Genomic DNA, 72,089 nt, shown 5'->3' with positions numbered 1-72,089 from the left:
GATTCAAGGGTTCAATTAAAATGATTAATTGATTCATCATCTTGAGTAAGAAGATATAGTTAGAATAGAACATTTCCTAACATTCCATGTAAATTGGTCCAGGTTCTTATTTCCAGATATTTATATTTGGTTCCATGAAATACATCAAATGCATCAATATTGTAACTGATATTGTATTGCAGTGGTTCCTCACCTGTGGTCTGTGGACCCCTGGGGGGCTGTGATATCATGATTTAAATCTTGACTTAAATCTTGGTGGTCTGTGGCCATGGTGCATGGCCACAAAAGGTATTTAAAGAATCCTTGGTGAAGAAAAGGTTGAAAACCACTATTGTATTGCATTCCATCCCTTCTGGAGTCCTACCTACAGCTGATCTTTCTATCCTACAGATCCTACAGATATCACACTCAAAAATAATCAATGATATATTTGCTTTTCTTTGCACTCCCTATAATCTTGAACAAGAAAGCAGAAACCATACAAGAGCTCATAACAGTTAACAAGAATGGCTATCAAGAAGTAGCCCTTAGTTGTACAAATTAGAGGAATTATGGAAGGCAGCTGAGATACAGAAGGACAATCTGTTTAGTTTCAGCCAATCAGCCACCACACATCCAACCTTCACTTTCCCATCAAAAGGTTGCAATTGTTTTTAACTTCAAGAAGTCTCAGAGTTTGCATCACCTTGTTAATCTGTCATTTCTCAGTAATATTTTTTGTGCACCAATCCTGTTGGCATACATCACCTGAGTTTACTATTAGAGGCCATTGTAGTGAATTTTCTTTTTCACTATTAAATAGGCTGAAAAAGAAGTTGAAAATCAAAATGCTTTAACACCAAAATCCTGTACAACCTTTTCCAAAAGTAAATCCGATTAGTATTAAAGGGTCTCATTTTTTATTAGATATACACCGGATTACATTGTATAAATACTTTGGGGGGGTTGATTATGGAAGTTCAGCTCAAGATGAAGAGTGGGGATACAGACTTAGTGCAATTGAAAATACAGGTCTTTGAGTTCGTTTGCTCTGTAAAGTCTGTCACATCTAAAAGATGGACACAAAAGACACCATGTTCATTTTCTGTTCCTTATCTCCCTGATTTCTTAGCTTTAAAGTAAATCTATCTTTAGTGGCATATAAACTCATTTTATTAGGATTAGCTTAGACCAAGTAAAATCCATTTCCCAAAAGATGAACACAAAGGCACTGTTATTTCCACAAATATTTAAGAGGCTAAATTCCTGATGTTTAGATTTATGCCATATTCTTATTAATACTTTTGCAATTGTTTTATATTCATGGTAATATTTTCCTAGTGTTTTCAGCCACTTAATCCCCATTCTTCAACCTCAAAGGAGTAAAATAAAAGAAGTAAGAAAATAAAACTATAGTCATTAACTATCCCTAGAGTTTGGAATTCTTCATCAAAGGAATATATACAGACAGTCCTCAATATACGACCATAATGGAGCCTGTCCAATACAGTCATATGTTATAATAGTTGTAAAAAGATTGATTTTACTACCTTTTTGCAATAGTCTTATGCAACACCATAGTCATTAGATGAATCAATGGTTTGCTTCAGGTGTGACCTTGCTGAAAATCATGGAAGTAAATGCCAGTTTTCAGTAAAACATGTAAAACATGGTCATGTGACTGTGGGACACTGCAAATGCCTGCAATTGTGGCCATGTTGCCAAGCACCTGAAGTTCAGTCACATGACTGTGGAGAGGGCCTGACTATTGGAACTTCAAAACTGGGTCATACCTTTTTTTGATCAGTCATAATTTCAAACAGTCATTAAGCAACCAGTTGTAATTTAAGGATTAGCAGTAGAGCAGTGCAGCTCAAGACCAGCCTTGACCAAGAAATGTAAGAACAATTAAGAGAACCATTAAGATGAAAGAAATGACAACTCAGTTCAAGGAGAGCAGGGGGCATGAGAAAGGGACTCAACATAACTCTTTCTTGATTCTATTTGGTATTAATAGGGACAGGCAAAAACTCAGCCAAGCTTTCAACCTTCTGTTATTATAACTTACCTCAGAGGTAGGGAATGATGGCCCCTTTGTGACTTGTGGACTTCAACTCCCAGAATTCCTGAGCCAGCATGACTGGCTCAGGAATTCTGGGAGTTAAAGTCTACAAGCCATGAAAGGGCCATCATTCCCCACCCCTGCCCTACAACAATAACAATAATAACAATAGTGTCTGTTTCCTGACCTGCCATTCTTGGAGCACATTAGGTTGCTCTAGAAAGTGAAAAACATTCCCAAAGTAAGTAAAGTTAGTCCACTTGTCACCAAGAGTTGGAGACTGACTTAAGAGCATTCTAAAAGCCTTTTCGTGCGGACGGAATTGCTATAACATTTGGTTCTTTTTCATTACATGAAACGGGGTTGGGGTGAAGGTGAAAAGGCTTAGATACAATTTGTCAACAGTTCAGGAATAATATTTGTGAGTTAAACAGTCTCAGAGATTTTTTAATTGTTAAATCATTCATCAAGTGTTAAGCAGCTTACTAGTGTAAGAACGGCAATGTTATCACTTAATAACTGTTTTGTACATGGCCTTTGTTAATAAGTAATTATCACAGCCTGTTCTTTTCACATTTCTTTCTTTTGACTTAGCTGTTTTAAATCTCTATCCACTCATTCCGCCAATATGTGAATGAATCGTAATTTAAAATAACATGTTGATATTCTACTGAAATTATCTGTGCTACATAAAACTTGATGCCATAAGAAATGTTTTGGTGTTAACGGTGCCCATGCCACCGCATTGCATCTGCAATTACAAGAATGACATTTTTGCAGTGAACGTAACATGGATCTTATTGATATTGTTTTGTCCATTCTTCATTGGTATCAATTTGCATTATTTTCTGAAAGTTTATCCAATGGCCTGTAACAGTTTTAGCTTATCTCAGTGACAGAACATCTAAACCAGAAAAGAAGCAAAATCACTGTTATTTTTTAGTACATGTTTAGATAGAACACCTTGCAGAAAAATGATACTTTAGATAGGCTTTACCATGTTTGGTAGCTCCTCTACTGAGGGATGGTACAGAATGGTACATTGTGATGAATGTAAAATGGCAGTCAGGCCATGAGTGCTGTCCTTAAACTGGAGTTCCCCTTCAACTCGCACAATCCCTCTGATCCATATTTGCTAGATATAGTAGTGAGAATTAAAATCTTACCCACGTGGAAAGCAGCAGATTAGAGAAATCTGGCTTAACAAAATGCAATTTTTTTAAAGAAAAGAAAAACACACAGCTAATGCCCAACAATGTTGCAAGGTGGCAGACACCATATTCTGAAGCAAGCACTCTCTGAAGTACAAGTTGTAACTTTAACACAGGGATGTCTAACTCGCGTTATCACGGCGGTGTCATGTGATGTATTGGGACTTATTTTCCCTTCGCTAAAATGGGTGTGGGCATAGTTAGCACATGATGCAACCGGTCCATGGGCAGGGAATTTTATAGCCCTGCTTTAACAGAATTTTCTCAAAGTACATCTCTCTCCCATCCTTGCCTTTACAGCCCAAGTCACTAGGGATGGTCCCTCCTGAGTTTGCCATATCCACATTCTTTCTGGGGGCTAAGCTGCTTCTTATTCAACCATTCTACTGACTGTAGCTCTTTGCCCTGATTTTCATACCATTAACAATGTGTATCTATTAATAAATAAATAAATTTAGCAAAGCCAACATATGAATACATGAGATTCAATAAATTAGTTTATTGAATAATTTCCCTTTTTAAAAATTCAATAGGTATACTGCCCAACTCTCAACAATTTTGATAGATTACAAAAAAAGAAAAAAGAAAAATTATAAAATAAATCCATAAATCAAATTGCCAAGAGAAACTAAGAGAAAAATATAAATAAGTATGGTAAGGAGGAAGGCAATGACAGTATTAGTTGATGGCATTTTATAGCATTTTAGACATATCCCACATTATTATATATCACCATATTTTGTAGCACCATTTCAGAGCTTCCGCCTGTCTTTGAACTCTGTGGGTTCAAATGTTGTCATTGTCTTTTTCACAAATAATTTACCAAAATTTACAAATATCTCCACAGACGTGAAATGTAAGGCATTTTTTTCATACTCAGATTTTTAGGAAAACCAAACTGAATCATCTACCCAAACAGGTTCTTTGACATCTAAAAGTCTTTGATTTAATCTCAGTATGTATCACTGAATTATTTTTTTATTCTGCAAAATTGTCATCCTTAATAGCTTCATGGCAAGCAGTTGCAATATGGCCTTTCCATGCTGCATTGATTGAATTTGGCCAGTGAAAAGGAGTAAAATATTTTTCATTTCATTTGGAAATGCTAACACCAAACTCCTTGCATACACAAACATTTCTTAACAAACAGGACAATGAACTTGAATTTAACAAAATAAGAATATCAAAGGAAATAAAATTGACTGATTTGTTCAGTAATATTTTAAGCCCAATAAGAGATTTCTTTATTCTTCCTGATTCTCATGTATTTCAATTAAACCACACACTTGGTAATCTTGATTCACAGTGTTTAAATTTCTTTTTTATATTTTTCTTATACCTCTGTCAGTCTTCACTAAATGGAAAAGACCTGAATTACTTAGGTAAAGTCACAAGAAATCCAAGAATTTATAATAATATTTATTGAAGAATGTTAGGAATCTCTATCTCAAAGAATTTCAGCATTCTAATTAAATATATAACTGGTTATATATACATTATATTCAACCCTTCATGTGTTTCTTTTTTTCTTCCTCCCTATGAAACACACAATTTGGTTCTCTCTTTCTGATCTCTCCTTTGTTTTGAACAACCATCAGATTTTCTCTAGTTTTCTTCTTCACTTCAGTTAGTTTGAGAACTAACTTCCACAGTCTACTGGTTTTTTATCTTTCCAGCAGGTGAAAGATAGAAATTACTAATCAGTAGCCCCTTGTTCTTAATTTCTGACTTATACCAAGATTAAAACAGATGAGGTATAACTATAGGAACATAGACGCATGATATATTTTTATCTGCAATGATTAAAAAAAAATAGAAACATTCTTTATTTCACAATTGTCATACTGCAGCTTTTTTAAAATCAAATTTCTCTATTCTATTTCTATATTATTTGACTTTGTGGTAATATCACATAGAGTCTGTATTTCAATTATTTAAAATAGTTCAACTAGAATTTTTTAACAATCTGCAAATAAGATGGATTTTTTTCGGGTTTTAAAAAGGATAGCCTTCGAATCAGTGGCTGAATTTCTAAACCCAGTTTGACGTTGTTATTCCTTACCAGTTTAGTTTAGACTGATTTAGTTAGATCTGAACCAACCTTCCATACTTCTAAATCTGTTTTTTTTTTATTACAGTACAGGTTTCAAATACTTTTTTCAAAATGCATTTATGTTTCAATATTCTAGATTGTTCTGATTTAAATAGATTTTCGCTGCAAAACTGCTACATGAGTAATTTTCATTAAACACCATTACTCTTTCTACTCTGTAAACATTGCATATTATGAACTCATAAGTATGTAATGTAAGCTTCTGTCCAGCCACAAATATATTTAAGTCCATTTAAAGTTCCCTAATCTTGTTTTGATAACAGAACATTTCTGTTTGATATTATATCTCAGAAACTGAAGTAAAGTACTCACTGCCACCGTCTGTTCCATTTGCACTTTAAATAAAACCAACTTTGTCACCACCTTCTGCAGATCAAAGGCACATTCGTCATCATTTTGTCTACACACTTGCAAATCTGACACTCACAACAACACTTGCAGCCAATCATACACATTCAGAACTAACCAATAAAAACATACGTCAAACAAGATTCAGTTTCCTAATTTCAAACTTGCTGGTAGCGGAGTTCACTGTCTCTCAAAACAACAAGCATTTCAACGCACAATAGTTGTCAACTTCTCTCTCCCTTCCTCTTCTCTCTCTTCTCTCTCTTTTTCACCCTCTATGTGTATAGAAATAGAAATAGCTAGATATAGATATTTTAGTATATACTACCATATTAAAACTCCCCTGCTTGTCTGAGTGTAACTCTTAACTACGTGAAATGGTACACCACAGGGCAATAGTTTTTGAACCAAGGTACCACAAATGGGCTAACTTACAAAATACATCCAAAATCTAGAATCACTGACTCCAGTGGACGTGAAATTTGATAAATTTCATAAAACTTGTTTTTTGGAACAAATTTTATTAATTTTTTTTTAAAACACATAGACAAGCAAACAAAACATAGCATGTAGTAACATAAAATATCTTTTTCTAAAAAACACATAGAATTTCTTATTTAAAGAGCAAAATAATTCCAACTTATCACATTTCTATACAAACACAATTTAATATATATATTTATCTTATCTGTTCAACTTCATATCCTTTCCCAACTTCTCTTTACTGCTCCCTTTCCTTCTGTTTAATTGTATTTCTTTTACCTTAAATTATGTATATTCATTATATATAATTTCATTAGTTCTCTTCCAACATCCTTTCAAACATAAACAAACATTACACAAAACATAAATACATAAAACTTCTTTTTGGGAAGTGGCTTACCCCGGGTTAAATCTTTTTGTACAGACATAAATCAAATTCGTGCTCACATAATATACTATTTCATATCTTAATTAACATTCTATATTTTCTATATATTTTCTCTCTTCTATTCATTCTTTTAATTCTATTTTATTTATTTCATCTCAATTTAAATAATTATACTTGCATCTTTTGTCCGTTCTCTTTCAATCATCTATTTTTCCTTCCTTTCTAATACAATATTTTCCCTGTAACCACTGGTTGAAGTATGACAACTTTTTATCTTTCCCCTAAATTTTACACTTAAAATAATACATACTTTCCATACTGATTCTGCTTCGTACATTCTAAGTACTACATTTCAAAATAATAAGACAAGCAAATAATATTAAATTTAGTAAGTAATAATAAAACCAAAAAGAAGGGATGTTGAGTTTATAATATAATAAAAACAATATTTCATAGTAAATTAAACTCTATTATCAAATCTTAAACATTTTCAAGCTTCTCTTTAATGCATTATTAATTCATTTAATATTTTAATTTTCTAATTCAATTTCAAATACTAATATCTACCATACAATCTTATGTACTTTTGCAGAATCATTTTTATAAAATTATATCTTACCCCTTATCTCTAAAAAAACACTTGTTTTTTGACATCTTGTTTAAGGCTTCCGGTTTTGCAAGGCTTTGGCGGTGGCAGGAATTCGCGATCCTCCGCGATTCCTGCTGCGCTCGCTGCCGAGGTTCCTCCGATCTGAACGGATCCGGAGGATAGGGCTGCCCTGTAGAGGCAGCCAAAGAGAGAGGGGATCCGGATTTGGGTTTGGGGGTATCACAAACCCCCTCCTCAGCCGGCAAAACCCCTTTTTCCCAAGGCAGTGGAGCGGCGGTCAGCAATGGTCACCACAAAGAAGCCTGCAGTCGGGTAAGATTTGTGCTGGAGGAAGCAGGTGAAGGTGAAAGTTATGGCTGAACCGGGACTATAAGAAATCTCTAAATACCCTGGAAACTAAATCGTTCAAAGGATACATTGTTTCCCAAGGAACATTATAAAAGCGGCAAAAAAAAGCTGAAAGGGAAAGTTACTTTCTTTTACTCTCCCTTCCCACAGAAACAGCAGTTGGAAATCTGGAAAACCTGCTTGGGCATAGAAGGTAAACTTGAAATTTAAAGCCAAGGGGATAAAGGATTTCTGGACATTGGAATTAAAAACTTAAAATTCTTTTTATTTGTTATAAGTGGAAGGGAAGAGGTAAAGATTTATTTTAAGACTGTATTGAAGGAGACTGCTTTGAGTTTATAAGATCAGAAATAAAAGGTATTACGACTTCTAGAAGATTACTTTGGAACTGGGTATTTGAATTCTACCCTAGGAAGAGAAAATATAGAAAGAAGAAAGTGCTAAATGGAACTGTTTGTTTTGATTTGGTTTGCTTTGTGACTTTGGGATCTTTGTGAACTATTTCTTGAAAGATTAAAGATATTTGGGTTGTTTTTAAAAAAGGGAAAAATGGCATTATCTTTTGAAGATTTACAAATGGAATTTCAAAAATTGAAAGAAGAGGAACAGGAAGACATGGGCTCTTCTGGATCTATTTTTCACTTTTTAGAAATGGCAATTTCTACCTATCAAGAAATACAACAGCGACAGGAAGACTGGGACCAAGAAGAAGAAGAAGAAGCCATCTTTAATGGACAGATACTTTTAGTGGAGGAAGAAAAGCGTAAGGGGGTAAAGAAATGGTGAATTCAGGACTTAAAAAAGCAACCAAGAAAAAGAAAAATAAGATGAAAAATCTGATATGATGTCAGAAAGCAACAGAAAAGAGAAATACAACAGAGAGGGAAGATTAAGAGAGTGAAACTTGAGAGATGGGGGGTCAAAAAGTTAGAATTGATAAGAAAAGAAGGGAAAAAGGAAACAGAAGTCAAAACTTTTTATGACATAAAAAGTATCATAAAATATTTTATGACATAATACAAAATGTCATAAAACATTTCCTGTGGTCAACTCCTGAGTTTTTAATTGTACTATATTGTTTAACTCACACTATTTTCAAGGCAGATACATCCCAGATTATCTCCCAAATGTTTAAGACTTTGTCTAGTGAAGGCAGTACAATAGAAGCTCTACCAATGTTGAAGACATTGAGGAATCTAATAATGATATATTTCCAAAATGATGATCCAGTGTGTGTGTGTGTGTGTATTATTTTTCAATTTTATAAATGCATTCTTCCTGGTAATGAACTAGTCACAAGGGAAGTTTGAGTTTTAAAATTATTACCAAATGCAGAGATGTCTCAAGATCCTTCCTGTATCACATCATTAGTCTTTGTGAAACATATTAACTCAGATCCAAAATTCTATTTTATTCCTTTTTCATGGTTTCTATTCAAAAATGGAGTGAATGAATGGGGAAAAAAAACTTAAAATGGAGGGCAGTGTCAGGCAATTGAGAGAAAATGCAAACAGGTTGCTCCCTAAAGCAAGGAAATTGAGTGTGGAAGGTTGCCAAGAAGCTAAGCATTATGGGTTTCGCAACAATAACTAGTATTATGGAATGGGCAAAGATTTTTTCTTTAAAGCTGCTTACAGGTTTGATATTTCAACTTTTGACAGGTTGACAATAATTTGCAGAGACTTCATGGAATCACTGTGTGGTAGAGCTCACACAATATTTTGACAAAACTATTTTGTTTTTCATTTTGTTTGTATTTCCGGGAAAGCTATTATAAATTCTCGCTCCAACTAAACAGTCTGAAAAATACATTAATCTTCTCTGAGCCTGGTTGTTTGCTTGCAGATGTTTCATTACCCAACTAGATAACATAATCAGTATGAGTGAGTGTTGGGTTTGTACAGTACAGTAGCTTGGTCTTCCATTGTTGATAGAGGTGTAACTTTCTCTCTTGCCATTCTTTAATTGGGGTATTATTTTCTGCATGAATATTTGTCAGGGTTAATCCTTGCTTATCTGCATGTCAGCTGCTGGAGGGAATGTGTTCTGGCCTTTTTGTTTCCTTCTTCCATTTTTATGTTGTGTCTGTTTTGTCAATGGAATTATATCAAGGCTCTGACTGGAATAGCCAGCCTATGGCAGGCTACAAATAACCCACTGTGTGTCTGTTTTTGGCTGTATAGATACAATAGACATAATTGGAGGATAATGGAACCTGTGATTCCACAAATCTATACAGTCTCAAATGGGGAAAAGGTAATCTAGGTTATTTTTACTGATTTTTTTTAAAATGAGGGCATGCTACATATCTTCCTTATCCATGAAAAACAATACAATTTTAATGAGAGAGAGAGAGAGAGAGAGAGAGAGAGAGAGAGAGAGAGAGAGAGAGAGAGAGAGAGAGAGAGAGAGAGAGTATTGTATAGTTATATACAATACCATTATAGCTATACACTGTATAGTTATATTGTATTTTTTTCTTTAAAGCTGCTTACAGGTTTGATATTTCAACTTTTGACAGGTTGGCAATAAATGGGTAAGATATTCTTCTAGATCAAGATTTACAGGGAGAAGACAGAGTTTCTTCATAGTGTAAGTACTTTTTCCAGGTCTAGTAAAACAGATAAGTTTACCTGTAAAGTATTTTCCCAGTGACCAAAAATGTAAGAAAAAAAAAGTTTTCTTCTATGCTACAACATTATGCAGAGTGACCAAAAGAGAATTTTAAGAGCTATACTGAATAAATAGGCATAATTTCCTTTTGAGTCCATATTGGGATTGTGTTTGCTGATTAATTAATAAATTATCACCAATTAAAGTCCATTCTTTCCTGCACAGAATTAGAAATCTATTAGTCAGTATAATCTATTGGCCACTAAATTTATGAGAGGAAGTAATAAATAAAATGATAAAATATAAAATAATAGATAAAACAAAATAATAGATAAAATAAAATAAATATACTAACTAAGGAAATATATGGGCTAGAGTTTCATGGCCTTCCAAGGCAAAGGGACAGGTGTGTACTGCAGATTCAGAGAATAAGACTTTAAAGCAAACTAAAGAAAATTGCTTTACAATGCATTGGGCAGGTAATATTACATATACCATATAATACCATATAACATCTGAGAAACTGGTTTAGTTTTACTGAGTTTTATACCAGTACCTTTGTCTCTTCTTGTGTAAAGAGAAGTCAATGAGGCTTTGGTTCCAAATTTTACTTGCTCATAGAAATTTCACTTGTTCTGAGAATGACTTAATTAGCTTCCTACTGTTAGACTAGAACTCTAATATCTTCATGAAAGTGCCATTTTTTTCAGATGCCATTACCCTGTGCAGGAAACTTATTTATTTATTCGTCTTTATTATTTTCACAGATAACTCAACGTAGTGATCATATCCAATATATCTTCCTCCTCCTATTTTCTTCACAACAAGATCCTCAATGGGGTGTTAGAGAGTGACTGACCCAAAGTCACCTGCCTGGCTTTCATGACTAAGGCAGGACTTGAACTCACAATTTCCTGCTTTCTAACCCAGGGGTGGAATTCAGCAGGTTCTGACCAGTTCTAGAGAACTGGTAGCGGAAATTTTGAGTAGTTCAGAGAAACGGCAAATACCACCTCTGACTGGAGATTTTACAGTATCCTTCCCCTGACACGCCCACCAAGCCACGCCCACAGAACCGGTAGTAAAAAATTTGAATCCCACCATTGTTCTAACCTGATCTCTTAACCACAAGACCAAACTGGCTCTCCAGATAGTTGAATACTTAGTATTGCTCCAGTATATGCGGTAATTCAATTTACTCCTCACCAGTCACTGACTCAGATATATTTTATGTATATACATACATGCATCAATATACTTCCTAGCAGCTTAGCATTTAATAACCATCCTATGTAGTACCTTACTCATAAAGTAGCTATATAATCCTGCTATTAATTTTAAATTTTATTTTACTAGTAGTTTTTTTAATTAGTATTCTGTGACTTACCTTTATAGCTTTGTGGTGAACTATTTTCTTTCATTCTACTGATGTTAGAAATGTTTATGCTTTTTAATTTGAACCCTGTATCTTTTAATAACAATTATATAAACTGTTGGTCAATGACCATCACAAAAAAGATTAAATACATGAAAGAATACAGCTATTGTCCAATGGTAATTTTTTTCTCAATTAAAAAAGTAAACGTGTTCTAAAATGAGCTCTTGTGGCAATAAAGCAAATTATACATATTGAAACATCTAGATAGAACTATATTTAGGATTTTGCTAAAACCTCCTCTTAGTTTGGTTCATTTTTTTCTCTTCCTAGAGTGTTGACTTATAGTTAATATCTCACTCTCTATTTAAAGCTATCTTAAAATATAATATAACTTATATTTATGCGAAAGGGTGGAATTATCCAAGATCCCTGCATTTTATAGGAGATTATGAATCATGCTAGATCTAAAAATAGAAATCAGTGTGATAGTGTATTTGATTAATGCTACCTGGTCAATATAGTTAAAGTTTCACTGATCTCAAAAGAGAAATGCATAAAATAGGGGTGGAAAACTTTGCACGTGATTCTCACATTCCCTTCTTTTCATATTTGTTACTATTTTTTTAGTTATTTTTCTTCTAATCCACTCTTCCCCAACCTGGAATTCTTCAGGCATGTTAGAAATAAGGTAGGAAATTTGCGGACTGATAAGGCTATTTTTCGTTTGAGTATTTATTTGTTTATTTATTTATTTATTTATTTAAAACATTTATATGGCTGCTCTAACTCTGGGTGGCTCCCAATCAACAGATAAAACAATGTAGAAAACCATAGCAAAACTACAAAACTAAACACATGAAGACATTAAAAGCAAAAACCTGCTGCTAAGCCAAACTCCTAATAGGCAATAATCCAATCTGATCCCAACAATTTGGCTGTGGGGGGTGGGGGGAAGAGTCATCCTTTCAAAGCTTTACAGAAGGCTTGGAGGGTGGAGGAGTGCTGAAACTTCAGGGGGCAAAGTGTCCTATAGTATAGGGCAGAGGCTGCCACAGAAAAGGCACACTACCTAGCTCCCATCAGATGGCAATATTTAGGGCGTGGGGCTAGGAGCATATCCAATCTAACTGATTTGGTAGGCAAGTAGATGTCCTCAGAGAAAGGTGATCCTGCAAACCTGTGCCATACAAGGCTTTAAAAGTCATGGTTAGTACCTTGAAAGAAACTGAAAACCAGTGTAGTTCAAACAACAGAGGTGTTTCATGGAGAAACCTGGTGGGGGGTGGACATTACTTTGGATGCTGCTGCATTATGGACCAGTTGACGTTTCTGGTTGGCCTTCAAGGGCAACTGCATGTAATGTGCATTGCAGTAATCCAAAACAGGAAATGACCAAAGCATGAATGACCATGAGCAAAGCTGCCTTGTCCAGGAAAAAGTTCAATTGGCACATTAGACAAATCTGTGCAAAGCCCACCCAGGTCATGGCTGCCACCCATTCCTCTAGCAGGAACCACAAGTCCAGATTATGCATCAGCTCAGTCCAGAGAAGTGCCATTCCATCCAGAGTCAAAGATGAAGTATCCTCTGGGCTGGGTAGGGGAGGCAAAACCCATAACCCTCTGTTTTATCAAGGTTTAGTTGAAGCCAATTCCTTCCCATTCAGAGTCAGACACTCATCCAGCAAGACCTTTGTCTGGCTAGGGGTGGAGCATATTGATGATACTGAACTGTTAATCTTGCCTCCCCCTGAACTTTTACTCTCTGTTGAAAGAAGAAATATTTTGGATCCTCCCAAATCAAATGTTTGCCTAAAGTCTTGAATTAATTTTATCTGGTTTCTTTAGGAATGGAGAAAGAATGTTATCCTGTCTGCCTCAGGCAGCAGAGTTTCTTGAGCCAGCACTGTTAAACTATTCCTATTGTGCAGTTTTATATGTTTTTCCTATAAATAAAACATGTCTTATATCCTGAAAGATTTTACCTGTTTATCTGTATGTATGTCATTCCTTTTCATATTTATTTTATTTTAAACCCTGGCATCTTAGAGTTACTATTTTATCTGTTAGAATACTATCCTAAATTCAAACAAAATCTGCATTAGCCATATTATTCAGGCTAAAGAGATTCAGATGCCTTTCTGAATAAAGTTACTGAATCCCACCTATTGTTTTAATCATGAGAGATAGTCACACTTCTTTATTAAACAATCCCCTTTGCTTCGTGCTGGCCAATCATTTAATTCTGTAGAAGAATTCAATTTATTGGACCATGTATGCTGGATTTTTAAAGCATTTCACTGTAATATATATGTTACCTTTAAGTATGATGCTTGAAATATAATAAAGAGGGGAGGAGTTATAGTATGTCCATTGGCATTAAATTGTGCCATTTTAGGAAAAATTAAAAGTTCTATACTTAAAGATAGCTTTATTGAGTTTATTTATTAAAATATTTACAGACTGCCCACTGTCCTTAGGCACATAGGATGGACCCATCCACTACATGGACCCATCCACTACATTAACAATAAAGTAAAATAAATAGTAGCCGAAACATCTCAGCAACAAGAGCTGTTTATGTATCACATTTTCTCTAATTAAATGCAAAGTGTTAATTGGATTGTATACGTTTGAATGTGAATCAAGTTAGAGTGGCCTATTCTCTCACATTGCAATACTTTTTCTAAAGCAATTCTAACCCATGACATTGCTTCTTTCTGGAAGCCATTTAGGACTATGTAGGAAATGAAATTGCAGTTGAAAATATTTTTGCCACTCACTTAACCAATGTTTTGGGCAGGGAGCAGGAAAGCAAGGGGAAGATGTAAGGGTTGAATGTTTCATTAGCTTCTAGAGTTGAGGATGCTTTATTGATTTAACAGGCCATCACTGGATCCAACTCAAGTTTATTAAATGCTCAGTAGCTTAGGATGAAATGGCTTCCCAGGAAAGCAACCAGCCATTGAATGGGAGAAGACATATCAGGAACTGCAGCCATTTGGCACTGGGACTGCTCCTAGAATGGAACAAAGAAGTGGAAACCTTCTAATCTTAAACAATTAAGAAGATTCAGGTAAAAAAAATAGCAGTTTTGAATCATAGCTGGAAAACATGGGCATGAGAGCTCTGAGCTATGGGCTAAAAGTAGGAAGAAGACAATGCAAAACAATGCAAAACAATTTGGCTTCAGAAAAAAAACTATCCTGTAATCTGCAATTCTTACACTGCAAAAACATATGGACTACATAACTCGGTCAGGGCAAAGCAATAGCAATTTACGTAGACTTCTGTAAAGCCTTTGATTCAGTGGTACACGACAAACTACTACTAAAACTAAAATCTTATGGTATCTCTGGACACCTGCATAACTGGATAGAAGCATTCTTGTCAAACGGACAACAAATGGTCAAAATTGGGAGCGTCCTATCAAATTCTGTACCTGTCAACAGTGGTGTCCCCCAAGGCAGTGTTCTAGGACCAACTCTCTTCATACTCTACATAAATGACCTCTGTGATCATATTAAGAGCAACTGTATTCTTTTCACTGATGATGTAAAGCTATTCAACACCACAGACAATACTGCTACACTTCAAAAAGACCTCGACTATGTATCAGAATGGTCAAACAAATGGCAACTTCAAATCTCAACAAATAAATGCTCTGTCTTACATATTGGCAAAAAAAATCAGAAAATAAAATACAAGCTGAATAGTCAAGACCTTGTTGATGATCCAAACTCTGTCAAGGATCTTGGAGTACTCATCTCTAATAATCTAAGTGCTAGAGCCCACTCTAACTACATAGCCAAAAAGGCATTAAGAGTTGTTAACTTAATCCTGCGTAGCTTTTCTCCGGTAATATAACACTACTAACTAGAACATACAAAACATTTGCTAGACCAATATTTGAATACATCTCATCGGTCTGGAACCCGAATTACGTATCTGATATTAATACAGTTGAGAAAGTCCAGAAATATTTCACAAGAAGAGTTTTCCACTCCTCTATTCATTGCAGAATACCTTATGCCACCAGACTTGAAATTCTAGACCTAGACAACCTAGAACTACGCCGCCTTCGGTCCGATATAAGTATAGTACATAAAATTATATATTGCAATGTCCTACCGGTCAATGAATACTTCAGCTTCAACAATAACAATACAAGAGCACACAATAGATACAAACTCAAGGTAAACCGTACCAAACTTGATTGCTGGAAATACGACTTCATCAACAGAGTGGTCAATGTCTGGAATACTCTACCTGACTCTGTGGTTTCTTCTCCAAACCCCAAAAACTTTAACTTTAAACTGTCTACTATTGACCTCACCCCTTTCCTAAGACGTCTATAAGGGACGTGCATAAGCGCACCAACGTGCCTACTGTCCCTGTCCTATTGTTTCTTTTTTTTCTTATATGTATCCATTTCATGTATTCATAACCATGCTTATACTTATACCTGTTATCTTATAATCACTTGACAAAATAAAATAAATAAATAAATAAATAAATAAATAAATAAAATACCATCCATTTCTATACCAAGAAAGTGGTAAGTGGCCTGTACAGGTTATGGGCTAATCAGAAAGTATGACTTTGCCCTTGGATTATTTGTTGTTAAATATCTGGCTAATTCTCTAGAAACTGATAGACTCTCCTGGAGTCATTTCGTTTATCTGCCAATGGAAACAACTAAAAGAAAAAAGGTCCAGTCTTTGAATCATTCATTGTGTTTTTCTCTAGGATGTTATCTGCGGGGAGGAAAATTTCACTGTAGATCAGGATGTTGCTGAATACAACTCTTTCTCTCATAACCCTGCCTAACTAGTCACCATTCTTCACAAACTCTTTGTAAAGGAGTTTGAAATCAGTTGAAAATCCTTTTGTATTTGGTCTTGCTGCTTTTTCTTTGGCAACTTAAACCTTTGTAAAAGTCTCTTTTCTTTCTGGAATGTGGAGTTTTTCAAGCTCTCTTGTTACTACACCACTGAATACTTGTTATGTTTTGAGAGCTGCAAACTATTGTACCTGATAAGAAACCCTGTTCCCTGTAAAAGACTTGCTTCTATGAATATTCTTTTTCTGCAGCTCAGCTCTCACCGTGTAGAGAATGACATTTTGCTTGAATTTCTGCCAGTTTTCAGTTGATTTGCCAGGTACTTTCAAGGCTTTGGGAACTCATGAATGATGCTTTTTGTTCATAGAGTGGCAGCTCATTAGATGGTGCTCACCTGATGTTACTGAAGGAAAATCCTCCAAGTAGTGTGTATATATATATACCGTGTTTCTCCAACAATACGACCTCCCCCAATAGGAAAACCCAGCATGTTTTCTAGGCATAAAATCAAATTAAGCCCCTCCCCCCAAATTTAGGCCTATTTTAAAACATGCAAAATGGGGGGAAGGGCAGGGGGACTTGCCGTTAGAAGCGCCCCGCGGGCAGCAATTCCTCGCCACCAGCTGCTCCTAATGGGTGATCATGGCAGAGCGCGGAGAGCTCCCTACTCCTATCAAGCACCTTTGCGGCAGATCCAAGACCTTCAGCGGCCGCCGCTGTTGATTTCCCTTCTGCCCATGCCACTGCCATGTTTGGAGCTGCCACTTCCATATTTGGAGCACCACTGCTATTTGGAGCACCGCTGCCATTTGGAGCTGCCACTTCTGCATTTGGAGCTGCCACTGCGTTTGGAGCTGCCGCTTCTGCATTTGGAGCTGCCTCTGCGTTTGGAGCTGCCGCTTCCATGTTTGGAGCGCTGCCGCTGTTTGGAGCACTGCTGCTGTTTGGAGCTGCCGCTTCCGCATTTGGAGCTGCTGCCGCGTTTGGAGCTGCCGCTTCCACGTTTGGAACCCCACCACTGTTTGGAGCACTGCTGCTGTTTGGAGTTGCCATGTCCGCATTTGGAGCTGCCGCTTCCGCGTTTGGAGCTGCCGCTTCTGCGTTTGGAGCACTGCCGCTTTTTGGAGCACCGCCACCATTTGGAGTGCCGCCGCCACTCCAAACATGGTGGCAGCTCCAAACGTGGAAGTGGCAGCTCCAAACATGACGGCGGTGCTCCAAATGGCGGTGGCACTCAAAATGGCAGCGGCACTCCAAACACGGAAGCAGCAGCTCCAAACGTGGCGGCGGAATGGGCAGAAGGGAAAGCAACAGTGGCGGGTGCCAAAGGTCTTGGGTCTGCAGCAAAGGTGTTTGGTGGGAGTAGGGAGCTCTCTGCGTTTCACCATGATCACCCGTTAGGAGCGGCTGGTGGCGAGGCTGCCCGCGGGGCGCTCTAGATGAAGATGCAAGGGGGGAATTAAGTCACCCCCGAAAAGACAGCCTAGCTGTTTTTTGGGGGCTCCAAAAAATATAAGACCTAGCTTTATTTTATGAGAAACACGGTGTGTATATATGTATATATATGTATATATGTATATGTTATGGCTCCCCCTTCAGAGTTCAAACAGCACAAAACCAAAAGCAGCCATTCCAAAACTTGAATCCAACAGAAAGGAGTTTTACAAAATTATATTCCACACGCCCTGTTTATCAAAACAGTCCTGGCACAAATTCTCAAAGCTCCGAGCCTCTGCTGCAAACCTCTTCACGAAATCAGTCACTTTGTTCCTGACAATCTTCCCCCCCACAGCTGTGTTATTTTATACACTTTGAGGCAACGTGCTAATTACTGACTCGCCCTCCCTTCTAACTGAGTTTGCCTCCGTAAACCACCTAGATGGGCGTGTCAATCTCCCTAAATCAACGTCTGGCCTGATGTCTCCTCACAGCTTGACGTTTCAGCCTCCTTCTTGTTCTGGCATCAAGCCACGATCTGTCAGCTTCTTCGCTCGACTCTTCTGACTCATTTTGTGGCTCAATTGCAGGCATGAATGAGGTCGAGGGTTCAGGCGAAGAATGTCTGTGTGATAACCTCTCATCCCCCTGGCTCACATCTGTGTCTTCTAACAATTCAGACTCCAAATTCTCAGCAGGCTCCAGCCTTTCATCCTCAGAGTCATCAGAATCAAAACTCACAGCAGGATCGATCCTTTCAGTCACAACATGTATATATATGTTTTCTTAAGTTTTCGTGGGTACTTACATGTATGGTATTCACCTTTGTTTGGGTATTTTCCCACGTCATTATAGTTGTGCTTTGAGCCATTTGGAAACCCGCCCTCATTAACAAACGAGTATCAAACATGAAGAATGACACCAGACCCACACCCACGAGGACCACACAAGATGCTACCACCACACCTCCACGTAGAAAGCAGACTCACACCCACACAGAAGATGAGACACGACCACAAACACGAAGCCAAACAACAGGATCACAGCTCACCAGCTCAAATCCCCCGGCAACTAATACTAACCTGAGCACAACCAAGCCCCCACCTGAACAGAACACACCCCCATCCAATCAGAACACAGACAACCCTCCAACCAATCAGAACACAGCCAAACCCCCAACCAATGAGAACACCCCCCCACCCAATCAGAACACAGCCAAGCCCCCACTCAATCAAGTCATACCCCCACTAGCAGTTAAAAGGAAGAAGCAGCTGCAAGCTCACATTACTCCAAGAAGCACAAAGCTGAAGACACAAGCCTGAAGATGATGAATAAGACTTCATCAAAACGTCGCCTAGATACTTCCAATTTTACGCGGGAGAAAACCCGAATAACCAAATATAGATCAATAGATAGATAGATAGATAGATAGATAGATAGATAGATAGATAGATATAGATATAGATATAGATATAGATATAGATATAGATATAGATATAGATATAGATATAGATATAGATATAGATATAGATATAGATATATGTATGAATACACATACAGGTAGGTTTCTAAAAGAGTTCAGTAGCTTCAGCCTCAGTATCCCTGTATTTTGGAACAAGATTGTCCCATTGGGACTTGTATGATTCTGCAGAGCAGGAGATTGGAGGTTTTGAGAGTATGACAACCATATTTTGCATCTTACTGTGCTCCTTTTGATCATGATTGCTGAAAATTGAGAACACTTTTCTGTCATAATCTTAGATAAACTTGATGTATAGTCCAGGATGTGTGAAACAAAGAAAGCTCAAGGAAGGAGAGGGAAGGAGGGAGGGAGGGTTGACAATCATTGCCCTGCACCCTGTAATTACAGCAACAGACATGGAGAAAGTGAATTGGGCCATCATTTATGAAATCTCTTTGAAGAAGAACCTGGGAAGGGTTGGCTGTTTTTGTTTGCTCTTTCCATTTTATGGAGATAAAAAGAATAATGTTCTTTGGGAAAGGTTAGGAAATTGTGAAGGGATGGGGGGGGTTAATGAATGTTTAGTAAATAAAATATTTGGTGGAATATTGGTGGAATTTCAGGCTAAGGGGGAAATCGGAGTATGAAATGACTGTTTCAACAGGCATTGATGAAAGGGAGAAAGTTTATGGGATGTTTAATATTATCTATGCTTCATTTTGGCTTTCAGTAGAATGCAGCCCAAATCCTGATGCATCACAAAATTGGATCTAGCTCTGAGGATCCTGCAGGAGACTCACCTCTATCTTTCAACAGTTAACTAGGCCTAGTCTGGCTCTCTCAAATCCTGAACTCTCAATCTCAATCCTGTTGTATACATTTATACTAAATCTGCATAGATTCACACCTTGGTAACATCATGGCTTTTCTTGGAAAAGCCATGATTATGTCATTATAAGAGTGGCCTGCCCAGGCTCAATAGGAAAGAGACCATGAAAGCTTTAAAATAAAGGTGCGGGACCACCACACCCAGTCTTCCCAGCCTGCCTTCTGATCTAGCCTCCGTATCAGGTGATCGTCATAATGATCCCTGCTGCCACTGCAAGTTCAGCGGCAATAGACATAATGCCTCTGCAGTCATATCAAAATTAGCCACTATCTCCCTCTCTAAATGTTTCCATGTTATCTCCCACTTGCCTCGATACCTAATACAGTTCCTACAGCTGCTGTATCATATTAGATCAGAGTGATGAAAACGAATGCCATTTTCCTGATGGCTTATGCAGAATTGTGGTAATTTGAATCAAGTCTCTCTGGGATTTTTTTTCTTCCACTGTCTCCATCGTTTTCTTCTTCTTCTACCCCCACCCTTCTGCACATCTTCTCCCTTCAGAATATATATTGGGACACTGGGGATTGCCATTTCCAACTGCATATTAGAAATGGTAGTGTTTTCTTCTATCTGATTCTATAAAATGAGTTCACCAGAAGGTGCAGACCCAGCATATTTGTGGTTTTTCCTATAAATTACTTTAACACTGTGTCCAATCATATATATAATTTCAGATTTTCAATTTCAACTCACTGCTGTGTCAGCACAGACTCCACTGATATGTCTAATGTATTTAGCTTAAAATGAAACGGATGGCATTTCATTACCAGGAAGATAATATTTTTGAATATGTTTGCTGCATGGCAGGATCCATCATTATTCTGCCATTTTATGTTCAGAGTGTGTAATAGCTTTTTAATGCTTTGATGTATTTTATTTATATATGTAATATTTTTTTCTCATACCATAGGAGGGTTTAACTCACTGGACACATTATAAAATCTTAATTGAATGCTTTTAAATACTATCAAGACAGGAAAAAGCTGAACAAATTGCCAGTATTTTATTGGAAGGAAAGAAGAGCAGAACCATGCACATAAAGGCCTTTCATTCTCCTGTTCCCCCTCCCAGCTTCTCCCAATACTCAAAATACTTTGGAGAGAGAGGGGGAGGGAGGGAGGGAGAGGGAGAGAGAGGGAGAGAGAGAATGAGAATGAGAATGAGAATGAGAATGAGAATGAGTCCCCTGATCCCCTGGGATGTTTGAAGCTGTCAGCAGGAAGGTAAGGAACACAAGAAAACTTGGGTGTTGTGAATGACAGAAGCCTCCTCATTGGCCAATGCTTTTGAGAGGACTTAAATCTTTAAACACTGAGGTTTGCTGCTGTTTGACCAGAATTTTAAAGCTATGAAGGTGCTCTGAGATATATATTATCCTGATGCCATGGTGATTAATTCTCAGATTAAAACCTGAGAATTAGTGTTAAATTGCTATGGTAACCCACACAGCTTTATTGACCACTGGTGTGCAATTTCCCCAATTTTCTTTATGTCCAACTCACTTATTTTTTAAGTGTGGGGAATTAGATTATCCTATGTTATCCTGTCCAAGCAGCATAAGAATGAGGAAAATATATTGGTCCTGGGTTACTTTAAATTTTATTACAATGATTTGTTTTGTTTTTGGTGCTACTGAGAGCACATTTTTACTTGCAAGTTCTGCAACTGGACATGTATTGACCATAATTGGTTTAATTTTTAATTTTTAATCAGAGGTCCTTGATGCTCTCTGAGTGCTTAGCACTGAGGATGTTACTTAGTCTGGTAATGAAACATCTGCAACAAAACAACCAAGCTCAGAGAGCATCAAGCATCCCACAGTTGAACCCTTAGCTGCAAATATTCTCCTTTATTGATAAAAAGTCAGATTGATGGTTCTAAATACTTGGCTCCCAGTTTCAAACACTTCATGAGAATGTATATGCAATGAACTCTCTCATCTTATATAAACAAAATATGCTAGAATTTGTCACTTTTCCCACCCCGTTTTTCCTCAAATTATAATTGACATTTCTGCTTCTCTTGCTACCATCATAATGATGATTGCTATTTTTCCTTTGCATCTCTAGCAAACAAGCAATAAAGCACAGGTGTCAAATTTGATTGCCTCATATGACATATCGTGATGTAGTGTGACGTTTTTTGCCTTTACAGAGCTGGGTGGGCATGGCCTGTGCATGATATATCTAGTCCATGGGCCGCCAGTTTGACACCCCTTCAATAAAGCCACAATTAAGCAGGAGTCCTAAATGAACAGAGAAGTGTGTAAAAACCAAAGTGTTGCACCTGATTGCAATTTTCATCAACACTTGTTGAATTTCAATGCTTCTTGAAGAGATTTGGATAATATTGGAAAAGTTACTGGATGTTCCAATGAAAAAGCATCTTATTAAAAAACAGGAAAAGTTCCTTTCTTAACAAATTAACCCTATTGTTGTTTTAGCATGTATTTAGCCCTTAGAATGAATGAAACAGAATAGAAATAAGGAAACCATCTCATTCTTCATATTTTTCAACTTGGAAGAAATCTATAGAGATGCTGTTCAGCCAAAAATCTGCATGGAATCAATTTCCAATATTTGTTTACCTTGATTTGTAGCTGCCATCATTTTGTGGTGATATCACTGCCCTATAAACCTCAAGAGAATGTAATTAAATTTAATCAAAGCTCTTCTTCATCATCGGGAAGCTGCTGTTTGTGTAAACCTGTGGAGAAAATTAATTAAATAATGGGGACATTGTCTTTTTTAAAAAATGAAGATATGTGGCAGATCACACCCATCCATTAAAAGGAGACGATACCTAACATGAAGAAAATTTATTCTTGAACTGTTTTATACACTTTGCTGTTAGTAATAGGACAGCTTGCTGTAATACAGAACGTGGGTGGGAAAGATTTTTCTAAGAGTAATATCGGGTGGACAGGCAATTAGATTTTTAAAATTCAGTCTTGGATTAGGTTTTTGGTATGGATAATGTTCCTTCAAAATTTATTCAATAAACATAGTGATAATAAACCACAATTGTTCGTATGATGGATAACATTGTCTCTTCTAGATATTTGAAATTGTTCCTATTATTGCTTAATGGTATGAGATTAGAGCACTTTTAGAATTCCCTAATTTTATTATCTAAACTTTTGGACCTGGTTGGCATTTTGAGAATAAATTTTGGGAGGTCTGGCAAAGGAATACTAGGATACCTTGCCTATTCACAGAATGGCTGTCATGGGGGGAAAAAACAGTTACAAATGACTGATTTACCAGGATGTGGCAGGCCCTCTCTTCCTTAGAGATAGTTCATAATACACCCATTTTCCTTTAGGTTTATTCTTCTTTCCCCCCAGTTAGAATGCAGTATATTTAGCGCTGAGCTTCAGCAATTGATCATTTTTATTTTCTAAAAAAGTTTGTGTGTTACAGTTCAAACTAAGGGACATTCTTAAAAATAAAACATAATATTAGAAGCTTGTGTGTTGCTTTGCCGCATGTCAACTTTTATTTAAAGAAAAACAATTCTCCATATAGAAATGAAAAATAATTCAATGGGAAGAAAAACCTTGCAAATGCAGAGGGCAATTTTACATAAACAAGGCAACCTCTTACCTACCTCTAACCTAAAGCTGTTTAGTACATGTGTCACACCTGAAAAGCTTGTGTAAAGAACAGCACCAAATTACTAAAGTTTTCTGCTTAGTTTAGTTGTGCTTTCATAGAGAACTTGAAACTAAATGATAAACAATATTTCCTATAAGTACCGTTAAGAGTGTGTCATTTTCTCTGAAGTCTGCAAAAATGTCTCTCTGAATTCCTTGGGAGTAGTTGCTAATCAGCATATAGACCAGGCATTCTCAACCTTGCCACCTTAAGATGTGTGGACTTCAATTCCCAGAATTCCCCAAACACCACATTGGATGAACTACTCATTTTGAATTCTGGAAGTTGAAGTCCATACTGCTTAAGATTGCTATTCACTGATGTAGATCAAGGATATGCAAATATTTTGTGTGTGATGCTCACATCTGTCTCATTTCTTAGGCACTCAGGGGTTAGAGGGGAAAGACAATAATGCAGTAGAATCAGAGATGGTAGGAGCATAATTGTTTTTCTTGAATTAAAGCTGTTTTTAGTTTGCTACATATGTTCGTGTATAGGCCCATCTGCAGATATGCTGAGCCTTGAATTTCTAACCAAATGTGCCATCCATGGATAAGCTGACCCTCAATATTTTTGTATGTTTTAATTTTCACAATTCGCTTACCTGTGGGTAATCCACAGGTTATCTATTTTCATGGCATTTTGATTAAAAACTCAAGAACCAGCTTATCCATGGATGGGCTTATACAAGAAAATATACAGGTAAAACTCAAAAAATTAGAATATCATGCAAAAGTTCATTTATTTCAGTAATGCAACTTAAAAGGTGAAACTAATATATGAGATAGACTCATTACATGCAAAGCAAGATAGTTCAAGCCGTGATGTATCATAATTGTGATGATTATGGCTTACAGCTCATGAAAACCCCAAATCCACAATCTCAGAAAATTAGAATATTACATGCAATCAATAAAACAAGGATTGTACATAGATCAATATCGGACCTCTGAAAAGTATAAGCATGCATATGTACTCAGTACTTGGTTTGGGCCCCTTTTGCAGCAATTACTGCCTCAAGGCGGCGTGGCATGGAAGCTATCAGCCTGTGGCACTGCTGAGGTGTATGGAAGACCAGGATGCTTCAATAGCGGCCTTCAGCTCTTCTGCATTGTTCGGTCTTGTGTCTCTCATCTTTCTCTTGGCAATGCCCCATAGATTCTCTATGGGGTTCCGGTCAGATGAGTTTGCTGGCCAATCAAGCACAGTAATCCCATGGTCATTGAACCAGGTTTTGGTGCTTTTGACAGTGTGGGCAGGTGCCAAGTCCTGCTGGAAAATGAAGTCAGCATCCCCATAAAGCTCATCTGAGGAAGGAAGCATGAAGTGCTCCAAAATCTCCTGGTAGACAGCTGTGTTGATCCTGGACTTAATGAAGCACACCAGAACATGGCTCCCCAAATCAACACAGACTGTGGAAACTTCACACTGGACTTCAAGCATCTTGCAGTGTGTGCCTCTCCATTCTTCCTCCAGACTCTGGGTCCTTGGTTTCCAAATGAGATGCAAAAGTTGCTCTCATCAGAAAAGAGGGCTTTGGACCACTGAGCAACAGACCAGTTCTGTTTTTCTTTAGCCCAGACGCGTCTGATATTGTTTGTTGTTCAGAAGTGGCTTGACAAGAGGAATACGACATTTGAAGCCCATATCCAGGATCCGTCTGTGTGTGGTGGCTCTTGATGCACTGACTCCAGCCTCAGTCCATTCCTTGTGAAAGTCCCCAATACTTTTGAATGGCCTTTTCCTGACAATCCTCTCCAGGCTGCGGTCATCCCTGCTGCTCGTGCACCTTTTTCTTCCACACTTTTCCCTTCCACATAACTTTCTATTAATGTGCTTTGATACAGCACTTTGGGAACATTCAAGTTCTTTTGCAATTACCTTTTGAGGCTTTCCCTCCTTATGGAGGGTGTCAATGATGGTTTTCTGCACAACTGTCAGGTCAGCAGTCTTTCCATGATTGTGATTCCTACTGAACCAGACTGAGAGACCATTTAAAGGCTCAGGAACCCTTTGCAGGTGTTATGGCTTAATTAGCTGATTAGAGTGGGACATTTTGAGCCACAAATATTGAACCTTTTCACAATATTCTAATTTTCTGATATTGTGGATTTGGGGTTTCCATGAGCTGTAAGCCATAATTATCTCAATTATGACACATCACGGCTTGAACTATCTTGCTTTGCATGTAATGAGTCTATCTCATATATTAGGTACACCTTTTAAGTTTCATGACTGAAATAAATGAACTTTTGCACGATATTCTAATTTTTTGAGTTTCACCTGTATGGCATATACAGATACTTTTGTAAAGTATTACCATATATACTCATGGATAAGGCTAGAGTAAGCTGAACCCAATTTTTAGAAGTGTATTTTGGCATCTACAATTCTTTACTTATTTGCAAATATGTATGGTAAACAGGGCATTGATATGATTTGAAGTTTGCAGGCAAATTTGGGTGATATAAAAGGACCCAAAGGATCTTTGGATCCTTTGAGAACCATATATAGACTAGAAACCATGGGTTGCCTCATTTGCACATAGTTAATAAAGAGCTTCATGGAGCGGAACTCTGCCTACATATAATAATAATAATAATACTTTATTTGTGGTCACGGACCAAAACACAAGTACAACAAAAGAAGAACATGGGAAAATTAATCATGAACAATTGGTCACCAAAAACTTGACTAAGGGGAATTACAGCATTCTCCTCTGATGGTTACAGCTCTTTAAAAAATTTGGAAACCAAATAAGTAATATATGAGGCGTCATCCCCTAGACAATATAAGGAGCCATCCCCTAGACAATATACTAACATTGGGTCTAGAAGAGTCTGTTTCAAGGAGAGACGGTAACTTAGATCTGCCTGTGTTGTACACAGGGCAATATAAAAGGACATGCTCCACAGTTTCAACCTCAGCTCTGTGACAGGGGCATAGCCGCTCGTTAATTGGGAGCCTCTTAAATCGCCCATCCAGTAGTGCTGAGGGCAAAACATTAAAGCGAGCTAGGGAGAAAGCTCTTCTATACTTGGGAATGGTTAGAGTGTAAAAATAGGAAGCCATCCTCAGTCCGTAATTATTAAATTGGCTGAAGATCAGAGGGGAGCAAGTTTTGTTAGCTCTGGCTTGTAGATATTGCAAGTCAATGTCCACAAGCCATTGGACTACCCTAAATTGGGCGTCCTTAAGGCCATAATCTCCCAGGGCATCCCCCATAAAACCTAGCAGGTGTAATTTCTTCATCAACTCCCTCTCCCAATGAGAAATATGAGAGTCAGCAAGCACCAGGGAGAGGTAGCTACCAGGAACTGCCAGAAATAGCACCCAACCACCATTTAAAGGTGTTAATGCACGCCATACATTCGAGTGATCGAGGGCCCAGTTCCAGGTACATCGGAGCAAAACCAACACAAGGAGGAAGACCCAGAAGTTTTCTAAAAAAGACAGCCTGGATTCTTTCAATACAATCCTTGAAGCCCCATATCCATATGGGAATTCCATAAAGAGTTTGAGCCAAAGTTTTGGCTTTGTAAATACGGAGAGCAGAAGGAATAAACTGGCCTCCTTGGGTATAAAAAAATCTTAAAATCTGCTGGTGACTACAGGAGGCCAAGTTCAGCACCTGGGTTCGATGTCTAGTCCAAGCACCGGTGTTCTGAAATTGAATACCTAAATACTTAAAATGGAAAACCTGCTTAACAGCATTACCATTGATAGCCCAGTTATACAATTTCCAGGCTCTAGAGAACACCAACACTTTGGATTTGTCATAATTAATAGACAAGTGGTTCTCAGCACAGTAGGACCCGAATGCAGAAAGTAATCTTTTCAGACCTGGCCTTGACAATGAAATGAGGGCCGCATTGTCAGCATAAAGGAGAAGTGGGATCTTTGTAGTTGACAACTTTGGGGCATGAGACTCAATACATCCAATGTGAAAGGCCAAGTCAGATAAGAATAAATTAAACAAAAGAGGAGCCAGAACACAACCCTGCCTTACTCCATTCTTAATTGGGATAGGATTTGAAAGTTCTCCCTGCAGACCACACCTGACCTGACTAGAGGTCTGGTTGCACAAGGATCTAATTAGGAATAGAAGACGTCTATCAATAGAACTTTTGAGCAGTTTTGACCACAACAGTCCCCTAAGAACTGAGTCAAACACTGGCTTTAGGTCGATAAAAGCAGTAAAAAGTTTGCCACCTGGTATGGTAGTATATTTATCGACCAGGTGCGCTAAGACAAACCAGTGGTCCAGTGTGACACAGCCCGCTTTAAACCCAATCTGTTCAGCACTAATAATATTGGAATCCTCAACCCAAGTGAGGAGTCTACGTTGGAGATATTTAGCATACAGTTTACCAATGATGGAGAGCAGGCTTATGGGGCAATAGTCGGCTGGATTGTTCCTATTTCCTCATTTAAAAAGTGGAACAATAATTGCTAAGCTCCAGGAGGTAGGGATCCTGCCATAGGTATTGATATGCGTGAAGAGTCTTGCTAAGAGAGGAATCCACCACTCAGGATTGGATTTTAGCAGATCAGGGGGTATAGCATCAGGGCCAGGGGGTGCCTACAGATAAGATACCTTGCTATGTTGTCTGCTGAAGCTAGGAAGGAGAGCGTTTCACCAGCACTGCAACATTGACCGAGAACAGTTCAATGCTGTGTTTCTTTTTCTTCTCTTCAAATAAAGATACCTATTTGCTTTTCCATCCCAATAGGATGGCATTAATCCCATTATTAATCTCTTTCATTTTTACTGTTCACGCAGTTGAAAGACTCAATAAGAGCCAGTTGTAATGTAGATGCTGAATGTTAGTGGACTGGAAATTTCTACTTCAGCTCCTCAGTGGATAATTAGCCACCCAGAATCATTGGGAGCTGGGAAGCATACAAGTTTAATACATTATGGCTAGCCAGATGTTCAGACCAGATTTGACATTTTTATCCACCTATTGAGTCCTTCCGAAGGAGCTGGGATGGACAGATGTTGCTGCTTGATGGTGTTAAAGGTTTTGTCGCAAGATGCAATCTATTCTGAGTAAAGCTGCCTTTTGCAATTGACTGATGGTGAATGAGTCAATGCCAATGAGGCTCAAGTGATGCTCCAGTTGTTTGGGGATTGTACCCAAGACAACTATTACTCTTGGTGCTACTTTTGCTTTCTTTTTCCGCCATCGTTGTATTTTTTTTTCTTTGCAGGTCTTTATATTTTGTGCCTTTCTCCAGTTCTTTCTCTTCTGTTCAGGTACTTCCACATCCTTTTACTAATTATTATGATTATTTTTAACCAATCTCAATGGGCTATTAGTATTAAATAATTATAAAATGACAAGAGATGCACACTGCTTTTTGCACCACACTCTCGGAGAAAAAAATGTTCTAAAACTAAATAAAATAGGTAGATGCACTCTATTTAGTATGCTCTCAAACCTGCTTGTTCAATGCAACAGAATGAAGTGACTTACCACAGAAAGTATATGGGAAGGGAAAGGATGAAATTGTCAAACGACTGTCATAAACAATTCCTGATCTTTAAAAACACTGTGAATTTCCTTACTTTAGCAATTGATGTGGAATATAAAACATTTCATTGTATCTGGCCTTCTTAGGACATGAGCATGATTTTTTCTTGTTTCTTATCCTATCTTTTTATTCCCCAAACTACAATACAAGTCTCTGAGAAACAAGATGAAATCTCTCCTTTTGGACTAGTTTTATCCTTGCGGGTTTGAAGTGATTCTGATATTTATTTAGGCAAGTTTCTTTTACACGCTGATTGCCTGAGAGCTTTTTTTCCTTTGAAAACTATTTTTGCCTAGTTGTTTTCTTTAACTAGCCCTTCTTGATGCTTATTCGTTAAAAAAATAAAAGACTGATCTCTCCTTCACAGCTAAAAGGTGATTCTTAGTGCTTCTTTCTATTCATACTCCTCTTCTTTTATCTAACTACCATACAAAAAATGGACCTGGGTCTGTATAACAATTGTTCACTCTTGATGCCCATTCTCCTGCCATTCTTCTGCCTGGTAGTTTGTTGTATCAAGTTAAAATCAGGGTTTGCTCAAAAACGGTCTTAGATGATAGCAGACAATGAGTCAAAGCTCCTCCATTATTTCATAAAAGTGAAAAAGAGACATGAGAGAGAGATATGAGATACTGGTTCAGATTTCAGGGGGAGCAGTTACTACTGAGTAGTGTGATTTCCCAAAATAGCTTTTGTGCTAAAAGTGTCAGCTGGCAGTCATGAAGGCTTCTCACAAGCTTCCATAATTCTCTACTCAAAAATATAGCCACAGGAGAGAGCTTCCGGTTTGAAGGGCTTCGGCGACAGACAGAAATCCGCAATCGTGCGCGGTTTCTGTCTGGGCTCGCCACTGGAGCGCCCCGAGCCGACTGGTTTCGGGGCTAAGCCACCCCGTAGAGGTGGTGAAGAGGGGGGAGACTGCCAGCAGGGTCGAGCAGAGCCGCATCTCTCCTCCTCAGCTGGCCATTACTCCCTTTCCCGAAGGTGGTTGCAGCAGTGGTCAGAAATGGCCACCACAAAGAACTTGACCGGAAAAGAACGTGCAGGAGGAAGAAGTGAAAGCTTTGGCTGACCGGGTTAAATTGTAAAAGCAAGAACCAAGGTACCCTGGAATTTAAACTTACAAAAAATAACATCGCTCCCGAAGAAGAGTCAGAAGGAAAGTGAAAAGGGAAAGGTTTGGCTTTTTCTCTCTCTCTCTCTCTCCTTCCCTATACTGACAACTAAGAGACTTAAATAAGAAATTGGAAAAATCCACTTTGGCATCAATAGGCAATTAAGCTGAAAATAAAACAAAATGCCAAGGGGATAATAAAGATTTCTGGACATTAAAAACTTTCTTTTTCATAAGCAGGAAGGGAGAGAAAAAGAATAAGGGCAGGATCTGGAAGAGGGAGGAGAGCATGAACCTGAATTTGTGTCTGTACGAAGAAATGTAACCCGGGATTATGCTGCTTTCAGAAAAGATGTTTTATTTTTATTTATTTTTCTCTTTATGAAAACTCAAATAAAATTTACATACATATATATATGTTTACATACATATATATATAAGAGCCAAAAAACAGACAGAAGATATCAGAGACACCCATCAAGCAGAACACAGCAAACTCCGAGACCAATAAACACAGACCAGACTCCCACCAATCAGGATGAAGAAAAACCATTCTGGCACAGCAATAGGCTGCCCAAATTTAAATCTGAAACCACTATAAAAGTCTGATATATATATATATATATATGATGATATATGATTCTATATATATATAAAGAACTACAATGTGTGGGAAAATATATAAGCCGATATACATGTATATATATATATATATATATATATATATATATATATATATATATATATATATATATATATATATCCACAGGATTGTGCAACATTTTTTAAAAAATGTATTTAAAGTTATATGCAAAAATATATACATTGAAGATATTTGTCTTTGAAAGAAATGTGTAGGTGGAAGAGAATTACAGAACATGCCATGGTGATATAGAGTATTTTTAAGCTAATTGGTCCATCTCTAGGCAATATGGGGGTGGCCCATGGGGAATGAAAGGATGACAGCAAATCTTTGAAAGGGAGGGGAGTGATGTTTAAAATGTGACAATAATGACACAATTGATGCCCTGCCTACTTTTGATGTGTATTGCAATCGTTGTGCATGTCAAATCAGGCAGACTTTTAATCATACAATTAGAGCCATAATTTTTATTTTTCGAAAGGGAGGGAGGGAGGCAGGGAGGAAGGAAGGAAGGATGGATATAGTCAAAAATGGTATTCAGCTGGTTCGGACCAGTTCTGGCATACCAGTAAGAGAAATTTTGAGTAGTTTGGAGAACTGGCAAATACCACCTCTGGCTGGCCCCGCCGTCCCGACCTGCTGTTACCTCTCCTATATTCCCTTGTTTTTTTAGCTCAGCTGATTCGTGCGGCAGAGCAAATTGCTGTGCCTCAGCTGAGCTAAAAAACAACTCAGCTCACCAGCGTTGTCACAGACAACGGGCTTTGAGCCCTGTGCACACACGCAAAGCGTGCACTCTCATAGAACTAGTAGGAAAAAAATTGGAAACCCACCACTGGATATGTTTATTCTCTTAAGTTTTACAATTATGGAATTCAGTCACACTAATGATTTATGAATTACTTTGAGCTGTTAGGAACAGGGAAAATGTCTTTACATTTCAAAACTTTATTCCAAAGAAAATGTAACAAAAAAAATAACATATACCAAATGCAGGGAGCAATCCAATATTAGCACTTATGCTACCTGGAATATATAACATGAGAGGCGCATGAAGAAAGAATTCTACCAAGTGAAACTCAGTTTATTTCACACAAACATATCTCAGTTTATTTCACACAAACTTGTTTTCCTCCACCCCAATATGCAGGTAAATACATATACCATCACCAACACACGCACACCCCTAGACACAATTCTTGTCTAGCATTGCTTAATGTGCTAAAAGACTTAATTGTTTTAGCAAAAGTGTACAGCCGGACTTCCTATAAATTCAACAGACTTCTTTCATCAAGAGGATCAGAATATAAGGAGCATTTCTCTTCAGGCAAGCTGTATGGTCTGGCAGTTCAACCTGTAAGTGATGCCTTATTGATTTCTGCCGTAGCATCCATAGCTGGCTTGAGAATTGGAGCCTCTGACAATAGCTAACAAGTTTAAACCATTAGTTCCATTTGTAGCTGTTTGGTGAAAAGGCTGTCAGTCACAACATCCAATAGACTGGAGCTTTTAGTGGATTTCTTATCCTGTTCTTTTTGCCACAATGACTCCTGTGGTTAATGGGCATTATTGAGAAATTATATTTTTCAACATCTTCATTCAATTTCTCTCCCCTCCCCCCCTTTCTCTTCTCCTTTTGGGATCATAAAAGCCATTTAGGTTGCAATGTTAGGAAACAGAAATGCAAGCATTGATTTGGAGTCTGAAGGGAGGAAGCCAGTTGAAAGTCATTTCCAAGCTAGCCAAACTATGCTACAGCGCTTCCAAAGAATGATTATTAATAAACTATTAATAAACTGATTCTGACTTTTCATGCAGCTGACCAAATCATTTTGCATTTATCCCAGCCGGGAAATTTGAATCCACAAAAGGAAAGAACTTTGCCTATTCCTTAAAGGGCAAGATTTCTTTTTTCCTTTCCTCAGTTGGATAAAGGCTGCCCTACTTTGGAACAATTCCATTTCCTATTGAAAATAAAAATGGTTTCCTAGAACTCTCCAGATCCTGGAATGCTGTTTTCCAGCCAATCAGTTAAGGGGGTAAAAAGAGGGAAACTTTTCTCATCTCACCATCTGCTTAATTTATATCACAGTTTTTGCTGTCTTTACAGGCCTTTTCACACAGCTCCACTTCCTGTTCCCAATCCATTCACTGTTTTGAAGTTAGTGAGGTCATCTTCAGTCTTGGAATCTCAGCAAGATGGAGGTTACACCCTAAGCCAATCAATGCTCTCTCCAGCTGACCAGAGTGGGATCAAAAATTTGATACTTCTTTGTTCCAAAAACAGTGTTTCTCCTGAAATAACAGGACTTCTTTCAGCTCAGCTGAGATAAAATGAATGGTTAGCTTCCCCATGTCCCTCTATGTAAATGATGCATCCACCCTCTAGTACCTGATGTATACATGTCTACCCGCATTCCCCAAAGTGGTGAAAAACCATCAATTCTTTCGGACTATTTTTTTTCAGTATAAAGGTTCACAATGAAAGTTCTGATGATAGTATCATACTGTAGTTTTCCAAGCAGGTGTTTTTGCCCTCTAGTGACAACTGTGGGTGTACTTTGCAAGGCAATACCTCTTCGTGAAGCTAGATTTCAGTGCATTGTACTTATATAAGCAGGGACATTCAAGACCTTTTTATGAGAGACAGACAGACAGACAATAAAATGGTTTCAGGGATGTGAAATCTGCTAGAAATCTCTGAATTCAGGCAGTGGGAAACTGTAGAAAGTAAAAGTTCCCCCAAATTGGAAAATAGGCAAGTCTGGTAGAAATTCCAATATCACAAGTTATTTTGTTTGCTGCTATACTTCGAAGAACTCTGATAAGTAGGAGGAAGTTTGCCCTGATTCCTGGTATTAGCTCATACAAATTACTCAATTTCTTCTAATCATTTTTTTTTTTAGAAATCAAGTTTTAAATCAAGCTGACTTGAGCTCCATTATCTCCAAAGACAACTTGTTTCTTAATTTATTTCACTTTAAGAATTTTCTGCCATGGTTAATCAATCTTACCTTTTTTGCTAGGTCTCAGTTTCACTAGGAAACCACTAAGTCAAGAAACACTAGATTTGCTAATGTTTCTTGATGTAGAACTATAAAAGGAGCCAGATGCATAATTCTTTAATATACTGTACAATGGATAGGTGTCTTTTTAGGATGTTTATGTCATGGCAAGTCATCAATATGCATACACTTTAGCCCATTGTTTCCCCTGCTATTCATACGGTAGACATTGCTTCTTGGTATTATTAGACACATGAAACATCTAATCCACCACCCAACCTGTTTGGTTCATTCAAATGCATTCCTCTGATGAATGCAAAGCCACAGATTAGAATAGTGTTTCTGGACCTCAGCAACATTATGATGTGCAGACTTCAACTCTCAGAATTCCCCAGTCCACATGTTGGGAATTCTGGATGTTGAAATCCATACATTTTAAAGATGCTGAGGTTCAGAAACTCTGGATTTGAAAACATATTCAATTCTGTTCACGGCAATCAGCAGGCTATACAGGGAAAATGTGGAAAGAAAAATAAGGCTGTTGAGAGCCTTCCTGTCACTCTGCATTCATTTAGATTGCATATAAAGCCTATATGTCGGATCAAAGTTCATCTAAATATACAAAAGAATGTATTTTATCCACTTGTGATCTGAACAACATATTTCTCTTAAGAGAACATGGAACAAGCAACACTTCACAAGCCATATCTGGCTCCAAAGCTTCTTGACTGTGGCTCACAATTTCTTCTTTCCACATCATTGTTATTCAGTGATAAACAGTGGTGGGATTCAATTTTTTTACTACTGGTTCTGTGGGCATGGCTTGGTGGGCGTGGCAGGGGAAGGATACTGTAAAATCTCCAGTCAGAGGTGGTATTTGCCTGTTCTCCGAACTACTCAAAATTTCCGCTACCGGTTCTCCAGTACTGGTCAGAACCTGCTGAATACCACCTCTGGTGATAAACCATTAAATAGTGGAGTGCTTCGTCTCCAAAAGGAGCAAAACAGGACAGGGTTGTTGTTGTGGGGAAAATAGGAGGAGGAAGGGGTATGTAGATTCATGCTTTGAGTTGGCAAAATAACAATAATAATAATAAACAGAAGAGGAGGCAAGAGAAAAAACTGGAGAAGATAACAAAATATTAAGACCTGCAAATATAAGAATGACTGTGACAAAAGAAAGCAAAGGTAGTATCCCTAGTAATAGCAAACCCAAAATAACTCAAGTATCACTTGAACACTATCGGTATTGACAGATTCACCATCAATCAATTGCAAAAGGCAATCAAAACAGCTTACATCCTGTGATGGTACCTTTAACACTATCAAACATTCACATCTGCCTATCCCAGATCCTTGAGAAAGATTTGCTAGGTAAACAAAAATGACCAACCCAGTCTGAACATCTGGCTGACTATGCAATTAACCATGATAGTAACTTCTAATCTTCACTCTTTCAGTGATATTGTTTGTTCCATTGTTCTCCTTCTGGGGGTCCTTGATTTTTGAATTTTAAAAATAAATATGAGGAGTCCTTGGTGCTCTCTGAGCTTGCTTGTTTTTTTGCAAACATTTCACTACCCTAACTAGTGCTAGTAAAGAGTGTTATTTGCTGGTGTCAGACAGGCAAGACACCAGAATATAAACTGACAGCAAACAGTACCCCTTAATAGCATTGATGATGTTATCTAGTTAGGGTATTGAAATGTTTGCAAAAAAACAAGCAAGCTCAGAGAGCACCAAGGACCCCTCATTTCAACCCTGAGCTACAAATATTTTCCTTTATTGGTAAAAATAAGTATCTTCTCATCTCCAGCTGCCATACATTTCTGCATCCTGTCATAAAGGTATAGAAAGGAATTGCCTTGACAGTCAAATAGTATTAAGTTTTTCTATCCATATTTTAATAGCAATCTGTACCCTTCATCTCTGATGGTGTTAAGTACCTCAGCTGCTTATAATTCAGTCCTCAGAAGCTGCCATATCCCAAAATTCTGTGACTTTTACGCTTGGAATTCTCACTGGGCACTTAGGTCTGCAGACTGAAATGTACACCATTGTCTCTTCACTGATTTCTTGACTCCTAATGGAGACAATCTTTCTGCACCATCAAGCAGACAGTGACTTCATCTCACCACCATTATAATAAAAGAGACTTCTTCCTGAATTACTGTTTGTGTGGATACTGTTATAATGCTGATTTGCCAGTTCTACCCAGCCGCTTAGCCAGTTTTAGACACAAAGCAAATTGCAATTGCATAATAATTTTACGCTAGCTGGTGTGCATCTTATTTTCCAAACACTTTCAGTTCGATCCAAACGTAGATGGAAGAAAGGACAATATTCTCTGCTTATTATACCAAACACTAGAACACTTCCCACCAGGATTTCTACGTACAGAAGAAAGAAATATGCAATCATTGGACAGATAATTCAAGTGGGATTCAAAAAAATCTAAAACAACCTATAATTATGGAATTTGGAGAATAGTAACCAACATAAATATGGGAAAAATATAAAATTTGATCCATCTTGGTCACAAAAGCTCTTGGTGGCAATGACATGAAAGTACTTATCCTATAACATGTCCCCAGTGTATGTTTAGCAAACTATTTTTTCCTGGCTAAGAGGTGAAATATTCATTAGTACTCAACCTTACTTGAACGTATATTTTTATCTGACCGGCTGCCCAAATCTTGAAAGAATAGTATTATATTTACACAGGATCCAAGAAGATGTGTTTGTAAGACATTGTGTTCCTATAAAAGCTTATAACAGTGATGGCTAACCTTTCCACGGTGCGTGCCAAAAGTATGTGCGTGCGTGCATACATGCACACCTCCCCTACTCCCCTGCGCATGTGCGCATGACCCCCCGCACCGCATTCCTCTATGCATGCACACGCAACCCACACACACAAACCGCATGCCTCAGCGCCTGCATGCCATCTCCCACATGCGTGTCTACCCAGGCGCATGTGCAGCAGATACCTGACAATCAGCTGGCTGGCAGGGAGCACACGCGCATGCACAGTGGGACTCTTCCGGGCAACCTCTCGTGTGCCGGCAGAAGTGGCTCTGTGTGCCATTTCCGGCACATGTGCCATAGGTTCACCATCATGGGCCTATAATATAAAGCTCTTGAGACCTTGTACTTTCTACTGTGTTAATGGTTGTTATTTGTTACTTAATTTATATTTGTCATTTTGGATGCTTTAAACTCTGGTTAGCTATCCACCCATATAGTTTGATTGTAAACATATAAATTTATATTGTAAATATATAAATAAGTATAACACTATCTTTCATAATGAAGGTAAATGAAGAATATATACAGATAACAAACAACTTTATAATTTGTATATAATGCATACACAATAGAAAAGCAAAAAAAAGGGAAAAGATTAATAGAAAGTAAAATACTAACACATAAAAACAGTGACTTAATGTTCCTTAATGTTATTGTCTATAATGAAATAACTCAGTAAGCTACCAGTGAATCAAATATTACACAGTGATATTGAAATCAATGTTCAAAAAATGTCACAAAATTTTTACATGATTACCTGAGCAGAAAAAAGAAATACATAGCAGGATTTATTTATTTTTTTTAAAAAAAGCAATAGAAAAATATTTTAATGTGAATTTGTAGCACAGAAAAAGGAAATAAAATCCTATTTTTGATTTTATTTTATTAAATAGAATGGTTTGCCCGCATGTCCTATCACTTTTCATACTTTTTATTTAAAACTTGGGATTCCATTTTGAAGTAATTTGTAGAACTGTAGTCGTTTATTTTTTTAATTGTAAATGTCTTAAGATATCATTCAGCCTGTACAGTTAAAAAAGGAGAGATGAAAACGAATTGTTCAGTGACATCTTGTGGTAGAGTCAAGGTATTGATGGATCTGGGAGAAAGAAATAGCTGCATTTCAGAATGGTTAATAATAATTGATATTTGATTTCTAATTGCATTGGTTTATTACCTTCATATTATCTAAGTTATATTTTTTTAGGAATAAGGGTATGAACATCCAGCATGATAATTGCCCAACAAATTGCCCATCAAATATAAATTTATCCACGCGGGGCTATTAGATTCCAATCCCCTTTCAGTTTTCCTAGTTCTTAATAACATTTATTTCACTTTTCCTATTCTTGATAACAGACTCTGGAGTTGTGAAAGGTTTTGTGATCCTGATTTACAAATGTTTGGCTTTCAAGGACATGATTTTGGACCAGCCACTCTTTCTCCACTCACCTTACCTCACGAGGTTCTTCCTGTGGGGAAAAACAGGAGGAGGAAAGAGTTATGGGTTATGTTCACCGCCTGCAGTTGTTTATAAAATAATAATAATAAAGACAGGCTAAAAGAAAAAGTTCGGAATACGTGAAAATTTAACATACTGTATTTATCAGCATGACCACCCTGCTGAAGCAGGCGCTTTGGACAAGCTGTCCTCATTTTGACAGTCCTGAAGGATAACATGTGGCAGTGAAGCATTTTCTCACCAAGAAAAGTTATTTTAAGATAATGGCTTTAATGTATTTTTGAAACCCCCGATGAGCCGTATATAGTGTTGGAAAAGAGTGTTGTATAATGAAGGCAGCATTAGATCCAGGAGAGCATAGCCATATGTGTTGGGATTTTTATCACTTCCCCCAACCCCACTCCACATTCTTCCTCACTTTTCTTCCCTGTTCCGTGTTTCAAACCAATTCTTAGCCTCCATTCAGTTGCAGCAAAGCTTCACTGTTTTTAATGGGTATTGATGCTTTCTGTCCCTTAAAAAGAATGGCTTGTTGTGAATAATAAATCACAAGTCATTGCAGGAAGATAAAATGCAGGAGCACTTACAGCTATTCTGTTTCCACCCCACCTTCTCTCAAAATACTAATAAAAAACACAGCATATAGAATCTTGATTTAAGCAGATTTGCTGTTGAAAGCAGGGTGGAAGAGGCAATTAATAATGCAAGGATTTCCGAGGGCTATTTTAAAGATTATAATTTTCTTGCATGGGGTAATCTTTTTAAAAAACAACACTTGTCCTAACCTGGAAAGTCTCACCATGTACTTCTGAATTTCTTTAAATATAATAGAATCATTATAAATATAATTCTATATATAATAGAATTCAGGACTGTGGTTAGGTTGATCAGGCACCTAGTGCAGCCTGAATCTATTAGAGCTTGGTAAGTCCCCTGAACCCCTGTTTTTGGGGGCTGTGAGCTGTAGCTTGGCTGGCTCGATGAGCCCTCTTGCTAGGTTTTTGACTATTTCTTGCATTTGACTATTTTTTGCATTTCCCGGCATACATTTGGCGTACATTTTGGGCTTTGTGGGAGGGATGGTTTGGAGGCTGGCTGTGGTGCTGTGGTTCCCCATCGGCTGGGGAATACAGTTAAGCCATACTTAACTGAAGTCCACTTTTTAGACACCAGAGTGGAGCAGGTTTCTGCTTTATTTGTTGACTCCTTTTCTCCAGGCCCCTGGCATAGAATATGTTATGAATCACTTCCTCATAGAAGAGAATTTTTGTAGCTTACAATAAGGGTTGAACTTTGAGATCCTTGGTGCTCTCTGAGCTTAGTTGTTTTCTTGCAGACATTTCATTGCCCAACGAAGTAACATCATCACTGCATCATCAGCATACTGATGCGGTTACCTAGTTTGGTAATGAAATGTGTGGGGGGAAAAAACAACCAAGCTAAGAGAGCACCGAGATCCCATGTCTCTTTCATTAATAAGAGTTCTGGATAATTAACTTCATGCTGCTGCTCTTGCTGCTGGGATTCCTAAGGTGATCTTAGTAGATCAGAAGAGAAAGGAGAAAGATCCATGCAGAGTAGATTGTTTTTTTTCCAAACTTTGGCATGCACCAAAAGGTGAATCTCCAAGATTGGGAACTGTTAATTGAGGTCCACTGCTGCATATACAACAATAGAGGAAAAAAACTATTATTTACCTCCACTGAATCTAAAAATCAATTTGAGGCTTACAATAGCTAGCTAATCATCAGTATCTTGTAAGAAATGGAAGAGCATAATCATCAGATAACAAATGATTCACCAGTTAAATGAGCTAGTCCTTCTATTGTAGCTTTGCTTGCTAAGGATGAACTGTTATGTCAACTAATTTCACATCAGCTAACAAAAAATCAACTGCTGGATACTATTTCATGCTTATGATATTGAAGAAAAAGATCTTATTTCAATATCTGTCAAATGCTATGATTTAGTAACATTTTTTTTTGTTCTAAAGTAGAGGAATATTTAACGTTACGTTGGTTAATGTTCCCTAAATACATTCCACATTGACTCCATTCAACTATTGTCCTCGGTTCAGTTAATGCTAGAGGCAATTATTTTATTAATGTCATTACCAAATGTGTCAAGTTTCTGCAAATAAGGATCTTTAAGTAGAGCAAACGTTCCTACTCTCTTTAGACTGGGCTAGTTTAACTCTTTTTGAAACAGTAAAAAAAGATATGCTAGAAGCATTGCTGGACCTATAAATAAATAAACACATGGATATTTATTATAGTTGTCAATGACTCCTCTTCTCTTGATATCCTTTCCTCCATTTCCCTGCTAAACATTAATCTTTGATACATTAACGCCCAGAGTTGTTTCAATACAAAATTTAATAAATAAATAAATAAATTTTCAGATTCATGAACTTTGTGCATCGTACTGTCTGTCTAGCACAGGGGTGTCAAATTCGTGGTGTCCCGTTGTTGTCACGTGATGTATTGCAACTTTTTTCCCCTTTTCTAAAATGGGGGTGGATGTGGCCAGCATGCGACGCATCTGGCTTGCAGGCCACAAGTTTGACATCCCTGGTTTTAACATTTGTTGCAAGCTACTTGAGTGCTCAGCAATGATGTAACATTATCCTCATACACAGTGCATGCACATTCATGTCCGGAGACATTATTCCATTTGAATTTGTATAGAATGTATTTTAAGAGAAGGCGATTAGTTGCTAAAATTGTTTACTCTTGTTGTAATGGAGGTAAGAAACCTTACTTTTTCTTTACTGTATTATTTTTTGTTTTCTATCTTACTTTTAGTTTTCCTCTTTTTTTTTCTTTTCTGCTCCTTCTACTCTTTTTATTTTTTATTTTTTAAGTTTGTATTGTTTTTTCGGTTGTAATTATAATCTTTAATAAAATTACTATAAAAATGGATTTATATCAAGTCTTTTGCCATAACAGTTTTAAGCTTCAACTACGTACTTAATAAACAGAGTTTTTCTATGGAGATGCTCAAAAAACAGCACCATTATCACTCATTATTTGGACACTGAATCACCTTTTCTGTACTCTCTGATCCCATACCCAAATCTCCATTCCTGTCACCTAATTGGATTTTTTTTTTCTCGAAGTGAAAAAAAAACATTTTGAATATTATACATATTTTCCCCCTAAAATTCTTGCTTGTTCTTTTAATTATTGCCAATTACTGGAATGTAATAAGCAACTGTCACCAATGTATGGATTCTTACTTTCATATGAGTGAATAATACTCTTAATGATTCTAATTTATGCTTTCTAACATAACTCCTTCATTGATCTGTACCTATATTTTTACCTATATTTTTACTCGTATGCATATATTCCTCAGAGCTTCTCTATTCAGATCTATTGCACACATCCTCTTGCCATCCTTTTATTTTACCTCCTTCCTTCCTTCCATCCTTCCATTATCAGCCTTAAATTCATTTGTTGTAAGCCTTCCACTGCATTCCCCATTTCTTTCTCTTCAATTTTTAGATCAGTTTTTCACTAGTAATATTGCTAATCAGCAGGACAAATATATTTTCCTTTAAGAATGCACAGAAGTTGCTGAAATATTGCAAAAATACAATTTTTATATTTTAATTATACAATTTAGGTTAAAAAAATCCATGTTTTTAGATATTTAAAGGATTTATTTTGCTAAATGAAAAAAAACACCTTCATACATAAGATGCATACAATTTTTGAGAATAGAGCCCATGATTGCCCAAGTATCTTATCACTAACTCTTATTGGGTTTTTTTCAATATGATTAATATCATGCCAATATTTCATGAGACCAAAAGTCATTTTTAGATTCTTAAAATTAAAATGAGTCACACAAATGAGTTCTATGAGTTTGGCTATTTGGCTTGTATAACAAGCAGCAATGAATAATGTCCTTAAACAATTCACATTTATTAATAACTGATTGGTTTTATAAAATTGTGACTGTTATTCTTGACAGTATGAATAATTTGAGCCTAATTAATGAAGTTTTCATTACTGGCATTTCAGACCTAATTCCCCCTCCCCGCTTAAGCTCCCAAAGATGCCAATTTCATTTTCTTAATTACCCAACCAGCAGAGACTGATATTTGCATAGAGATCTAGAACCAAAGAATAACCAGGGGACCATAAAATATTTACATTATCAAGGGCAACTCTGGCTCATTATCCCCAACAAATGAATACTAGCCTGCATTTGAGCTTATCATTTCTCTAGGTAATTCTTTCTACTATCAAATTGTTCTTATTGCTAGTAAGTGCGAGGGGGGTATTTTTCCCCCTAACATTGTCAGAATCTGTCTTCCTGCAAGTTGAATCCATTATTCTGTGTCTTGCACTCTGGGGCACTGGAAAAGAGATCTTGACCTTCTTCTACATGACAGCCACTCTTTGAAAAGTGCAATCATATCCCCCTCACTTTTCTCCAGGCTAAAGATTAGCAATTCCTTCAATCTCTTTTCCTTGGGATTTTGTTTCTGTGCCCTGATCATGCTTGTTCCCCTTGTCTGAACCTATTCCGGTTTCTTTGCATGCTTCTTCAACTGTTGTTCCAGAACTGGACATAATACATAAAAGTGCATCTAACTAGTGCAGGATAAAGAGGAACTAATTGTTTTGAAACTGTACTTCCGTTGATGAAGCCCCTCTCCTGTTTGTTTTTGTTTAAATACTGGCTCAAATTCAAATATCTGGTCTCTATAGCTTTCTCAAAATCTACAAAGGAAGTTATGTGATCCAAAATGACGGTAAATTTAATCTGACAAACTTGTTTGTGACAAAGCTATTCCAACTTCTGGGAATTACAGTATTGTTTTCAAAGTGCTTATATGTGCATGCCTTTTAGTATATACAGTATGTTAAAGTTATTATATGCTCTACAATTTTCTTAGGTATCGACATCAGGTTAATTGGTCTGTAGTTACAGCCTGCTTTTCCCGTTTTTTGAAGATATAAACATTTGTCCTGTTCTAGCAACTATAACTGGCACTTCATTTATTCCCAAAGATAACAATGGTTTCTCCATATATCAGCAAATTTCTTCAATATGCCAGGTTTTAAAGCTACCCATCTAGACATTTCTATGGACTACTCCAATGGCAACTGCAAAGTCCTTGTTCTTCATATCTGTTCTCTAGCACAGAAGAGCACAGATTAGTATTTCCAAGTCCCAGTGTGAAGCTTCCAGAATATGAAATCATGTTGTTTTTATCATTCATTCCTATTGCCTTATACAATTTTAAATTGCCTTCAGCCCATTTTTTCTGAAATCATAAAAACGACAGAGTCAATGATCCACTTCTCTAAATTATATCTAATAAAAGAAATGGATTTAAAGTTTTGCTAACTTGGATTTTTTTTTCTTCAAGAGTCGCTCATTTTAATGTATTGGATAAACACAAAGGAGGGTGAAATAAGAAACTGTGAGGTGCCTTCTGTTTACTTACATTAGAAACTTAGTCACACAGCACCATGCTCAGGAATGAACAGATGAACTTTTGCACACACAAAAATTCTAGGTATTATTATTATTATTATTATTATTATTATTATTGGCATATTTTCTCCTTGGGAGAAGGCAAATAATAGCCATTACAATAAAACTTTTAAAAATAAAGATTTGGAAGTATCTGATATAGGACACTTTTAATTGTAATTGTAATTTTATTTAATTGTAGTAGTTATAATTGTAATTGACCCAGAGTCACTTTTTGAGATGGCCAGTTTCTAAATTTGATAAACAAACAAATAAACATGATTACTTAGATGAAATTATAACATAACTGTGGGGGGCAGGATTTTCAATAGCAACCAAGGTTGTGATGACTCAGAGTGTAACACAAACATAACAAAATCCAAAACGTAAATAAATGTCCTTTAATGCCTGCAACTTGGCCCCACTGTTCAATAATACTCAGTTGGAGATAAAATGTACTCAAAAATAGTCTTCAAAAGAAAGCAATATAATCCGAACTTAATGAGCAGATAGAGGTGAAATAAAAAACCAAACAAACTACACTGACGAAATTTCCACAACGGAACAGAAGTTTTTAACAAATTCAAGGAGATAACAAGGCATAGTCTGTTGGAAGGACACCAACCAAGATTACTTCCAACCAAAATAAAACACGCTTTGTTTCCAGTGTTTGCCAGTTTGCAGGTGCAGACTCTTATGCAGTTGTCACACCTGCAGCCCATGAAGAGGATCAAGGACCTCTCCTGCCAAGTAGACCACGTCTCTCCCTTATCCTCTCCTCCCTGCGTGCCCTAGGATGGAGAGGGGATGGGCCTGAGTCCTCCTCTGACTGCTCAGCCAGCCTCTACCCTTCCCCAGCCTCCTCCACAACCTCCAGAGCCACACTCCCACTCCCTGTCAGCTGTTCCTCATCTCCCTCAGAATCAGTCTCCACCAGGGGCATGACAAAGGTTAATAGAAACTTTATCTCATATTTCATCTATAATCTATGAGTTGAGGAGCTTCATAGACAAGGCAATGGTCAACTACACTACAGTGACAGTGTAAAAACATGAATCAAACAAATATATTTCATAAAACTCAACATCAACGAATCACAAAGACATGCATAGTGACATCATCACACAAAACAGCACTCTAACAAAACTTTCATTCTGCCATCTTACTGAAACATAGAAGTTGCATCATTTGCATAATGACATTGCTACGTATTTTTCATCATTTGCCTCCTGCACATGTCTCTGATCACTCCAAATGATTGTAAACTGCCACAGTGAGTGATTGGAATGGAAAGAGGACCCAACACAAGCCTAAGGAAACACAAGCGTTTCAAAATTCCACTTTTAAAGTGTGCTTGAGTTGATCTAGATCAGGGGTATCAAACTCACGTGGTCAAGGAGTCGTCATGGGATGTGTTGGGACTTTTTTCCCCTTTGCTAAACTGGGCAAGGGCATGGTTAGCATGTGACGCATCCAGTTCACAGACCGTGAGTTTGACAGCCCTGATCTAGATAGTTTTGACTTTGTTCAGATCCTTACAGCTCTTCCCAGTTGCAGAGTAGCGCAATCTGGGATTTTAAATGCTGGGTTTTACTTTGAAAATAAAATTGGAAACTGAATTTGAGCAGTTGAAATTCAGCTTCAGCCAAGTTGAAATTTACCAAAATTATGCCAGTTTTCCCTTCTCTCTAACAAGCATCCAGCCACCCTACAAAGTATTGTGTTGCTGACATTTTTCCCCCCTGCAACTGCCTTGAAACAGAATGACTCACTAGAGCCCAGAAGACAAGGTGAAACAAGGATTTATGCCAGCAACGGATGAACCACCCACAAGCTCCAGCATTGCTAAGGACATGACCAGTTTTGGCCCAGGCTCAAATGAACCAACCACAGAGATAGAAAGCAGCCTAATCTGCTCCTATGGCACAAAGCTCTTGGGTGAAGGTGCCCTGAGTAAATGAGGAACATTTTACTTTTCTTATTGATGCTACGCATCATTTCTCATGCATATTTCCTTAAAAATAAGTCCTGATTTGTTCAAAAGGGATTACTTCTGTAATACGTAACAGGATTATCCTTCAGTGGCCAAGCAACTACATGAAAGCACCTTCCCAGATGAACTGTCATCCTTGTATGAGCAGAAAAGTTGAGCATAAGATGTGTTGAGGCCTCTCCTGATTTGTAGCTTCTGTTCCTGTTAGGTGATAAAGCCTAACATCTGTCCCTTTGCAGTTATACTTGGATGGGGGGGCAGAATTAAGAGAATTAATACCAGTTTAAAATGTTGCCAGGATAGATTTGTGACATGTATGTAGAATATTTTTGCAGGGCTAAATAAAGACATAACCAGATCGAGATAGCTGCTGCTTCCTTTTACCTGACACAAAGGGCCAGACAATTTCATACAAGATGGAAGACCAAAAGACAAGGAATCAAGTGAGAACTTCAGTTTGGACTGAAGAAGTTTCTTGGATGAGAAGCGAAATGTTTTCAAAGGAAAACACCAAGAAAGTCCACTTGCCTTTTGGGAAAGGAAAAAAAGCACTTTGGGACAATCATGACCTAGATGATTGAGAGTTCCTATAGACAAGGAATCAAGAGATAGAATGTTCTATGTACGGTTGATGTTCCCACTGTCAGGGCTCCAACAAATCCACCCTCATTCAAATCAAAAGTCTCTAACCGCATCTCAGAAAAAGGAAATTGGTTTATTAGAAATTGCCATGTTGGCACGTGGCTGGGTGCAGGATACTAAATCACATCATACATTTCCCCCTTTGACCCTGGTCTTTCCCCCACCCTCTGGATGTGACTTCTCCAGTGGGACACATCCATCTCCAAGAGTCATCCATCATGCTCTCCAATAACCTTCTTATGCTCCGACAACTTTAGGCTACCAAGGTGATTATCTAGGCATTTCAAGAATGCCTGGTTTTCCCCCACTCCCTTTTTCTGGCAGCTAAAAAGACCAAAGGAGTATCTTTTTAGTTGACACCCACCCTAATTACATCTTTCGACATGCTCATAAGCAAGATACACTTCGAACATGATGAGCTTACTTTCTCAAAATTCAGGCTGAGACAAGTACTAAGTGCTCTTGCTGTAACTATTAAAAGTTCAACCATGCATAGATCCCTTTATCCAAGAGGTCTCTTGGCACCTAGAATTGTTAGTGGTCTGGAAAGGCTTATGGCTCTTCTTACTAAAACAAGCTTTTGCCCAGCCCACAGCATCTGGTTTAATGCAAATGGGAAAGGCCCAGCTGATACTAATAAACAGAGAGAAAAACAGAGAAATGTAAACAATAAGCTACGTCTTAAATCTGGTCATATTTGGACTGATTTCTAGAGTTATGGACTACATATAATAGTTGTAATACATTATCATTCCAATCTGTTGTAAGTCTTCTCCATACCTCTCTGGATGGAGGATAGCTCCCATGTCTAAGGATCCACAATAAAGCAACTGGTGTCAGCTTTAAAATTCAGCTGCCACAAATTTTTTTAAGAGAGTTGGAGGAGTTGAAAAGTCCAAGGTTATTCTGTATGTCGTATTAAGAAATTCCAGTGGCAGTTAATTGGTTCTCGTGATTTATGAAGTGTAGAAATGGGAGGAGAGAAGGGAGGAGAGAAGGTGGATTCTATGTAATGCACGAAAATAATTTCACTTGAGAAATTGCCTTTGACATGCCAGATCTGTTTCTGAATAAATCAATTGGAGAGAAATGTCTCAGAGTGATTGATATCATGGACACTTTCTGGATGCCTAACATTTATTTCCCAAGTCAAACTTTTACTTTTTGAAGGGGCTTGGCTGATACCCCGGAGTTCTTTTTCCTGAGATGGAGAATTATCAACAATCAGCCAAAGTTGGAGATATGCAGAGGGGAGAGTATGGGGGCCCTCCCTCCAGAACATTAATTGAATCTGCAACCGTTTGTTTGGAGGAGATGATGGATGCTTTCAGAATGACAATAGAGGAAAGAGGTTTGAGAGCTATACCGAAGCGTTTCAACTCAAGAAGTTGTTATAACCCAGAGGTAACCCAGCTGGTTGAAGAGAAATCTTTCTCGAGACCCAGGCAGATTGCTGTTCTGTCTGATTGGAGAGAGGAGACTATACAGATGCCAGTTGGAGGAATCCAGAAAGACGCATCAACTGACAGAGGTATGTTGCAGCCTCCGAGGCAATCCCCTCATTTTCCAGAGTGAATTTTGCCCCCTGCAGAGAGTTATCCCTCCAGAGTGGGGATTTTATCCAGGCCAGGGGTGGATTCAATGCCAATGGCAACCAGCACTAACCCAGCCCTGGTCTGAAGGGGGGTTGCCCAGACAACAGACAGCAGCCACTTCCCCTCCACCCGACCAGGGAACCAGGCCACACTCATCTTCCTCCTGGCCACCACAAATGCAGCCCCAACCGGCAGCAAGGCCACAGGGACCCCTATTCCAAAGAGGCACCACCCAGCCAGGATACAGGGGTCCTACCCAGCCTACGTATGCCACCAGGCTGGTTCCTTTCATTCCAGTACAACCTGCAGGGGCCTGGCCTGTGCCACCTCCACAACCATGACCCAGGCCGGACCAAATACCCTTTAAGATCATATTCGATGGCCGCCATGAACATTTCAATTACTTCCTCACTCGAATCCGATCCCATATAGAACAATTTGGAAATCAATATGCCACAGAGCATGATTTGGTTACGGCCATAACAAATGGGATGAATGAAGGGAATGCTTCAGACTGGGTGGCCCAACTACACAATGAACAAGCCCCTGAATTAGGCAATGTAAATGGATTTATTCATTTATTAAGACTCAGATTTGAAAATCCAGACAGGGTAGCAGAGAATGAAGAGAAGTTAATGGAAATGAGGCAAGGTAGAAGGGTCGCAAGCCACCTCATGGATTGGCCTGAAAGAATGGCTTTACACTATTTTAAAAATGCCATTGATCCAGGACTTCCGGTTTGTCGGCTTCGCGAGCAGCAGGGCTGCAGACTCCCTCCCTGGCCGGCAGAACTCCCTTTTCCCAGGACGGTGCAGCGGCGGTCTGTAATGGCCGCCACAAAGAAGCTGGCAGCCGGGTAAGAATGCGCAGGAGGAAGTGGAGAAAGTGATTGAGAGGAGAAAGTTTTTCTTGGCTCCTAGGACTCTAAGACATATCTAATAAAATTCCTGAAAAGTATGACTTTCTGAATAATACCTGCCAGAAGAGGAAAAAAGCGGCTGTTTGAAGGTGCTGAAAGGATAGCTTTCCTCTTTTCCTACGGAATAAATAACTGGATATTAAGAAACCTATTTCTTTTAGGTGAAAATTGGTTTTAAGCGATGAGTGGGAAGAGAGAGGATTAAAAGAAAACATTTGTATGCTAAGACTTTGTTGGAGCAGATGCCTTAAGGATTTGAAGACTAGAATATATTGCAATAAGATTTTAAACAGATTTGGACTTTCTTTCTCTTGGATTGATATTACCCCAGAAGGAGAAAGTGAGAACTCTGCCTTGGTTTGGACTGACTGATAACTTTGGGACTGTTTTATTTTTTTATTTTCTTTTGAATATTCTGGTTGTTGTAAGAAGAAAGAAGGGGAAAAGAAAAGAAAAGATTTATAATGGCTCTTTCTGTTGAGGAACTAAGAAAAGAATATGAACAAGCAAAAAAATGGTAAAGATGGTGTGGAAGAAGCTTTCCTTTTCTTAGAAATGGCGCTTATTAATTATCAACAAACATTACAACAGATGAAGACAGCAGAGGAACAAGAAAGAAAGAAAGGAGCCATTTTTAATGAATCTCAGAACTTGATCCAGAAAGAAGGAAGAGAGAAAGAAAAGAAAAGAAGAGAAAAGAAGAAAATTAAAGGACTTAAGGACTTAAGATCTAAAAAACATTTAAGAAAGGGAAAAATAAGGTGCAAAACCAATATGATGATAGTAAACAAAAGGGAAAAGGAATACGACAGAGAAGGGAAGCTGGCAAGGCAGAGGCTAGAAGAAGGGGGGGTAGAAAGGTTTGTTGGGAGAAGAAAGAAAGGGAAAAGGTGGAGAAAAGCTACAATGTTTTGAAATTAAATGAAAAAAAGAAATTTTTTTGGATAATGGATAAAGTATAATTTTTTTAAAAAAAAGATTTTGCAAGGTACATAAGATGAGATGGTAGTATTGTAATGATTTAAGAGTTGATAAGAGATTAAAATGTTAAAATGTTTAAAAATGATTGGCTTTAAAACTTAATAATAGGGGAGGTTTAGAATATTGTTTTAATTAAAGAGTTTAATAAGACTATGGTATTGATGTTATTATAAAATTTTTATTATAGTATCTTTTTTTAATATTTGGATTTATTGTCTAATTATGTACTTAATTATGTTGGATGTATTAGTTAGATAGAATGTACCAAGCAAAATCGGATTGGGTATTAGATATTATTTTTAAAGATTAATTTGATTATTAGGGGGGAGATAGAAAGGCATCATACTCTGATTAATGATTTCAGGAGAAACTTATTTTCTTTTTTTTTATAAGGAATGAGACAAAGGGATGATAAAAAATGGACAAAAGATATAAATATAATGATTCAAATTAAGATGATTAATTAAGATGGAAGTAAGAAGTGTGAAATATGTGGGAAGTTAATATAGAAGGCTTAGAATGGTAAATAAAATAAGTAATGATATGTAAGATGAGCATGAATATAATTGAAGTCCATGAAGAGAGAGATACCTGGGTCCAAGTTACTTTCCAAAAAGATTTTTTATGTTTTGTGTGTTGTGTGTATATGTCTTTTTGGGGGGAGAATTAGTTAAAAATTGTAGAAATATAGATTGAGAATAATGGTAACTAATTCAGAAAGAAACAGATGAAATAATAATAATGATATTGAATAAGAGTAAAGAGAAGTAAAGAGAAATTGAATAAGAGGTTTTGGTATGTTGTATGGAAATGGTTTAAAACAGAATTATAATTTATCTGACTTGTTAAATTGACAATGAAAAAAGGTTTAAACATGTAATGAATAATGACAATTTGTGTGTTTTAAAAATTAATAAAACTTGTTTTTTAAAAAAAAAAATGCCATTGATCCAGAAGTAAAGAAGGCCTGTGAAATTAGGGGAATCCCAGAGACCTTACAATCATGGTATGTCGCATCCCTCAGCTTAGATCACAGCATCAACCCACACAGGAAAGCAGCCCTGCCTAAGAGAATTGTGGCTAGGAGACCACCGACCGGATCAGACGAACCTGCTCATACTCAACCTACCAGAGTGCTGAAATGTTACCAATGTGGCCTAGCCAGCCATAGAGCAGCAGACTGTTTGGCCCCTGCTCCTGTACCACAAGTCGAAGTCTAATCCAGCTGTTAGAGGTTGGAAGAATCAAGAAAGACCTCTGGCCAGGGCTGGGTTCGCCAAAAACAGCTGGGAAAGGCCCCTCTGCGCAGATGGGAGCAACGGACCACCAGACCACCACCACGTCCCCAAGAACCAACCTGCGAAGACAACCCAATGGTGAGTGATCCCATCATACCTTTTACAGTCAAGGTCAAGTTAATGGTACCAAACATCGGGGAGGCTGGGGAGTTAGAAGCTGTCATTGATACTGGGTGTTCTAGATGTCTTATCGGACTTCCCATTGTTTAACAATTGAGCATAAAGACTAACCCACTAAAATGCCCAATCAGATTTGAGCAAGTGAATGGAACCTTAATTGGAGGGGCCCCAGCCACTCAGATGATTGAATTGATCAAGATGGAATTAGGGCCCCATCGTGAACTCATATGCTTCATAGTGGCCCCCAAGATGTCAAAATCAATCATACTGTGACTTGCTTGGCTAGACAAATGGACCCCGACGATCAAATGGGAGGATGGATTCAGAAAAATCCTCATTGGACTGGGCCCATTGCCCCCTCTTCCACCCACTACCAAGCTACCGGTCAGCTTGAACCCAGAACCTGAGCCAGCATCCGACCAATACAAAGACTTGGCTGAAGCATTCAGTGAAGAAGAGTGTAATGTCTTACCTCCCTATCGAGCCATTGATTGAGCCATAGAATTAGAGCCTGGGGCAAAATTACCAAAACCAAAGATGTATTCCATGACGCCTGCTGAAATGACTGAATTAAGGAAATACATCGACAGCAATTTGGAATGAGGTTTTATTGAGCCTGCCAAATTAAGACTAGCTGCCCCCGTGTTGTTCAAGGAGAAGAAAGATGGCGGGTTGAGATTGTGTGTTGACTTTAGAGGTGTGAACGCCATATGCGTCAAAAACATGTACCCTCTCCCCCTTATGAAGGACTTATTGAACCACCTGTCGAAGGGCAAGATATTCACCAAGCTAGATCTCAGGGAAGCTTACTACCAGGTCCACATCAAAGAGGGAGATGAGTGGAAAACTGCTTTAACTGCCCTCTGGGTAGCTTCTAATTCAAAGTTATACCTTTTGGACTTCAGGGGACTCCTGCAGTGTTTATGCAGCTCATCAATGAGGTGCTACACCTGCACCTTTACCGGGGTCCTCGTGTACCTGGGTGACATCCTTATCTTCAGCGAAACCATGGAAGAACATGTTCAATTGGTCCGACAAGTTCTAGAAAAACTTCTAGCTGCCAAATTATATGTGAAACTCTCAAAATGTGAATTCCACAAAGAGTCGTTGGACTACTTAGGCTATCAAATATCCAACCTGGGGATTGAAATGGACCCCGGAAAGGTGAAAGCGGTGCTGGACTGGCAACCCCCCAGAATCCAAACACAACTTCAAAGTTTCTTGGGGTTTGCCAACTTCTATAGACAATTCATTCCATCCTTTGCTGAAGTTGCCCTCCCGTTGACAGAGCTATTAAAAACAGGCCCGTCACCCACCAAACCAAAGCCAAGTCAACCCCTGGCTTGGACTATGGACTGTCAGAAAGCTTTCAAGGCCTTAAAACACCTCTTCGCAGCTGAGCCCATCCTCCAGCACCCAGACGCAACCAAGCCTTTTATTGTCCAAACAGATGCAATGATGTAGCGGTGGCAGTTGTTTTGCTGCAAAAGGACTCTCAAGGCCGACTGATGCCTTGCGTTTATGTGTCCAAAAAGCTGACAGACACAGAGCGAAGGTGGGCGGTCTGGGAGAAAGAAGCATTCGCCATACAATGGGCTTTGTTGACTTGGAGGCATTTTCTAGAGGGGCGCCAGAGGCCTTTGAGGTATGGACTGATCATAAGAACCTCAAGGCTCTAAAGACCCCTAGGAGATTATTGCCCAAACAAGTTCGCTGGGCCCAATATTTCAAGTTTAACATTAAATATATCCCCGAAGGGAAAAACGTACTGGTGGATGCTCTGTCCAGAAAACTTCAGTTTGACAGCCACCGAGAGGAAATAGTACAAGCCTTAATTTCAGAAGCTCAATCGGCAGGCCAAGTGACCACTCAAGCCCAAGCCAACCACAACCCCAAACTCCTGGAAGATAAGCTGACTACAGAATTGAAAATGGCCCTATTGACCGACTCTTGGTTCCTGGACCATCAAACCGAGTTGACAATGAATGATGGACTAGCTTGGAAAGGGACTAAGCTTTATGTACCCACAATCCTAAGACTACTGGTACTAAAGCGTAGCCACGATTCCCGGCTGTGAGGCCACTTTGGATTCCTAAAAACCCTACATTTACTGAGAAGACAGTTCTGGTGGCCAAAAATGAAACCTGATGTCGAGGACTATGTAAAAAGTTGCTCAGTTTGTGCTACAATGAAACACAGAACTGGAAACCCACTGGCCTCCTGCAACAAGTTGCTGAACCAACCCAACCTTGGGAAAAGATCACAATGGACTTTATTCTTGAATTACCTAAGAGTGAAGGGAATATGATAATTTGGACTATAATTGACTTATTCTCTAAACAGGCCCATTTTATAGCCTGCAAAGGACTTCCATCTGTGAAAAAACTTGCAAAGCTATTCATGAAACATATCTATAGACTACATGGAATACCTCATAGAATAATATCAGACAGAGGGGTACAATTTACCGCAAAATTTTGGAGGGAATTTCTGAAATCCATTGGTTCCTCTCAAGGTTATCCTCAGCTTTCCATCCTGCTTGTAATGGAGCAGCAGAGAGGGCTAATGCCATGATTGAACAATACATTAGATGCTATATAAATTATCAACAAGAAAATTGGGCTGAGTTATTACCTCTTGCAGAGGTTGCTTACAATAATGCAGTACATAGCAACATGGGATTAACTCCATTCCAAATCAACACTGGAATGGATTTTGTCCTGATGCCAGAGTTACCTAGACAACCTCCCTCATCCATGTCCCTAACAGAATTGATGAACTCATTAAAGAAAGGATGGGAAGATACAAAAAAAGCTTTGACCGAAGCTGCAAAAAGTTATAAAAAACAGGTGGATAAACATAGATCCCTTCAACCGCCTTTTAAAGTAGGGGACAAAGTATATTTGTCGACCAAGTATCTTAGGTTGAAACTGCCCAGTAAGAAGCTGGGTCCAAAATTCTTGGGTCCATTCCCAAATTCAAAGATAATCAATCCAGTCACTGTCCAATTAAGTCTTCCTTGAATATTGGGGAAAATTCATCCAGTATTCCATTGTAGTTTACTAAAACCAGCTACTACATCAATGATAAGACCACCGCCAATCGCTCCCCCTAAACCGTTAATGGTACGGGGGAAACACATTTGAAATTTAAAAAATTCTTGATTCTAGATTACACCATGGCTGATTGCAATATTTGATCTTATGGAAAGGATACCCTCTCTCAGATGCTAGTTGGGTAAAGACTTGGGATGATCAATTAGTTAACCAATTCCATGAGGATTTTCCCCATAAACTGAAGGATCCTCATGGGGGGGAGAGGGGGTTAAGGAAAATGTGTTAACCAAGTATCTGGTTTTTTTCCTTTCTTTTAGGAGGAGGAGTTTTCAAGGGGGGACACCGGTCAGCTTTAAAATTCAGCTGCCACCATTTTTTAAAGAGAGTTGGAGGAACTGAAATGTTCAAGGTTATTCTGTATGTCATATTAAGAAATTCCAGTGGCAGTTAATTGGTTCTTGTGATTTATGAAGTATAGAAGTGGGAGGAGAGAAAGGAGGAGAGAAGGTGGATTCTGTGTAACACGCGAAAATAATTTCACTTGGGAAATTGTCTTTGACATGCCAGATCTGTTTCTAAATAAATCAATTGGAGAGAAATGTCTCGGAGTGATTGATATCATGGATACTTACTGGATGCCTAACAACTGGATTATATTTACAATATATAACCAAATTATAACATGAAAATGATCATATGTAGTATATCAGGGGTGTCAAACTCACGTCATCATGGCAGAATCACATGACATATCGTGACTTTTTTCCCCTTTGCTAAAACACGCATGGGCATGGCCATCCTGCGGCCCACAAATTTGACAGCCCTGCAGTATATGGTCAAAAACGGTAAGATTGAAGCCACAATAGCACAATAAAAGTCCTGCTGGTTTTTTTTAATGCATTGTATATAAGATGGGCATATAAAAAACAGACAGAGTTTTAATTGCACTTTTATGGTTACCATTTTGACTTTTTTAACCATACCTCATGGTTACAACCTTAGACAAACCTCATTGAAAACAACTATATGCAGAGCTCTGAAAGGTTAAGAAGAAGTGCAGAAGGATGGCAACCTGGCAGCAAAGGAAAAACAAACACTTATGGGTCTTCTTCAACTGTAAATGTGTAGCAGCAAAACTACAAGGAGATACTTAGACTAAATATTTGAAAATCTAAGAATTCTATTGCACAGCAGAATCAACATTGTTGTTAAAACAACCAGGTACTTTGTCTGCATTTTTATTTTTTTTTAGGATCAAAAGGTGGCTTGTCTTAGAAATGATGAAAGCCTGTCATATTACAAGGTTAGTTAATTTGAAAATATTTTCTTGTGCTTTGTTTCCCAGGCTTAGCTTTGTAATACAAATCAGGTATTAAATAGAATTTAGAAGAATTTAAAATAATAGAATTATTTTGTTTTCTGGGAAATCAGACGCAAATCCCTCCAGGTGATTTTGTTCACGTCCAGGATCTCGGCTGATTCATTAACTAAATGGAAGCACAATTTTCTACAGAGGAGGCCTGAGGCAGTTGTGAACATTTTAGAAGCAACTGCAAAATTTCAGAGAGCTCAGAAGCGATCAAGAAGAGCAGGACATCACAGGAATGTATTTTTTTCTGACACAAGTAGCACATGAATAAATCAAAGGTGCACTGGGAATATAACGGGCTCAAAAGATGGAGGCAATTCAAGAACACAAGATGACCTAAAGGCCTCTGCACATTTTGCAAACAGCAAAATTGTGAGATCTTTGAATGTTCAGAAAGATTTGGGATAATCATGTTAGAGATGAGATTCAAGGATTAATACAGCTAAATAAAGCGCAATTCAACTTTCAGCAGCTGTTTGCTTCATGTAGTGTAGATAGTCTATGGAATATGACCATAAACTATTTGGAATTCAGTAATTATTTTAACAGAAAGGCATTTTTTTATATACTGAAGGAGCAATTCAGCAGAAGTGCAGAACTGATAGCAAATTTATTTGGCCATTTTCTGATATCTCTAAATGAGTTTTAACAGCAATTTTGGGGGATCTTATGTGGCAGCCTGGAAAATACTTGGAGGATAAATGGTACAGTTTTGTACCAAGTGCTATATTTTTGTACTAGGCCCAGAAAATTATTTTGGAAACCATACAGGAAATAAAGTCTGTTGCACAATATGAGAAGATATTTTGTAACTAAAAATAAATGTACACTTCCCAAAAATATTTTCAAACAAAAGTAACACTTTACATTGAAATCTACATTTACAAATTTTGTGCTGCAGTTCTTTTAAAAAAATATTTTTTAAAAAAACTGCTACATAAAAGCATACCCCAAAATGTTACACTGCAGACAGTAATGGTGAAAAATATATAGGATAGTCATTTGCAAAAGAATTAGAGCAATGTATATAAAAATAAATCTATTAATTATTTTTAACAATGTTTATTTAAGATAAGAGTACAAGTATTCCTGTATGCATTCATGGTTTCAAAATACAGGCTAGTGTATTTGTTTCTTTCTCAGTCTCACATTCTTCTTTGTTTCAAAAAAAGGAAACTCCAAGAAAATAGCACCACAAATACAATACCAATACAATAAAACATTCACAGTAAACCAAAACTTAAAGTTTATTAGTTAAATTTATGCATCTGCAATAATGTAGTAATAAAACCTGAAGCCTTCGTTAAAACTGGAACATTATCAACAACCATATATTATCATTATCAATCACTGAAGGCTCTCCAAAAAAGCTTCCTCTTAACTTGCTTCCATGTGAAGTTTCAGGGGGAAACTATTCCACAAGATGGCTGCCATAATGGAGAAACAATACTTGATGGTTTGAGGTTCTGGATCTCATGAAAGTGGGAAAAACAATTTTCTCATGATTCAGCAGTGGGATTCAGCCGGTTCCCACCACTTCGGGAGAAAGAGTGGGATGAACACTGTCTGAATGATGTTGGAGTAGGAGTGGATTTCCAGAAAAAAAAATTGCAGACTACAGGAACAAGGAGCACCACTCAGGTGATCCTGAGGACACAGATAAACCTCCAAGTGCTTTAACAACACTCTAAAAGGATGCAAATGACCAGCTGTCTGCAAGGAATAAAAATCCTTCTATTCCCCACTATCCTGTCAGGGCTGAAGAAGCTTCTGGATGAGAAGCGAAATGTCTTCAAAGAAAAACAAAAAGTCCAGTTGCCTCCAGAAAAAAAAAACACCTTTAGGATTCTTTCTATAGTAGTAGTAATTTACATATTATTTCCAAATATCCTTGAATTCTTCTAAGTTAAATAATATTGCTCCATTTCATTAATGGATTTCTTCTTTAATTGTACACTTTAGTTCTTTCTGGTTCTCTCCAGTCAACCTTCAAAGAACCGTCTTTTGTGGGTTGTTTTTTTTAGTCAACAACAGTTTCCCACAGGAGGACTTCTTACAGTTAGTTGCAAAATTCATATATATCTTTGTAAAATTTTAAACAACCCACAGGGAACATTCTTTCAAGTCCATCTGGCCCCTTAATTCATTTATATTTTTCCAAAATCAATATTCTAGTCATCCTTTTGCTGTTTATCTAAAAGTATATATTTTAAGTCCATAACCTCTAAATCCATAAACTCTTTTAAGTCCATAATATCACTAGCACTGATGATATTACCTAGTTGAAATAATGAAACATCTGCAAGAAAATAAGCAGGCTCAGAGAGCACCAAGGAACCCTCAAGTCCATAAACTTGCATGAAACTTCTTTCATCAAAGATGTAATGAAACTTGCCCTTCTGAAATTTCTTAGCACCCAAAAAGCCATTAACAAGCAATGTCTATGGTAATTAAAAGAGGAAATATGTGAACCGAATGCCAAACCATGACTTAGGTGAGATGACTCCCCTCCCTCAGCTCCTGAAGTCTAAAACCCAGCTGTCCTATAGTATCCTCACCTCTATTCAGAGCATTTATGGGTGATTCCTGCTCCAGAGAGGAATTCCAAGGAGATGATCTGTTCACCGACTCCTCTTTGCCACCGCAGCCATTAGCCCCATTCTCTGTGGAGCTACTTTCAAGTTCATTGTTGTTTCCTCAGAAATCCTACTATATATCCTATACTCTACTGTATAGTGCAATATTGATGCAATATCAGGGGTTTTCAGTTCAATGTATGGGGTGTGAAGGATGTGTATTTGTGTTTATTTTCGTGGTCATGGTGTGCACTGAGGATGGTATTTAGTTTCATTGTACAAGGTGCAGTGACAATAAAGTAAACTAAACTAAACTGTCCTTGCTCTTTTAATGAGGTTGGATGAATTCCTCTAGTTTCATTTGTCCTCCACAAAATATCATCTGTCAGTAGAAAACAGACGTCCTTAAAGTGTGGTGAAATGGATAGGTACATATAGGCAGATAAGGAATGGAAAACTATTAATTACATAGATTGAGGGGAGATACCATGTGGATCTTAAATATATTACTCTATCTTTTTTTTAAAACTCTTTTCAAAGTGTTTATTATATGCTGGTCTAGAGAAAGCTAAGGATGATAATGATGTATGTAAAATAAAATAGATGCCATTCTATTTCTGAACATGAGTCTAGAACTCTTCTGAAAAAAGTGGTGAAAAAAATAGGTAGCTCTTTAGTCACAGGTACAGAAGAAGGGCACGGGGTGAAAAGACTGAATGAACGAACTCCATGCTTGCCTAGTGCTCCAAGGGAGCAGCAGTATTAGCAATAAGTGTCATGGCCAGCAATAGACAGACATAGCCTGTGGAATAGAGGTTGCCCTTGCTTAATGACTATTCATTACCAACTATTCAAAGTTATGACAAACTCTCCAAAAGCTACTTATGATCCGGTTTCAGAGTTCCAAAAGGTGCACATCCTCCCACAGTCACAGGAGACCAAATTTTGGGTGCTTACAACTGGCTCACTTGTATGACCAGCTGCAGCAGTCCAAGGCAGAGGTGGTATTCAGCAGGTCCTGACCAGTTCTGGAAAACTAGTAGCAGAAATTTTGAGTAGTTTGGAGAACCGGCAAATGCCACCTCTGACTGGTCCCACCCACATCTGTTCTCTGCCTCCTGAGTCCCAGCTGATCGGCTGGGTCTTCTTTTGTTGCCCTGCACAGGAAAACAGAACTGGAAAGTAGGCTAGTGGGATGGGGAGGGAATGGGATTTTGCAGTAACCTTCCCCCAGAAATGGGGAGGGAATGGATCCTTCCCTTGGAGTGGAGTGGGAATGGAGATTTTGCAGTATCCTTCCCCTGTCACGCCCACCAAGCCATGCCACACCCATCAAGCCACGCACACAGAACTGGTAGTAAAAAAAATTGAATCCCACCACTGGTCCATAGTCACATGACTGATTTACAATATTTTTTTGCTACTTTCTAGTTTTTCAGCCAACTTCCAGAAAAAGGGACTGTAGTCTATAAGATTATATTGATTCACTTAATGATTGTGGCATTCAGTTAACAACCATAACAAAAAAAGTCAGGTCCAATCATGTGGAAGCCTCAACTTTTGACAGTCATGACTTACAACAGAAATTCCATTACAGTCATTAAATTGAGGTCTACCTATAGTCAAAATGGAACCACCTCTACCTTCTCCAAACAAAAGACAGTGACGCATGATCATGTAAAACCCCTTTCTTGGGAGAAGTGGCAAAAATATATAATGCATTTATTGAGAAAAGAACCAACAGACTGCTGGCAGCTGAACCCAGTTCTCTGTCCCAATTTAAAACCATACTATATGCAGCCCAGGACTAATGTTCCCTCGCAAGGACTAGCAGCTCTTTCAAAAGAGCACTCAACCCACATGTATAATGAATTTGTATAAGATTTGACAGGTGCTTTGGAAAACCTCAATCGGATGCTTTTGAGGAAGCTTCGTATTTGGTCTCAAAATGGCCATAAAGTCTGGCAACCAGAGGAGGGGGCATGTTTACAACTGAATTAAGTATCTTGGAGGAGTTGGACCAATCCCAACCCATGACTGTATATTCAATCCTATTTCCAAAGAAGTATGCTAAATTATATCCATGGCAAAAAAAAAAAAAAATGGTTTCCGAGGAAGATTTTAAAGCTGAATATCTAAAGATTACTTTAAGCTGCCTCGGCTCTGGCTTAGAATGAGACAAAGGCAATGTCATGAGGATATGGCATTATAAAAAGCTTACCAGGACAAATTCCCTACTGCAATTAGGGGCACATGAGGATGAGCCTTTGAGTAGTTACAAGCCAGCAGCGTAAATGAGTCATAATTTCTGCTTGATCCGTTTTTCAACAGATTGCATGTACAATTCGGGGCTCTGAAACCTGCTTGCCCTTGATAGGTTTCCAGAAGAAGAAGACAACAAAAGTGTCCTTTGGTTATGTTTTTGCTTTTCCCAACAAAAATGTGAACAGACCAAAACCTCGTTCAGACCATTACTAGTTAAAAGTAAGGCCAGCAAGAAAGAAGGATAATGGTTCCAAAACAATTCGATCTGAATATTAGATCCATTAGAGCCTTGTGTATATTCCTAAGGGAATATATTTGAAGTATGTAAATGATAACATCCAACACAGAAATCTTGCAAATTTCACATCCTGTGTTTCTATTATCATGCTAAGACAGTAGCTGGGTTGCATCAAAAATGGAAATAATAGCTTATAAAAGATAAGGAAAAAGAGTCTAGGCCAACATTTACTAATTGTGTCAACTGCCAGATGTATGGAACTCAGGCATATACATTCTAGTTAGAGAATTCTGGTCATATCTGGAAGTTGCCAACTTTGGAAAATGCTGGCCTACACTTTTCCTCTCTAGTCACTGTGTTGCCAAGCAAGATATGAGGGTGAAGCCCCTGACTATTTATTCTACTAACATTCTTATCATTCCTCCCAAACTGGCATTTAGGGCCGTGCTGCTTCATGTGAAAAAATAAATAAATTATAGGTGAGCACCATGTATGTAATTATTTTCCCATCTTATGATTGTCTCCTGCAAATCCCTCAAAACACTAGGAAGTATTAGGATTCATCCATATGTTCTATGCAGGGACAAAGGAAATGCTGCTATAGTCATTCTTTTGTTGATATTTCTTTGAAGACATACAGCTGTCAGCAAAAAAAGATGACCCTCGGATCCCTATTTCAGGTATTAGAATGTCTGAAATGTTTACTCCATCCTAAATTCTCCTCGAATATCTTCTGAGCCCCTGTCATTTCCTCAACATTGCAAGAGACACCTGGATCAACCAACTGCTTCTGTTAATTAATTTTATATTTAGTGCTCGGCTGTTGCCACCATTTGTTCTTTCTTTTATTTTCATAATATTTGTTTTCCCCCATCAACTAAAAACAATAACATTTTGAGATGCAGTGCCATAAACGAAGCTTCCAACATTGGTAGGGAGGGGGGAAAATGCCTATTTAGGAGCAGGGGGTGAAAGTAAGTCCCTGCCAAATCACATACAGAGACGAATCTAAATGAGTGAATTTAGGTAATTAACACACAGCCAAGCCAAAGAACAAGATCTGGAATAGCTGCCAAACACCAATTACCTGTGCAGCTTAAAAGCACAGGCAATAAGCATTTCCCCAAAGCCTTTTCATCACAGCCTTATCAATTTTTTATGTTCTGCTTTTCTTCTTCAGGCAAGAAGAGGATGATAAAAAGACAGATCAGAATAAACACGTTGATTTGATTTGGGCGGGGTGGAGGAACCTACTCCATGACAGGACAGCCCTTAGCTGACCTTGGCTCACCTAGGAAAGCAGATCAGATCTGCTCAGGGCTTGAAAGGATCACAGGAATTCCCAAGGCTACAGATATACTAGAAAGTTTTTTTAAAAAAAAACATCCCAGAAGATGACAGTGGCAAACAATTTCTTTCTTTGTCAAGAAAGTGGCGCTTTCCTTTCCAAGATAAAAGCCAAAGTTTAGGACAAAAGTCAAAATCAACTTGAAGGAACCTTTTGGCTACCTGATATGAGCAGCTAGTAATAATTATGTTCACACATCAAAACTTAAGAGGTTTAGAATACTGGGCCAGCCAATTGGATTTTGGCAACAAAAGTTCCCACCAATGTCCTTTCTCTCCGTCCCTGTAAAACTACAAGGGTATTAAATACAGTAACTAAATACAATAATTAAGTGAAAATTAGGTCTTTGGGGGTTTTCCCTTACTCTATCTAAGAGAAGAGATGTCCTTGGCATGTGTTGGCATTCATGGCTTCCACAATCTCTCATAGAGAACCTGCAAAGCACCTGCGGGCAAGTCAAGAAGTAATGAGTGGAAGATCGTTAAAGAGAGATCCAACTTAAAACTAAGAAAAAATTTCCTGACAGTGAGAACAATTAATCAGTGGAATGGCTTATCTCCAGAAGATGTGGGTACTCCATCACTGGAGGTTTTCAAGAAGAGACAGGATAGTCATTTGTCCAGAATGATGTCAGATCTCCTGCCATAGGCAGGGGGTTGGACTAGAAGATCTTCAAAGTCCTTTCCAACACCTATTATTTTGTTTTCAAATCTCCTTTGGAGACCACACCAGACCAACAAGTGTTTCTGGCTTTCCTAGTCATTATTTATTATGGAAATGTTTCCATGAATAAATGAACCTTAACCACATGCAGAGCACACTACCTGGTTCAACAGTGTTTGAAAGGGTGATGGGATATCATCTAGCGTCAAGCCAAAAATTGAGGCATTAGCAAGATTGAAGGCTTCCATCAAAATGAAGAAAACAGTGTCACTTTGGCAGAATACAAGCTCCATTGCTTTTCTCTGTGCGTATAATATAATGACACATCTAAAAAAGGGAATTTGTGTTGCAGTATATGGATATAACATGGGTACAAATTAGGAAGGATACTTTGATAAAGGACTTCCCAAAGCTATTTAGCTTATTTATCACACAATATTGTCAGGAAATCAAACAGAGAAGCAAAAATAATCAATTAATGGGTATTTGGTGGATACAGAAATGGGTAACTTGCTCCATGAAGTCTACATTTGCAGAAAAAAATGTCAGTTCAATTAAATGTTTCCTTGGTATGGCTCTTTAAAAAATATAGATATAAAAAAAAGAAACAATTTAGATATCTCTTTGGATACTTGCCAGAAAACATTGGAGAGCAATCAGCATAAAGTAGTTACACTCTATTCCAGAGGTGTCCAAACTTGGCTACTTTAAGACTTGTGGCCTTCAACTTTCAGAATTCCCCAGCCAGACATAGAAAATTGAAGTCCACAAACCATAAAGTTGCCAAGGTAGCATACTCCTGCTCTATTCATTAACTGGAGAACTAACCAATCGGGGAAGAAAGTTATAAAGTATACTTCTATGCACATTTGCTTTGGCATTAAAAAAAAAAAAAAAGACCCTCCTTGCAATTGTAGATCCTTGGGGCATGTTTCAAAGAAGTTTGAAAGGAGAAAAAAAATCAGTCAGAATTTTTTATTTCGCAACTTATTATGGTCTTAAAGTAATTTGAGCTTGTTACATGGTTGATGAAAATTGGTACCCATAATGCATCCATTTTAAAGAGTGACGTGTGAAAATGAAGCAAAGCTATGACACTAGTCATTTATTATCTTTATTATTTTTACAAATAACTCAAGCTGGTGAATATAGCCAACACAACTTTCTCTTCCTATTTTCCCCACAACAACAACCCTGTGAAATGGATTGGACTAAGATAAACTTAGTAAAAGTCACCCTGCTAGCTTTCATGGCTAAGGCAAGACTAGAACTCACCCAAGATCTCTGCCCAAAAATTTGGCAGAGAATTTGAAAAGTCCATTTGTGCACAGCTCCAGCACAGGAGCCCTGAACTGGCCTCACCTTGGGGCATTTTGGAATGGTTAAATGGCTGCTATATCCAAAGCTGCTTGGACCATTTCACCCAGATTGAAAGAAAAAAGCTACCAAGCATACAGTGTCTGAAATTTCCAACTCAAGCTGGCCCACTCTTGCTTGAAAGATATCAGTTTTGCAAGTACCGTTTCTTTCTTTTTATATATTACAGTACAAAGATTTCAGAGGCTTAGCCAATAAATCAACAGCTTGGCTACCCATATACAATACATCTGTAATGGGCCTTGGTTTTGCATGAATTTTAAGAATTTTTTTTTACCAGTGAACAAAAATAATGCAAGGGAAAATTGTAATACTGGTTATAGCTGCTGAAGCACTGAAATAACTAATTCCATTTTAATAAGGAAGGACAACTGCATAACAGAAAACAAATTAGAACTCTTCCACTGAAGAATGACTTGTATAAATTATTTTTATAGCAGTTTTATTTTCCCCTAATTATATTAATTCATTTGCTATTATTCACTGTAATAACACCAAGCACAAAGATTTCACTTACTATTAATGTGTCTCTGAGCTCTACTTTCCTGAGAGTCCCCCAGTAATTCAGATTAGTTAAATGTACCATTAAAATAAAAGTAAAAGCTGCCATTTTTCTAATGTAGGATGGATGGATGGATGGATGGATGGATGGAAGGAAGGAAGGAAGGAAGGAAGGAAGGAAGGAAGGAAGGAAGGAAGGAAGGAAGGAACGAAGGAAGGAAGGAAGGAAGGAAGGAAGGATAGCTCTATGCAGCTTCTTCTCACAATCAGTTGATGAAAATTATTTTTTCTAGAAAAATTATGTGGCAGGAACTACTTTCATTTTTATTGAAAAGGCGACATCAGACGGTAAGATGCTTAGATAGTGTCATCGGTACATTGAACATGAATTTGGATAAACTCCAGGAGACAGTGGAGTGCAGGGGACTTGGCATGCTATGGCCCATAGAGTTCCAAAGAGTTGGAAATGACTTAGTGACTGAACAGCAACAATAAAAAGTTTCATATTTCTGAAATCTGAAAGTACATCTGTCAACCTATCTTCATCTACCTTGAATTTTCATCCTGACACATCTGAGTTCAACCTCACCCTGATGAATGAGAATTGCTTGGTTGACACAAAGGTCATTAAGGTAACCTATATTTTGGTATGAATCAAAACTAGGATACTTTATGCATTTTTCTCCCCCTCTCTGAGATGAATCTCTTGGGGTGAATCTCTCCCTGGTTCATAGATAGCCTTCAGCAAGATGCTTCTTCCACCGTCACTCCACGGTTTGTTATCATGCCTTTTCTTGTTCTGCTACTGCCTGCAGTTTTCAGCAGACCATCTCAATTTGAAGTTAGTTGTCAGCTCATCATACCCTATTGCTTAAAAAGATATACTGGTATGTCTCAACAGAAAACAAGCTGAAGTTCACTAATGTGGTTCAGCAAAAGTATTTTATCAGTCAGGAATTGAATGCAGAACTATGAGGCATGACAATGAGAATGCATGAAGGTTAAGTAACAAGCACTCAGTGTGAGAAACAATTCTAATTAATGAGGAGAAATATGAATAGAATGTAATTGCAAATCATTTCTCAAGCAATGGATTTTTCTCCCCACCACCCCTCTTGCCTTCAGTATTGACAGTTGTTGCTTGCCTCGTTTGGATCTGGCAACTGCCACATAAATCTTAACAGATCTTGTTTTCAAAAATCCATACTACATTAGATGGCCTCAAGAAACACAGAAAAATGCAAACCCATAATGCCAATTAGCAGTCACCCAAATTTTTGATCTGGTAGTTTTATACGTAGAGGTGGTAGTGTTCTTGGGGGTTCTTTGAACTCAAGCAGTAAACAATATCCCAGTCAATAAACTATTAACTCAGGCAAGCAATCCAACAGTAAACAACAGCCTAATCAAGGAACCACCAAGAACACTCCCACAAGCATTGGCAGGGCAAGCTCTTTGTGTATGAACAGAGGACAACCCCACTCTCTTCTAGCACTGGTGATATTATATAAGACAGACAAGACAGACACAGACTTCAGAGGATAATTAGGACTGCAGAAAAAACAATTACTAACAACCTGCCTTCCACTAAGGACCTGTATACTGCACGAGTAAAAAAAAGAGGGCTGTGAAAATATTTACAGACCCCTCACATCCCAGACATAAACTGTTTCAACTCCTACCCTTACAACAACGCTATAGAGCGCTGCACACCAGAACAGCTAGACACAAGAACAGTTTTTTCCCAAACTTCAGCTTAACATTAGTGAGTACGATAAAAAAATGCAATGGTTCTGCAAACATACAAAAATTAATTATATTACCTGAATTGACCATTGTTAATATTCACTTCTACCAATGGAAGGAAATCAGAAAGAGTATGGAAAATACTTTCAATATATACTTCCATATGTGTGTGTGTGTTTATGTTTGTGTGTGTATACACACACATGCAGGTAATATCACAATATACATATAAAAGAGGGTCAATTTCAGTTGCAATGCTTGTTTTGTCATTCACCACCACTTGTCTTCCCCAACATACTCATGCTCAAAGCACCATTGTAAAAAATTCCAATAAGGAAAGGAAATAAAAAACAGCAAAAGCCAATGTGGTTACATCAGTGAAGAGCTGAAAATGAAGAGCTGAAAACCCATGGAAAGTTGAAATAAGAGTGGGTCATTGAGGAAGGGTCCAGGCATGTTTCACAGAATTGGAAAGAATGTGTTGAGGTTGGGATAGAAATTGAAAAGGTCAAAATTAAAGGGAGAGACAAGAATAAGCACTAATAGCTGTTCCATAAAGAAGGGGAAATATTAAGAGGTTATAAAGAAAAGGCAAACTTATTCATATCCGACTATGTCTTAGTCTTCTCTTAACTAGAATGTGTATTCTATACAAAGTTGTGAAAAATTAGGCAAAGAGGAAAGGCTGCAACTTGAGATTGATTAAAACATCGTCAGAAAGTATTTATTTACATTGGAGGAATTATTCTTTTTTTAGAGCCAGGATAGTAATAACTGTACTAGTTTTAGGATCTGCAGCTTAAGTAATTGCATGTTAGGATCCTAAAGGAAGCTATTGATGGTCTGGCCAAAATATATTATCTTTTAGACACGGTGACTTGCCAGATAATGGAAAAAGGTAAATGTTCCTATCTTCAAAAACCGTAAAATGTTAGGAGCCAGTAACTATAGCCAGAGATCTCCCATTAACACTTGTGGACAGGTCATAAAAATATCAGTCTGAAAGTACCATTAAAAACATCATGGCTACCAGAAATCTCTACAGATTAGACAAACTGGTGAATCATAGTTTTCTTGAAAATCATATTGAAAGATTACCTATAGATGATTCCATATCAAGCTAGTGAAAAATCAAGACTATCATAAGGCTCATCTTACATTCTTCAACATTTATATTAATGATTTGGATGAAAAAGTGGAGGCAATACTTGTGAGATTTGTAGATGGCGTAAGATGAAAATTTAGAAAAAGAATAGTTAGTCTGTGAGTCTTGACCCATGCATACCACAACTATCAACTATCCAGAGTGTCATTTGAATGAATGACATTTGAATTATGTCCAATCATGCTTGAAGATCCCAGGAAACTGGACAATGCTTTCACTTTGTACCAAAAGAGTTACATTTTTATACTCTTTGTTTTGGATATCATTTGCCCCCACCCCCGATCCTCCAAACACTAGCCTCCCTCATTTGTTCTTTTCTTTGCAAAGTACAAAAAGGTAAATATAAACTTACTTGACAGGTTCCTGAAGATACCAGTTGTATTTAAGATTCAGAAGAGCACCAGCAAAACAAAAAATTCGGGGAATCAGATCTGCAACATTGCCAGTAAAGAAAATTTATTGAAGAAAAAAAATCATTTTTCAAAAAATTATGGGCCTTTCTTTTACTACTGGGAATGCAAAGATTAAAGTGAAGTCTATATATCACAAATAGGAGGACCAAATGATTTAAAACATTTGCTATAATGACCTGCTATGGAGCAAAAAAAATCAATCTCCTTTAAAGCAAGAATCTGTTAAAACAAGCAAAGGCAAAGCTCAGAAAAGTTTTATTGGAGAGTGTTGGTCTACTCATTCTGTGTTTGCATTTTGATGCAAATAATAACTTAATAATAATGATGATTGTTATGTTATTTAAGTCCTTGCTGCAGAGACAGCAACTATAATCTTTGCAATAACAATACATTTAACTTATATACTACCCAAGTCTCAATGACTATGCTTTTTAATATTTTCTTTCTATACTGTCCCTCTTGAGGGAAATGGATATTTACAGACTGAGCAAACGGATAGTTTGATTGATAAATAAAAAATAAATAATCTCAGTGTCATAAACTTAGATGAAGAAACAATTTTAAGAAATTGGGAAAATACCCCCAAATTTAGAAAGAATTGTTATTGAACTGCTAATATTCATACACAGTAAAGCTTTCCTATGTTTAGGCTATTCATGATTGCACTCACATAATTAATTAATTCATCAATTAAGTTAATGAAACAATTATCTTCATATCAATCATAGTATGTCAGCTAGGTAACTGAACTATTTTTATGTTAATGTAAATTGGAATTCTTATTTCAAGAATAATGTCTGATGGTAAATAAGAAAACCTGCATGAGAATTTTTTACTATAGATAGTCTGCTCCCAAATGTATCCCTAGCACAATTCACACCAGAGGTGGATGTAAATGACACGGGGAAGCTGAGAACTGGGCAAAAAACAAGCCAGATTTCAAGCAGTGACACAATTCTTGCTGGGATGCCCGTCACATATCTGAAGACACCAGTTTATTTCCAGTGGAAAGAGGGAAAAGGGAGAGGGGATATTCCTTCATTGGCAAATAAGACCTAACTTTAAGAACTACTTTAGGGACCCAGAGGAGAAAAAAGCCATTTCAACATAATGTGACCTCTGGAAAACATTCCATTGGTTTATTATTCCTAAAAATATTTTTTTTAAATCACTGACTAGAAGAACCAAGTGGAGACTGTAGGAATGAGTAAACCACTCTGTATTATTTATCAGAAGGAAGCCTGTATCTAAACTTATGAAGAAGCAGTGGCGATCATTATATTGTTCTTGCAATAATATTGTAATGATGAGAAACCACAATATATCCAATATCCAATGGACTGCATCCAGGCTCCAAGTTATAATCTTGTAAATAGAAATTCCATTGAGTCGGATTACTGCTCATTTATCATTAACCCCAAATGTGCTCATGTTCCATGTTCAAAATGAATGTTTTACACGAGGCAAACATTACAAAGCTTCCTCATTACAATGGTTGAACTTTACCCACATAACCCAATGGCTGCCTTGCTTTAATTTCTTTGAGAAGGCTATGTCATCCTTGCCAGGATTTGTACAATAAATAGGTTGGAACGGAAAAGAAAGAGGGAGAGAATCAAACAGAAGGCATAAGATCATCTAATTTGGGTTGCAAAAAGCCCCAACATCAGAATAAAAATAAAAATCTGGAACATTCTAACTTTTTTTCTATCATCTAACAGTTACACTGGTTTGTAGTTCAGATAGGGAATGTCGAAAAAAATCCTTCCTTACCCTACAACCAAAAAGGAATCTTATGTTAGAAAAATGATAGAAATTTTCCAATCTCATATTCTCATCATGAAACAATGTGGAAGATTCTATAGCTCACACATCTAGTCTCCCTTTCATATATGGAACTTGGATCATTTGCTTAGAACCTAAGTTTCTTCAAAGTTCCTTCTACATCACAATTTGGGAAAGGCCTTTTTTAAATGACAAAGACCATTTACAGTTAGAATGGCAATCACATTTTTTGTGTACAAGACCAACCACACTTTAAATAGGCTATGTTCGTTTGTGTATGTATTTATGTATATATTTTTGTATGATCGGGAGAGACAGTGGATCTTAAAAGTTGTGACATACATAAATACTTACATTTTCTGGTTCAGATGCTGTGGATTCAAAAGGCTGTTACAAGCAGCAGAAACAGTGTGTACAAACAGGAAAACTTAATGGCACATAATTTCGGTGGTGATTGAAGCATCTGTTTTCTGGGAGATTGTTTCCCCCCTTCTAACTCACACTTTGTTAAGGAGGCTTTCCATGTGATGTTTACTAACATGAATAAGTAAGGTTCTCAACTTACTGAAGATTGTTTAATTGATTAAGCATCTGCCTTTTAACCAAGTAGTGAATTAAGTGAATTGAATGTGTTTTGCATATTACTCAAATCTCAACACTGCTTCTTTTTAAAAAATATTATGTATTTGTTTTTAATTTTATTTTGCATCAGTGTTCAATGTTCATATGGAGCAAGTGTTATCTATACACATGATCTTTTGTACTTTAGCTGAGCCATAGGAAAAATAGTAAGGAAGGATGTTTGGACCTTCGCACCCAAGGCTTAAAAATATAGAACTTAACAAATATTTTGTCATTCTTCAAATACCACGAGTGTTCCTGTAAGAGCAGTCTTGCACAAGGAGAAGATCTTAATGACTTTTTACTAAGCAATGAAACCAAAGCTGTAGATATAGAAATGAGTATCATGTATTGTAATAAGGAACATATAGTGGAAGAAAACAATAGTCACAGACACATATATTTTCAAACACAGCCAGCCAAACCAAACTAATACTTATTTCCAAATCGTAAATCACCGAATCGGTAGATACACCGGTCGGATCCCACCCCGCCCCAATAGCTGAACTTTATATGGGCTTGATCAGACTCACTTTAATTGATGAACTTACTGTTATTTACTATCAGTTTGAATGTGGTTGTTAATTCTGAGCACAGGCATAGCTCTGCTTATAAGAAGGTGTGAACACTTATGCAGTCACATTGTTGTAGAAAAGACAAGCTTTCTACCATGCTTTAAAGCAGAGGGGTCAATCTTGGCAACTTTAATTCCCCAGCCAGACATGCTTTAAAGAAAATCAAAAGATTGTTGGGGCCAATATGCTGATTCTGTAAACTGTTTAGAGAGTGGCATATAAGTCAAAGTAAAGTAAAGTGGCATATAAGTCAAAGTGCTATTGCTATTTCTATTTTATTAAAGTGTTCATCTTCCCTTTCTCCAGACACAGACCCATCAACACAAATTTCCGTTTCCCTTTCCCTTTTCTTGAATTGTAGCAAGAACCTATCAATGTTGCTTCTGCCTTTTCTCAATGGCTGCTTTTATAGAGGAGGTTTTATTAGCCCACCTGTTTTCTAACTTTTACTGACATGGAAAGGTGATAAGAGAGATCACATGGAACTTGTCACTGGAGCTCACTGATGCCTTTAGTTCCACTGCTACCTTTTTTTAAAAAAACAACAACAACAACTAATGCACAGCAATTATGATGCAAGTGTTTTTTATCAATCCAAAGGAGACAGGGTGAGGAGGAGAAAAAATAAAGCTTATTTTGCTGCCTTAATAATTAGTCCTGCAGGATTTCTCCCAACAGTGACTATTGGTAAGGGGAGCTCAAAATAAAATAATAAGGCACCAAACTTGTACTGTTCGCACAGAGTGTAGAACTCGCCTCCTGCTTGAAATTCAAATGAGTGCTGCCCTGACCTTTACTGTCACATTTTTTATTTCATAGACAGTTTACAAGTCCTCTCTACCATGCATGTCATGTTTTAGTTTAAACAGAAATACACTTGTAGGTGTTAGATACTAGTTAATTATTACACTGAACTCATTCTAATTAGCTTCCGTTGTTATATGCTGCCCTTTGGGAC

The sequence above is a fragment of the Notechis scutatus genome, chromosome 2, assembly GCF_049901735.1.
Source record: "Notechis scutatus isolate UNSWTSFEM ecotype Mainland chromosome 2, rNotScu1.2, whole genome shotgun sequence".
Lineage (NCBI taxonomy): Eukaryota > Metazoa > Chordata > Lepidosauria > Squamata > Elapidae > Notechis > Notechis scutatus.
Note: the sequence above shows the minus strand (reverse complement) of the source record.